Genomic DNA, 72089 nt, shown 5'->3' on the forward strand with positions numbered 1-72089 from the left:
TGATTATGATCATTGATCATTGTAATTTAATTTTAGCAGTTGTATATATATATATATATATATATATATATATATATATATATATATATATATATATATATATAGTGTTTTTTCTGTTGCACTTTAAATGCTCACTCAATGTAAAGTGCATTTACAACTTTTACAATTATTATTCATTCATATCAGGGCAAGTGGGAACAATAGTGTTAAAACCCTCCTGTTGTTGAACACGACATAAAACTAACTTACTCCAGTTAGCTCAGTCATGTTGTAACTAGGATATCCACTGGAAAAATATTTTTTCATGGACCGTTTGAATCACTACGTTATTAAAGTTAAACAGCTAACGGTTAGCTCCTCTATGCTAATCTATGATAACCTTGACTAATTACAGAAATGTGCACACATAAATAGTAATGTTTGTCCCATCATTGGTTTTATAAACTTTACAAACACCAGATATGTCTAAACGGTGATAGTGACATGAAAAATTTTAGCAAAACTCTCGTCATTACTAGCATTACTATTAGCAAATGCTGTGAGAGAACTTTCAACAATTCCGGGCACTTGCTAACAAAATGTGAACTGTGTCATGCCATAAACGTTTATTTGAAAGTAAATATTATAATTATATTAAAATAACATGGGTGTAAGTGCTGCAAACATGCACGCTGCTCACCTTCTCCATTCAGCCCGGAATAGAAAAGGGACACGACGGCGTCTTCAGTTCAAAATGAGCGGCAACCTCGCGCTCTTTCTCGTGAAGCCATAAGGAAGTGACCAAAACTGCAATTCATCGACTGGCCGCTTGAGGCTTGCTGCAGAAGGGAGTCAGTCCCATAGACTCCCCATGTTAAAATGCCCAACTTTACAGCAGAAAAAGACGCGCTGCCAAGATGTCTACTGCCCGCTCTGCACACTTTGAGCTTCAAAACCGCTTTTGAGGAGTCTATGGGTCACTACGTGCATGTTTTTATACAGTCTATGGTTCAAAACAGTTCGGTTATGTCATGTGACTTCCCAGGGCATATTTCAATACAATATTTCACTGTAATAATACTGTTTAATGCTGTGAAATCCTTAATTTTTTTCACTGTGTTGCTGTGATATTACAGACCTTGTTGTGATATAACAGCAGGTTTTAGATTGCAAGATTTTACTGTAAAATAAGAGTTAAATGCTGTAAAATCCAAGGATACTGTAGTTTTTACAGGTATTCATTGGAATATTACAGGGAAACTTAATTACAACAAGTTACTGTAAAATAATACTGTTAATTATTGTGAAATGCTGGTAATTTCTAACAGTGTGGAGTTTCTCACGCTTAAATGCAGACTGTTTTATCTACGGGATAATCTATGCGGGAGTTCACTTCCACCATTATAACAGCAGCTTACATTCCCCCGATGCTGATGCTAAGCTTGTTATGAAAGAACTCTTATTGTTGCGGGTGATTTTAATCACTCAAACTTAAAGGCAGTGCTCCCCAAATTTCACCAGCATGTTTCCTGTCACACCAGAGGGAACAAAACCTTAGACCATGTATACGCAAACATGGTTGTGGCTTACCACCCTCCCCCATATGGGACAGTCAGATCACTTTTCTTTGTTCCTCACCCCCAAATATGCACCCCTCATCAATCGAGCGAAGCCATCAGTGAGAACCATCAAGGTGTGGCCCGCAGAAGCAGATTTTACACTCAAGGAAAGGTTTCTACACACAGACTGGAGTACATTTGCATCTCTGGCCACCAGTGACACTCACACAGACATTGATTGTTACACCTCCTCTGTACTGGATTACATCATTAACACCACAGACAGTGTTACTACTCAGGAACAGATCATCACATCCTGACCAACAGACCCCAGCAGGTTCGATCGGGCTCCATTTGCTCCAACACCATCACACTTAACACTGGTGTACCACAGGGCTGTGTGAAAAATGATGAGACTGCCTACAGGGAGGAGATCCAGCACCTAGCCTCATGGTGCAATGACAATAACTTGCTCCTTAACACCTCCAAAACAAAGAAGCTCATTGTGGACTTCAGGAAAGAGACAGGAGGCACACATGACAACATACACATCAATGGGATGGCTGTTGAGCATGTTTCCAGCTTCAAGTTCCTGGGGATCCACATCTCGGCGGACCTGTCCTGGACTACCAACTCCTCCAGCCTGGTCAAGAAGGCTCACCAGCGCCTCTTTTTCCTGAGGACACTAAAGAAAAATCGGCTTTCCTCGGATATCCTGGTGAACTTCTACCGCTGTGCAATAGAAAGCATCCTGACCAGCTGTGTCACAGACCTTTTTCCGGACAAGAAAAGGCCATGTGGGGGTGGGTTCTCCAGACACGAAGGGTGGTTCTCCAGACACCTTGGGGAGTTCTTTCAGCCCTTCGATCCTGTATCCTTCAGTCCACTCGAGTGGCCAGAGAGATGAGATCATCCAATCTGTGGGATAGCTCATGAGCAGCGAGTTCGTCTTTAACATCAGGAGAGAGATCCGGATAGAAGGCATCATTCAGGGCCATGGGGTTCCAGCCGCTATCAGCCGCCACCGTTCGGAAACCAACCGCATACTCCACCACCGAACAGCTTCCCTGTAAAGTTCCCGGGCCGCATCTTGCCAGGGAAGCAAACAAAATATCTCCCAACAAGATAATACAGTCACAGGACTCCACAGAAATAACTGACCTGACAGAAAAATCCAGTAGAGCGAGTCCAGGAAACAGTACAAATATCCAAGAAAACCTAATGAATAATCCAGTCTCTAGTCCATGGAAGCAAGAAAAGACAAAAACATTAATGCAACAAAGATCTCCGAATGTAGGACGGATATTCAGAATGAACAAATGGTAATTCAAAAAAGGTCTCTGGCCGACAAACTTAGAAAAAGATAATCCCCAAAAAAAACAAAGAGAACAAAAAGGGTTATCCCCAACCTGAACATGTCCGGCCAAAATCCAACACAGTAATCCGTAAAAATGAAAGTGAAACTGACCTGCAAGAGCGGTAGCAATGATAACATGAGGAGATAATCTGGCAATAAGTGTCCTAAGTCAGCATGCTTAAATAGTGCGGCGGAGTATAAAATGGTATCCACCCGGAAGTGCCATAACCAAGATGGCTGCCGGCCCAGAAGTGGCCTCTCCACACCTGAATGAGCGGGCAGACTATGACACTTTCACTGTTTCATATTGTCACATTGCCAATAGATGAGTTTACACCCCCCCACCGGAGTAAAACCTTTTTTTCTAAGTCCATTTTCTAACGTAGTCTCTTTTTTGGTGAATTGCTGTGAATTTTCTTGCAGAGATGCATCTTAATGCCTTGCTAGTTTGAGGCGGCACTTCCATTTCATCAATATGAACATCCTGACCCTGATGTCCTGTGATGTTGCATCAGCTTTAAGCTCATGGTGCTTTTGGATGACTGATCCCACATGTTGTTGTTAAGTGGTTTTGGACTCCAACTCATTGTCTTTATTGTCATTAATCTTCATATCCATGTCCCTATTTGGACTGGTCTCACTTACACACAGAATTGTGTGTGTGTGTGTGTGTGTGTGTGTGTGTGTGTGTGTGTGTGTGTGTGTGTGTGTGTGTGTGTGTGTGTGTGTGAAGAGTTATTTAAAATACTGAAAAGCAGAAATGGTGGAGAAAATAAAGCGCTGTTAATAATAGAAATATGTGGTGGTCTGTTAAAACCAGTCCTGACTGAAAAAAACAGAAATCACATAATGACAAAAATAATATATTTTTTTTCTGCCTATAACAGAAACATGTGAAATCTAAATGTTAATATTAAATAAATGTAATGGATGTGAGAAGTGAAAGATTAGAAATGATTAAATTTTGCTGGTTTTGAACAGAAATGTGTTTAAGGGGTTCAACACTTTTTCATGCTGCAACAATTTGAATGATTTTCTTTGGACATGACATCTTCCTGCAATCATGTTAAGTAAATGAAAAAGAAAAAATGATGATGACTCTGAAGATCTTATTAAAGTCTAATTTTATTGCATTGTTCATGAAGCACTTCAGGTTCAGCAGAATCAAAGCAAAACGCTGAACAATATCAGTTCAGACATTTGTTTGTGTTTTTAATCCAGTTTTCTAGATCAGTGTAAATGAACATTCACTCACATATACACACACACACACACACACACACACACACAAAGACGTACGCACACACACGCACATAGACACACTCACTCTAATACACACACACACACACATACACACAAGCACGCACACACACAGGAGTAAAATTGAAAAAAATAATAAATGTCATGTACTGGAAAATACAGTTAGAGAGACACAGACAACAGTTAAAAGACAATTATATCAAGTTTAAGATCTTGACTTTAAAACCTTGTACCATATTGTAATTATAATAACTGTAACACTGAGCACTCCGATTCTTGAAATGGAGAGCCAGAAGAACACACGCATGTTAGCAGTACAGCTCTCACCTACAGGGAGAAACACAATTATTGTTAGGAATCGTTCAGTTCTGGATTCTGATTGGTTAAAAGTTTATGTTAAGTTTCTTTTTTTGTATTAAACTATTTTATTGTACACTGACTTGTGTTGTATTGTTTTGGTAAATTGCAGTGGAACAAAGAATAAATAAGAAATCTGCAAAAAAAAAAAAGAAAGAAAAAAGAAATTCAGAAATTAAATACATGTAGTTCTTAAAGTTCTTACATGTTTCACTGCAGATGGGTGAATCTCTGTGTGTTGTTCCAGTTGTATTACTGTGTGATGTATCTTTGTCTTTACAGATAAATCAGAAAAGCAGCAAGTAAACAGAAATGATACTAAATATAAATAATATGAAACAGTAAATATTTGTTTACCTTCGAAATGAAAGGAAGCCAAATTCTTACTTGTTTCTCTGCTGCTGGATGAATCTCTGTGTGTTGTTCCAGGTGTTGGACGGTGTGTCGTGTCTTTATTTATTTATTTTTTTTACAAATACATTAGAAAAGGAGAAAATAAACAGAAATGATACTAAAAATAAATAAAGTGAAATATTCAACATTTAATGCATATGTAGACATAATTCTGGTTAAAGTGTTGATCTGGAATTAGCAGGTTATCAGAGTAAAACTGTTTACCTTTAAATTGCAGACGTGTTCCAGATGTGAACTTCACTACACTTCCTTCCATTTCTCCACAGAAATATTCTCCTTCATCATCTTCACTTGTTTTTTTTTTTATATTGAGATCAAATTTATTGTCATTTACACTAATACCGAAACGAGCATCATTAAATCCATCAACAAATTTGTAGCCCAAATCGCTCTTGTATGGTTTTGCAATAAACTGAGGTAATTTTCCTGAAATCTGTCTGTACCAAACTACAATATCTCTCTTTGTGACACTGCTAATGCTACACTTCATAGTTACATCTTCTCCACGCTTTACTGTTTTCACACCAATCTCCTTCATGTCAAAAGTTTTCTCTGTAAAAATATTTAATATTTAATGTCAGTAAATGAGTTAAATATAAAATATTATTGTTTTACATTCAAGTTTCAGAAAGTTACTCACCAGCTGTGAAGAGAGAAAAAAGAGCACAAAGAGCGACAAAGAGTCTGATCATCGTTCCTGTTCACACCAAGTGATCTAATGAACTTGTGTGTTCAGTAGAAAACCAGGTCCAGACTCACACCTGATTGGATGATTTGAAGCTGTGGACTGATTTGATTGGTCTATTAGCTGTAACATGTATTCTGATGGTCACATGGACCAGTTTTAGTCAGAAACACACATTCCTCAGTTTGGAGCACTAAAAAATACACAGGTCATTAAACTAGACTCTCTGACTACAGCACAGAAAGAATAATGTGTAAAAATTACAGAATTATTGTGTAATGACCATCAGACTGCTGTAGTCTTTGAAATAAAGGAAGTGTGTGTGGTGAACGTGTTAGTTTATTTTCTCAGGCTTTACACTGCATGATGGAGCTGTTTATGTTAAAACACAATGAAGGTGTGAAAGTCCTGCTGCAGCCACGTTCAAATGTGTTACTGAGTGAAATATGTTAGTGTTTATATTAATGTTAACATCATAAAATAAAGTTTCAGTATAAATGTATTTTTGTATTCTCAGTCCATTCACTCACTTTACACTTGTGAGCTAATTACACTGGTTCAGTCCTATGAGTTAACGTTGTAGGTTTTGAGTCTGGCCTCGAGACGTCTTCTGTATTCACTTGTACTTGTGTCAGATTTATTAATATTTGTACTTGGACTTGTCTTGGTCTTGGGCATTGCTTTTCCTAAAGATGGTGTGGGTCTTGACCAAGAAATAATACAGTTTGTGATGTTTTTTCATGTTGCATTCACAATGTTTTTTGAGAAGTAATGATTTCTTCCAGGTTTTTCCCCAATGCATGAATGAAGCCAACTTTTTGAGGGAACCAGTGTAATGAATTCATCTTCCAGTGCCTTATACCATTTCAGTGAGATATTCCATTGTCTCAGCCTAAATATTTAACTTAACTTTAAACTTTGTCATTTCTATTCTTCAGTTTTATATTTCTGTAAAGCTGCTTTGTAATAATGTTTATTTTTAAGAAATGAACTGAACTGAACAAACACCTGAGTGTCCTGTGTGGAGAGAAATGGACAAATCCTTCTGATGTTGTAAAGGAAAAATGGTCATGAGCGTGTCACATTATCAATGTGAGATACAGATTGAGGATTAAGAATAATATTAGTATTAAATCTTTGTTGGGAGGTAATATAGCAAGGTTTTAAGTTAAATGCTAGTTTAAGAACTTCAGGAAGAGGTGTGGTTTGAATATTGTGGTTTGGACTGCTTGTGTGTCATTTGATCAGACATCTAGAGGAAGTTCATTCTAACTCCTAGTAATAAAACAGAGAAGAGTGTTTATGCAGGTCTTCTTTGTACCATGAAAGATGGTGGAATCATTTAAGCAGACATCTCATACAGAAAACATCACCACATCAACAAATGCATATGTTCTTAAACTGTTTATGTGGAACATCTGCTGTACAAGTGTCCCTGTGAATGAACTGTTTCTATAGAAAACTTCGAACTAATGAAGCCAATTGACTATAAATATCTCTATGTTAGTGCCCCAGAGTGTGATGTGGAGGTTTAACACATTTAGAGCAGTGTTACTGGCTGCAGTATGCATCTTACACAATCAGTGAGCTTCAGTTCTGAAAGTTTACACCTCCAACAAACTTCCTCTTATTGGCTCAAGGCCACACTAATATATCATTCATTTATACCACATCATCTTAACATAATGTGTTATGTAAACCATTAAAGAACATCAATATTAAAGAAAGCAATTTATTTGCAAATAAAAAAAAATCAGATTTTCATGTTTCACCCGTTTCATGGTTTAGATGACTTTGCAGCCCCCTAGTGGAGTAAAACCTTTTTTCCCCTCACTCATTAGTTAGAGTCTGTATTTCAGCATTGGTTCAAACCTGACCAACTGCACATCAATAACATTTAGAGAAAAAAAAAAGAGAGACAGACTTTTTAAAATTCAAAATTCTATTTATATTTTTAAAGATAGAGTGTTTCAGAGCATTTATAGTTTCTAAAGTTTCTTTGACTTAATCCACAGTTGAAGTAAACTTGAAGTAAGTCAAGAAGAAGTCAAGAAGCTTTTATTGTCATTAAAACCATATATAGCTGTTGCAGTACACAGTGAAATGAGACAACGTTTCTCCAGGATTGTGGTGCTACATAAAACAAAGACAGGGCTAAGGACTTATAGTAAGTAAGTCCTAGCCACATAAAGTGCAACTGTGCAACCTGCTGCAAATAGTGCAGGACAAGACAAGACAGTTCAGAACAAAAAAAATACTAGACAATACACAAAAGACAATACAAAATAATACAAAAAAAACACTACACAAAAGACAATAAACAGAAACAGCACTGACCAGTGTAAATACTGCATGTTCAACAATATTGCATGCAGTAACATTATAATGAACACAGTTTCATAGCAGCAGGTCCCTGAGATAATGTAAAGAATTGTGCAAACCAGCAAACAACTGAAATATTGTACAGTATGTGCAAAGAGCAACAAAGTGTGCAAAAACAGCATTTAAACAGGTTGATGAATGTAAACAGCATGTAAACAGGTTGATGGATGTATATCGGAAGTGTGGGAATTTGGTGTAGGTATGTGAAGTCCATACAGGTGATGCGCGTATGCATGTTGTGCTCAGAACAGTTCAGTTCCAGTTATTAATGAGTCTGATGGCTTGTGGGAAGAAACTGTTACACAGTCTGGTTGTGACGGCCCGAATGATTCGGTACCTTTTTCGACGGCAGGAGGGTGAGAAGTGCGTTGGGTCATTCCAAATGCTGTTGGCTTTGCGGATGCAGCATGTGGTGTAAATGTCCGTGATAGAGGGAAGAGAGACTCCAATGATCTTCTCACCTGTCCTCACACACACCACACAGGGGCTGCCTTCTTCATCTGGCCAGAAGAATTTGACACATACCTTCACCCACACACACGGACACGCGCGCACACACGCGACCACACGCACCCACGCGCCCGCACACGCCCACACACCTTCAGCCCCAAGACCCAGAAATCTTCTCAATATATACCCTGGCGCTCCTAGGAGCCTCCTCTTTGGTTCCCAGTATTTCCTGGAGTCCCAGGTGCCATATCACCTTATTTACCGGAATCACCTCCTATGTTTTCTAAATACACTGACCTAATTTCCCCGTATTTCCCATCATCTTTTTCCCCATATGCCCATTTATGGATTTTCCTCCCCTTAGTTCTCATGACCTAGGTTTGTGAACCAATGTCTTTTTCATTCTACATAAGTTATCGCTATGAGCTAAGGTCTGAGAACCATGGTCTTCTTCATTCTACATAACAATTTATGAGCTAAGGTCTGGGAACCAAGGTCTTGGTTTTTTACAGCTACAATGAGCAAGTTTCCTCATTTCATTTCTTGCTATGATAAAAGTTCTTGATTATATTGGTTATGTTGTATTACTGTTTTTTGCTAAGCCCTTGCTGTTATAATGTTGCTTTGTATTTTGATTTTCACTTCCTCACACATTGTTGAACAGAGAGCTCAGACTGACTAGGCCTGACAGCCCCGAATTTGGTTACTTTTACTGTTTATGATTACAATAAACATCTTTGGCCTACAACATCGCCTACATATGTCTTATGACAGCAATTGCAATATTTTGCAAGGCCTAATACTTTACTTTGGTTATAGAGTAGTATTGTAAGGAATAATAATTGAATTATTTCTACTAAGATTTTTCACAACAGCGTGTGCATGCTTTGCCTCTTTGATGGCTCGGGACAGTTTGGCTCTTGCTGTTCTTAGGGCCGCCCTGTCCCCTGTTCTGAAGACAAGGTCTCTAGTCTTCAGCAGTGCACACATGTTAACAGTCATCCACGGCTTCTGGTTGGAGCTGGTTCATGTAGTGATGGTCTTGATGGTCTGATGGTTGTCATCAATGTACTTGCCGATGTAGCTGGTCAGTGTTGACGTGTACTCTTCCAAGTTGATGGTGTCGCCGTTGGTTGCAGCCTCCCTGAATATATTCCAGTCAGTGCACTCAAAGCAGTCCTGAAGAGTAGAGGTGGCTCCTGATGGCGGGGCTCCGCATGATACGTGCTTTGAATGTTTGTGTACACAAGACAGCAGTGAAATGTAGAGAGCACTGAGTTGAGATTTACATGGTTGAAATCTCCGGTGATGATAAACAGTCCGTCAGGGTAAACATTCTGCAGATCACTAATAGCTCCGTATAGCTCACTTAGCGCCTCTTTAGCATTAGCACTGGTGGAATGTGAACTCAGACAATGAAAACAGTAGTAAACAGTTACAAACTCCACTGATGATGAGCAGTAAGTAGAATCAAGCACAGAGTTTTTACACCATTCTGTATTGACGTAAACACACCACCACCATGAGTCTTACCGGGTTTCATTTCTGACGGCTCTAAATGAGGCGAGTCCGGAACGCTGTAGCTGAGCCACATCTCTGTGAAAACAGACACAGCAGTTTCTAATCTCTCGCTGTGTAGTATGTTCGAGTCGAATGTAATCCAGTTTATTGTACAGGGAGCAAACATTGGCTAGTAGAATGGACAGGAGAGCAGGCCGACAAAGGTTTGTTTTTAGCCTAGCACAGACACCCGCCTGCTTACAACGCTTCTGCTTCCTGCAGGCCTGTATTTTGCACCAGGGATTTTTTGTTTAGACCGTGGTAAAGGTTGTTTCCTGCCCTGCCCCCCTTTCTGGTTTTCGAGATGTGGGTTTGGCTGCCGGTATGTCAGTGGTTGTGCTTGGCCCTTGTGCTCGGCTGTAGATGTAAGTAAGGCACTACTTAGATGTCGGTGCGGCAAAATTAAATTAAGAAAAATAGAAGGCAGACTGAAAACCTGAATGGCACAAACCAAGCATGCCACTCAGGGAGAGGCTAATAATCAATGGAATTGGAATCGCCTAGCTTGCCTGGAGCCCCCTACTGGCCTAGTTGAGAAAATACTGTCAGTACTCAAAACCTTTGTGGGAGACAAATTACCCTGTGTTCCTCAAAGCATCCTCCTTCTCCGTAAAGAAAATGGAGGACAGAGCTTGGTAGACATTAGAAGCAGAATCTCAATGCTTTATTTATGGGCCCCAACTGCAACAAACCTGCTTTTTTGGGGGGCGGGGGGGGGGGGTAGCTTGGCAAAGGTTGAGAACCTCTGGTATAGAAGAAAGGTGTAGTACTCAGAGTGACCTTTAGGCAACATGTAGAAACAGATGTGGTGGTTAACGCATTTACTGATGGTTTGAGGAGCCTGTTATGGAGTTTCTGGGTTTGGCACATTTTTAACAGAACAGAACAGAAAGAATGCCCAGACCAAGACAAAGTACACCACAGATGAGTACAAAAAGTAGGTCACAAACAAATGATATCATACAGTCTGAGGAGGTGAGTGTACCAAGCATGCCAAGATATACTCATTATATATCAATGCCCGCTTGGTTCTAAATGGGACCTGTGCATGCTCTTAAGGATCACCAAAGACAGTCTCACTGCTCACTGTTCCATCCCACAGCCCCAACCTCAAACAACAGTCACCCTTTAAGTCTGTGCATGCTAGTAATCAGAGGGTAGAACTAAGAACCAAGACCTACTTTATCATGTTGAGTGGGGTGCCTACATAAATGTCATTAGATATGGCAGATAAAATACAGTGAAAGACACATGGTAACAACACTAAAAGACAAATTATTGACCTCTACTGCAGTATATTTCTCTGGGATAATGATGACTACTGAGCACCAATATGGTAACAGACCAATATTGTAACTAAATGCATTATGAATGTCAGAACAAACTACCAGCATTTCCAGGGAAAAATTAGAAAAAAAAATACCATAACAATGCTAATACATCCATTTATTAGGAATTTGTTTAGACTGGTCACTTCCATGCATTCTTACAATACACAAAGTCACAAAGACAATTAAGACACATGTAACCCTATTTTTAACCCATAAGGTTATAAAATAATTTCCTTATTTAATTTTATTTACACTTAACTTAGAAACCTGGATTCCCGGCAGTTGAATGGTGAATTGGCTGGTAGTATTTTACTATTTACATCAGTCTCTTATTACTGTAAAGAAGTAACTCATGTATATCAGATATCCTCAAATCACAACCTCTCTTAGTGTTGTACAGTATTAACCATCACAATGAATGAAAAACCAGAATACAAATGTAATTTAGTAAATTAACAACCAATATTTATTTTCTTATTCTAGAGTTTTGTTATTTTAATTGTGTTGTAGTTATCATTTTAAACCCTTAAGCAACAGTAGATGAAATATTTGAAAACAGAAACCAAAATAAACACGTATCAAATGGTATGGAAATGAATTATTCTCCTGCTTTTGCTATTCTGTTTACAACCTTGTATTGATACTTTAAATTATGTGTATCACATCACAAGAGATTGCATTTCTCTCTTTAGTAAAATGAAACACCTCAAAACATGTAAAGCAATACAAAAATATATAACATGAACCCAATGTGAATAGTATTTTGCAGTTTATAAGAACCAACAACTCAGTCACATACCTGTACACTAGTATGTTTCGTTGGGGCCCAGTTGGTGCACTTTCGCAGTGTAAAGGTTAATGACCAAGCCTCTTAAGCACAAGTTTGGAAAATAGATCCACTTACATCCATCGGAAGGAAAACAAGATGAAACGTGAATAGAGTCAACTCACGATTACCAGTGATCCCTTTTCCTGTGTGATGAGTCAGGCCGATCCAAGCACAGTGCAAACACACGATCTTTACAGCAGCAGCAACACAACGCATTCAGTCGCAAACGAAGAAGTCCCAGGTCCTACTCGATCCCGTCTGCAGTCACGATTCACGAACACGTTGTTCCTGTGATAACCGCTAGGCCTTTATTACACGCGATGGCGGAGATATCTTATAAACAGTTGGCGAAATGAAAATAACGTCGAACTTTAAGAAGCTCAAACAAGATAAAATGAATACAGTTGCGTTACACTTTAAGCCTTAATATTTCAACGAATATACTCAGTCTCCAAAGATGTTAACCTCTGCTGTTTTAGCACACACAGCCTGCACGTCAATTCTCGCCATGTGCGTTGCTCCTCCCCTCTCTTCCACCTGTAACTCTTGTCATTCATAAACTTTAACCTTTCACCTTTCAACAGTCATTGGTCAACAATAATACACTCACATTTAACTCCTAAATTGACTGTAAATAAAACAAACCCATATCTGAAAAATAAAACAATTCTGCATGTAATATTACATTTTGAAATAGAAGTAAAAGAAATAAATTGGCATTATACAACATTGAAAACAAAGCACATTTTTAAAGGGCCCTACACACATAGACAATAGAGTTAGAGGAGCTTGTGCAGCACAAACAGCAGGACAAAGACACATTTATCTTTAACATTCATGATCTTCTGGCATAGCAGAGAATGAGCAAACCTCCGGGAAAAACGAGAAACGAACAAATCTCTTGCTACTTAGTGAAGATTAACAACTAATTGACTCCTTTCAGTTACTTTTTACATGATTTAGATGATAGAAACACTGCAGTTTAAGAATATGATATTTAACTGAGATAACAGATGATCACCACATGGTGGCAGATAGTAAGAAGAGGCCTTTATTTGCCACATACACATCACAGCACTGTGAAATTCTGTCTTCACTAATGGTGTTAATGTCAGCCATGTTACAGCTCCCCTGGACCTTACCTCCTCCTGGTTAATCCTGCACAAGCCCTCAGAGAGCTCTGTAGAATCTTTATGAGTTCACTGCTGCTGCTACATCTGAGCTGAATTAAAGGAGTATTTATACAGAAGGAAAGTGTAATTCTTGGTGTTATCTTTAGGCAACACTGATGAAAAAACAGCAGAAACAGTGGTGCGTAATGTATTTAGAAATAGAGCTAATCACTGTTCTCTGTTGCGGACTAAGAAGGACAGACAGATGTTGAAGGGGGAAGTGTGTGTGTGTGTGTGTGTGTGTGTGTGTGTGTGTGTGTGTGTGTGTGTGTGTGTGTGTGTGTGTGTGTGTGTGTGTTAAGATTCATTTCAACTACTGAAAAGCAGAAACTGATTGAGAAAAGTAAAAACTGTTAATAATAGAAATGTGTGGTGGTTAAAACTAGTCACGACAGGAAAAAAAACAAATCACATAATGACAAAAAAATTTTTTTTTCTGCCTATAACAGATACATGTTAATATTAAATAAATGTATTGGATGTGGGAAGTGAAATATTAGAAATGATTCAATTTTGCTGGTTTTGAACAGAAGTGTGTTTTAGGGGTTCAACACATTTTCATGCTGCAACAATTTGAATGATTTCCTTTGGACTTGACATCTTCCTGCAATCATGTTAAGTAAATGAAAAAGAAAAAATGATGATGACTCTGAAGATCTTATTAAAGTCTAATTTTATTGCATTGTTCATGAAACACTTCAGGTTCAGCAGAATCAAAGTAAACCCTGAACAATATCAGTTCAGACATTTGGTAGTGTTTTTAATCCAGTTTTCTAGATCAGTGTAAATGAACATTCACTCACTCACACACACACACACACACACACACACACACACACACACACACACACACACACACACACACACACACACACACACACAAACTCACACACACACATACACATACACATACACACTGGACTGAAATTTTTGAAAATACAGTTAGAGCGACACACACACGCACACACACGTACGCACACACACGCAAACAGAAGCACATACACACACTCCCTCTAACACACATACACACTGGAGTAAAATAAAAAAAATAATAAATGTCATGTACTGGAAAATACAGTTAGAGTGACACAGACAACAGTAAAAACACAATTATATCAAGTTTAAGATCTTGACTTTAAAACCTTGTACCATATTGTAATTATAATAACTGTAACAGTGAGAACTCCGATTCTTGAAATGGAGAGCCAGAAGAACACATGGATTCTGATTGGTCAGAAGTTCATGTTAAGTTTCTTTTTTTTGTATTAAATTGTTTTATTGTACATTAACTTGTGTTGTATTGTTTTGGTAAATTGCTGTGGAACAAATAATAAATAATAAATCTGCAAAAAAATCATCAAATTCAGACCTTAAATAAATCTATATTTTAAGGCTCTTACTTGTTGCTCTGCTGCTGGATGAATCTCTGTGTGTTGTTCCAGATGTTGGACGGTGTGTCGTGTCTTTATCTTTACAAATACATCAGAAAAGGAGAAAATAAACAGAAATGATACTAAATATAAATAAAGTGAGAGATTCAACATTTAATACATATGTAGACATAATTCTGGTTACAGTGTTGATCTGGAATTAGCAGGTTATCAGAGTAAACTGTTTACCTGCAAATTGCAGACGTGTTCCAGATGTGAACTTCACTACACTTCCTTCTATTTCTACACAGAAATATTCTCCTTCATCATTTTCACTTGTTTGTGTAATACTGAGATCAAATTTATTGTCCTTTACACTAATACTGAAAAGAGCATCATTAACTCCTTCATCAAATTTGTAGCCCAAATCATTCTTGTATGGTTTTGCAAAAAACTGAGGTAATTTTCCTGAAATCTGTCTGTACCAAACTACATCTTTCTTTGTGTCACTGCTAATGTTACACTTCATAGTTACATCTTCTCCAGGCTTTGCTGTTATCACGTCAATCTCCTTGATGTCAGAGGTTTTCACTGTAAAAATGTTTAATATTTAATGTCAGTAAATGAGTTAAATATAAAATATTATTGTTTTACATTGTAGTTTCAGAAAGTTACTCACCAGCTGTGAAGAGAGAAAAAAGAGCACAAAGAGCGACAAAGAGTCTGATCATTGTTCCTGTTCACACCAAGTGATCTAATGAACTTGTGTGTTCAGTACAAAACCAGGTCCAGACTCACACCTGATTGGATGATTTGAAGCTGTGGACTGATTTGATTGGTCTATTAGCTGTAACATGTATTCTGATGGTCACATGGACCAGTTTTAGTCAGAAACACACACTTACACAGTTTGGAGCACTAAAACATACACGGGTCATTAAACTAGACTCTCTGACTACAGCACAGAAAGAATAATGTGTAAAAATAACAGAATTATTGTGTAATGACCATCAGACTGCTGTAGTCCCTGAAATAAAGGAAGTGTGTGCTGGTGAACGTGTTAGTTTAGTTTCTCAGGCTTTACACTGCATGATGGAGCTGTTTATGTTAAAACACAATGAAGGTGTGAAAGTCCTGCTGCAGCCACGAGCACGTTCAAATGTGTTACTGAGTGAAATATGTTAGTGTTTATATTAATGTTAACTTAAAAATATAAAAATTCAGTATAAATGTATTTTTGTATTCTCAGTCCATCCACTCACTTTACACTTGTGAGCAAATTCCACTGGTTCAGTCCTATGAGTTAATGTTGTAGGTCTTGAGTCTGGCCTCGAGACGTCTTCTGTATTCATTCGGACTCAGATTTATTAGTATTTGTACTTGGACTTGTCTTGATCTTGGGCATTGCTTTTACTAAATATTGTGTGGATCTTGACCAAGAAATAATACAGTTTGTGATGTTTTTTCATGTTGCATTCACAATGTTTGACGAGAAGTAATGATTTCTTCCAGGTTTTTCCTCAATGCATGAATGAAGCCAATTATTATTTCAGTGAGATTTTCCACTGCATCAGTTTTGCTCATTAGGGATAAATATTAATTTAACTTTAAACTTTTATCCTTTCTATTCTACAGTTTTATATTTCTGGACAAATCCTTCTGATGTTGTAAAGGAAAAATGGTCATGAGCGTGTATGTAAGTAAAGAGAGGTACAGTTTTTCTGGCTCGACCTCATTAGCGCTTAATGTGATCCCACCTACCGCGCGCGCGCCATTCATATGGAAATGACCTGAGCGGGCTATGCAAACAAGATGAACGCCCCCACACAATGGTATAAGAAGCACAAAGTTTTAACAGATTCATTCACTCGTGTAATCACACAAATTACACAAAAATTACCTCATTTAAAAGTAGACATTTCAGGCTTTCATTAGACATATGTATCATGTTGGTGTGATAAGTATTGGCGGAGTTATTAGTTCATGTTTGTAACGTGTTTCAGGAAGATGGTCAAGGAGACAGAGATGTCTGAATGCACACCCTGGTTATTTTCTTTATTTGCCAAAAGCACAGCGTTTTGTTGTTATTATGAAGGCAGTCGAATAAAAGTAGACACTTCACAGTTTCGAATGATGTATTACATGTGTGTGTATGATTATGAATGACGGAGTATTTTAAGTGGATTTCACGTTGAAGAGGAAAAAGCGCCAAAAACGCGCCGGCGAGAACAATAAAGAATAAATGTGTGCGCTGCAAGACAGTGCATGGTAAAAAACAAGACTCACCTTGGAAATGCAAAACATGTAATGTTCCCTTGTGTGTTCAGTTAAATAGGAACTGTTTTGAACAATGGCATGACAACATTTAACAAATTTATATTTATATAAATATTTAATTTATATTTAAAGTATTTTTAGATGCACACCAAACTGTACATTTACAGCTGACATTTTGAATCATTGCATACAATTCTTGACTCTTGACTCTATTGTATTGTTCATGGTTTTTTAACATTGGTAAAAAAGTCTTATTTTGTCAAGTACAGATATAAATAAAATCTTAAGTCTTTTGTACTTCATTGTACACTATTTTATTACACTACAAGCAAAAGATTTTCTCTTTAAGTCTCCCCACATTCATTCTTTTGTCAACACAATCCAGACTAAGCCATTAGGGGTTTGGGCTTCGTCAGGTGTGAATCATCAAAATTCATGACCATTGACCCTCCCTTGCATATTGCCTTTACACAACAAAAACGGTCTTACAAAAGTGAAATCAATGTATTGTTTCATGTGAATGAGTGGGTAAAATGGTTTTCACATTGTAGCAAATTATCAACTCTACAAGAGTAGAGAACTTTATTGTGTGTGAACAAATGTTTAGTATGTGTTTCTTGGCCTTATTTCAGCATCTTTTCTTTTTTTTTACTACCCACGCATAAACATCATTTACTTAAAAATACAAACATGTACATACATTTTACTTACATAATATTGTAGCCCAGTTTGTGCTGAATACAATGTTATGTGATATTAGCCATTAATATGTTTTGAAATAACTGAAAAAAGACCAAATGTAAGAGCATGTCAGAACCTCTGCCAGTGTGCCAAAATGGTCAGACCCCAGAGGGGTAAATGCTAGTTTAAGAACTTCAGGAAGAGGTGTGGTTTGAATATTGTGGTTTGGACTGCCAGTGAGTCATTTGGTCAGACCTCTAGTGGAGAGATGTGGTAGCCTAGTGGATAAGATGTTGGATTACTGATTGGAAGGTCATTAGTTTGAATCCCAGGTCCACCAGGCTAGCACTACTGGGACCCTGAGCAAGGCCCTTAACCCTCAGTTGCTCAGTTGTATAATTTGAAATAAATTGCATGTCACTCTGGATATGAGTGTCTGCTAAATGCTGTAAATGTAGAGGAAGTTCATTCTAACTCCACATTTAGAAAACAGATATTATATATCTTTATATCTCTATGTTAGTGCCCCAGAGTGTGATGTGGAGGTTTAACACATTTAGAGCAGTGTTACTGGCTGCAGTATGCATCTTACACATTCAGTGAGCTTCAGTTCTGAAAGTTTACACCTCCAACACACTTCCTCTTATTGGCTCAAGGCCACACTAATATATCATTCATTTATACCATGTCATCTTAACATAATGTGTTCTTTAAACTATTAAATGATGTTCTTTAAACTATTAAAGAACATCATCTTTAAAGTAAAGATGATGTTCTTTAAACCATTAAAGAACATCATCTTTAAAGTAAAGAATGCATGCTATTATAAGGCAGGATTCATTTACATTCAGAAGTTCAGTATTCAGTTATATAATACATCTACGAAGTTAACATACAACTGTTTCTAATGTATGAAGCCTTGGCCTGGAGGTGAGGTCGTCAGTTGGTCCCCAAACCTTCAATGGGTGATTCGAACCTTAACCACAACAACCTCCAGTTGTTCGGTCAGCAGTGACTGGCCAGGTCACTGCCCATCTCCAAGTTTCCAGTTTGTATCCTAGCTCTTATGCCAGAACACACAGGAGGCTCTCTCTGCCGCTTAACCCTGCTTTCCGTCAGTGGCCTCTCAGTCCAAACTTTGTCAATAGATTCCACACAGATTGAGCTGGGAATCCGTCATCAGTGATCATGTCCACCCTTTGTCCCGACAGCCTTCAAAAAGTTGCTGGTATTTGGCTCTTTTCCTCTCTGCAGCTTCCTCACAGCCCTCCTCCCATGGCACCATCAACTCCACCATGATGATCTTCCTTCCCTCCGAAAACCACAAGATGATATCTGGCCTTAGAGTTGTAGGCAGTACCGCCTTGGTGACGTGGAGTTTCTTCCCCAGGTCAACCTCCATTTTCCATCCCTTGGCTGACTGCAGAAGGTTCTGCTTGGCTTAGCTGTGGACGAGAGCTCTTTGGTCTTCTTTCACAAAGGCAATGGTGCTCAGCAATGGTCTTACATTGGCTGGTTGTTTCTTCCTCCTTTCTTGCTCCAGGATGTCTGCGAGCACTGCCAAAACCTTGTCATGGCGCTATCTGTATCTCCCTAGTACAGTAGGTAGTTTTGCTGTGTCACAGTTAATAAACAGGAAACAGCATCTGATTTATTTTATAGTCTATTATCAATAAATTTATGTACAATATCAAATTATCAAAACAATGTACCATGTCCTAATGTATACAAATAACATTCTGAAAACATGTGATATATATCAGCTGAATAGTGAGTATAATCACATGAATGGTATTAATGTATTACAGTTAAGAACAGAAAAAATGTTTGCTACAAGCAGTGACTAGCATAAATTCACTTTTATTAGCATGGAAGCAGCTCAATTAAAATTAACAAGCTTTCTATGTAAAGAGTTTATTGTTTTTCATCAAGGAGTGATGTAGAAATGGACTGAACACAGCCTGTGAAAAGCACACACTGTAATTCAACACCACAAATTACTGTGCATAATTTTTCATGATCTTGAACCAAACCCCTTTCCAATATATTGCAGTGTGTCAAACCTGAAATTATGGTTTTATGTCACAAATTTAAAGAAAACATCTCATTATTTTGATGCAATATAAATTGCAATTTATTTGCAAATGAAAAATCAGATTTTCATTTTTCACTCGTTTGCTGTTTCATATTGTCACATTGTCAATACATGAGTTTACAGCCCCCTAGTGGAGTAAAACCTTTTTTCCCCTCACTCATTAGTTAGAGTCTGTATTTCAGCATTGGTTCAAATTCGACTGCACATCAATAGCATTTAGAGAAACGTAACAAATGTTGAATAAAATTCATTAAGAGAAGAGAGACAGACTTTTTAAAATGTTCTTTTGATTTACATTTTTAAAGATACAGAGAGTTCCTGGGAAAAAACATTTAGACTTTCTGGATTTGACTCAATCCACAGTTGAAGTAAACTTGAAGTAAGTCAAGAAGTAAGTCATGAAGCTTTTATTGTCATTAAAACCATATATAGCTGTTGCAGTACACAGTGAAATGAGACAACATTTCTCCACGATTGTGGTGCTACATAAAACAAAGACAGAGCTATAAGGACTTAGTAAGTTAGTCCTAGCCACATAAAGTACAACTGTGCAACCTGCTGCAAACAGTGCAGGACAAGACAAACAACATAGACAAGACAGTGTAGAACAAAAATTACAAGACACTACACAAAAGACAATAAACAGAAACAGCTCTGACCACTGTAAATACTGTACAGTATGTTCAACAGTATTGAGTGCAGTAACATTATAATGAACACAGTTTCATAGCAGCAGGTCCTTGAGATAAAGTAAAGAATTGTGCAAACCAGCAAATGACTGAAATATTGTACAGTATGTGCAAAGAGCAAAAAAGTGTGCAAAAATCTGTTAAACAAGTAGTGCACATCCCACCTTCTGGCAGGTGCAGGACAAAAGAAACTGCTAAAGTGAAAAAAGTAATGTCCGCAACACTGTTTATAACTCCCATATTTCTTAAATTGTTAAAAAAAAAAAACAAACAAAAAAAAAAAACATGATGAATGTAAACAGCATGTAAACAGGTTGATGGATATATAATTGGATGTGTGTGTGTATTTGGTGTAGGTCTGTAAAGTCCATACGGATGATGTGAGTGAGTATGTTGTGCTCAGAACAGTTATTAAGAAGTCTGATGGCTTGTGGAAAGAAACTGTTACACAGTCTGGTCGTGAGGGCCCGAATGCTTCTGTACCTTTTTCCAGATGGCAGGAGGGTGAAGAGTGTGTGTGAGGGCTGTGTGTGGGGTCATCCACAATGCTGTTGGCTTTACGGATGCAGCGTGGTGTAAATGTCCATGATAGAGGGAAGAGAGACTCCAATAATCTTCTCAACTGTCCTCACAATCTGCTGCAGGGTCTTGCGATCCGAGATGGTGCAGTTCCTAAACCAGACAGTGATGTAGCTGCTCAGGATGCTCTCAATGGTCCCTCTGTAAAAAGTAGTCAGGATGGGGTGCCTTTCTCAGCCTTCGTAAGAAGTAGATATACTGCTGGGCTTTCTTGGTGATGGCGCTGGTGTTGAGTGACCAGGTGAAGTTCTCCGCTAGATGAACACCAAGAAATTTGGTGCTCTTGACGATCTCTACAGATGATCCGTCGATGTTCAGTGGAGAGTGGTCGCTCTGTGCTCTTCTGAAGTCAACAACCATCATCTAGTTTTATCAATATTCAGAGACAGTTAGTTGGTTCTACACCAGGCAGTTAGCTGTTGCACCTCCTCTCTGTATGCTGACTTGTCGTTCTTGCTGATGAGACCAACCACAGTCGTGTCATCGGCGAACTTGATGATATGGTTTGATCTGTGCATTGCTGCACAGTCGTGAGTTAGCAAGGTGAACAGCAGTGGACTGAGCACGCGGCCCTGAGGAGCTCCAGTGATCAGTGTGGTGGTGCTGGAGATGCTGTTCGTGATCTCGACGGACTGATGTCTCTCAGTCAGAAAGTCCAGGATCCAGTTGCATAGGGAGGTGTTCAGTCCCAGCAGGCTCAGCTTCTCAATCAGGAGGGGAAGGAAAGCATTAACATTAACACTATTTTAGCAAGATCTTGGTAAAGACCCACACCATCTTTAGTGAAAGCAATGCCAAGACCAAGACAATTCCAAGAACAAATGCTAATGAATCTGACACAATTCAGATTTCTTCTGTGTTCACGTGTTTGTTTGAGTGACATCGGTCCGCATCTGTTCCGGTGGAGGACGCCGCTCCACTTTCGGTTTCCCACAGAGGACGTGACCTCATATCTTGCCGGCGGACCATGTCACCAGCCCATGTTTTGTTTTGTTTTTTCGGTGTCCTGCGACATCGCTCTATATCTGTTCCAGTGAGGGACGCCACTCCACTTCTGGTTTCCCACAGGGTACACCACCTCACTTCCTGCCAGTGGATGATGTCACAGCCCAGATTTGTTTTTGTTTTTTCTTTCTCGGTGCCCTGCAACATCACCCTGCACCCGTCTGGTGGGGGACGTCGCTTCACTTTCTGGTTTCCTGTGGAGGACTCCGCCTCACTTCCTGTCTGCTGGGGGGTTGTTTATTTTTTGATCCATGGCGGAGGTTTTTTCCTTCCTCTGGTGTCTTATAGCAATGATAAATCTTATAGCAACGATAAAGGTGATGTACCTGGATGCTGAAAGTGTACTCAAAACCAAGAGGATGCTAAATGTCACTTTTAAAGTAAAATGGGGAATCAGACAAGGCTGCTCATTATCAGATATGTTCTACAGTTTATAAATTGAATTGTTTTGACACTTACTATGAACTTTCTAATTGGCTTAATTTTAATTTTACATGGTTTTAATGTTATACATGTTGCGTCTTCTTATGCAGAAAAATGATGGCTTTAGTACAAAATTCAAAATGAAATTAAGAAAAATAGGAATGGCGCAAACCAAGCATGCCACACAGGGAGAGGCTAATAATCAAGTAACCTCTACACTAAGGAATCGCCTAGCTTGCCTGGAGCCCCCTACTGGCCTAGTTGAGAAAATACTGTCATTACTAGAAGCCTTTGTGTGAGACAAATTACAATGTGTTCCTCAAAGTGTCCTCCTTCTCCGTAAAGAAAAGAAGAACAGAGCTTGGTAGACATTAGACCAGAATCGCAATGCTTTATTTACTGTATGGAGACTGAAAAATCTGAAATGCTGAAATCGCAATGCTTTATTTACTGTATGGAGACTGAAAAAGTTTGTGATCGTAGCTTATATTTAATGGGCTTTATACACTTACATATTTCTAACAATTCTGTTTTTAGAAAAGAGTGTGGATCCCAAGGCCCTGTCTCACTGTATTGGCTCGTAGGACACTATGGACAGTTCTACAGGCCTTACACAAACTACAAGCAAAAACGTTCACAACACTGAGGAGACTAGTGGACACTGCAGGACTGGACATGAGAGCAGTGGCAGAGGAACTTGAGCTGCATTCACAACAAAACATAGAAGCCATTTTTTCCATTTTCACTCACTTTACACTTGTGAGCTAATTACAGTTTCAGTATTATGAGTTACCATTTCAGTATTATGAGTTACCATGAGTTTCCTTCAAGGTTTTTCCCCAATGTATGAATGAAGCCATCTACTTGAGTGAAAAATATAATTAGTATGTTCCAATTCATATTTAAGAACAGTGATGCATTTTTCAGGTTTGTTTGGAGTTTGAGTTGCCCTGCTGTCGCTACCTCTGAGCTGAATTCAGGGAAAAGAGAAACACTTTGTTTGCATAGTGAAGCTCTTCAAACATTACTGAGACCAGCAGGGAGTATTTGTATAGAAGAAAGGTGTAGTACTCTGGGTGACCTATAGGCAACATGTAGAAACAGATGTGGTGGTTAATGCATTTACTGATGTTTTGAAAATCTTGTTATGGAGTTTCTGGGTTTGGCTCATTTTTAACAGAACAGAACAGAAAGAAGTCCAGACAAAGTCAAAGTACACCACAATCATAGACGCGGACAAAAAAAGGAGGTCACAAACAAATTATATCATCCAATCTGTGGAGCTGAGTGGACCGAAGATGCCAAGATATACTCATAATTTATCAATGCCCACTAAGTTCTAAACGGGACCTGTGCATGCTCTTAAGGAGCATCAAAGACAGTCTCACTGCTCACTGGGCCATCCCACAGCCCCAACCTCAAACAACCGTCACCCTTTAAGTCTGTACATGCTAGAAGTCAGAGGGTAGAACTAAGAACCAAGAGCTACTTTATCATGTTGAGTCAGGCACCCACATAAATGTCATTAGATACGACAGATAAAATACAGTGAAAGACACATGGTAATAACACTAAAAGACAAATCATTGACCTCTACTGCAGTATATTTCTCTAGGGATAATGTTTGGCCATCAATTCAGTGACAGCAAAGACACTCAGAGCCTGTGGCAGGGGATACAGAGGATTACGGACTACAAGTCCGCACCACCGAGCTGTGACAGTAACATCTCTCTGCTGAATGAGCTGAACGCCTTCTTTGCTCGTTTTGAGAAGCAAAACAGCACCACTGCAGAAGACTCCACCTCCTCCCGGTGACCAGGTGATGATGCTGACCCCAGATAGTGTGAGGAGATCCTTCAGCAGGATCAATTTACACAAAGCTCTGGGTCCTGACAACATTCCTGGGCGTATACTGAGAGACTGTGCATTGGAACTCACTGATGTCTTCACAGACATTTTTAACATTAACCGAAAAAGCCGTCTCCATCATGCTTCAATGATTACCGTCCTGTTGCACTTACTCCTATCATCATGAAGTGCTTTGAACGGCTAGTCATGCACCATATCAAGTCTGCCCTACCCCCGCTCTCTGGACCCCTTCCAGTTTGCATATCGGCTCAACTGCTCTCCATTCGGCACTCACTCATATGGACAAAAAGAACTCGTAGGTTAGAATGCTGTTCATAGACTTTAGTTCAGCATTCAACACTATCATCCCTCAACAGCTCACTAACAAACTGCTTCAGTTAGGGCTCAGCACTTCACTGTGCAACTGACTATTGGACTTTCTGACTGGAAGACATCAGGCAGTATGGGTCAGCAGCAACACATCCAGCACCATCACACTGAACACTGGGGCCCCCCAAGGATGTGTGCTGAGCCCCCTTCTCCTCACCCTGCTGACCCATGACTGCACACCATCACACAACTCCAACCTCTTTATCAAGTTTGTGGATGACATGACTGTAGTGGAAAAAAAGATGAGACAAACTACAGGAACAAGGTGAGACGCCTGGCCGGGTGGTGCACTGACAACAATCTCTCTCTGAACGTGGAGAAGACGAAAGAGATTGTTGTCGACTTCAGGAGAGCGCACACTCCGCATACTCCTCTGACCATCAATGGTGCCACTGTGGAGAGAGTGAGTAGCATCAAGTTCTTGTGTGTGCACATCAGAGAGGACCTATCCTGGACTGAAAACGCAGCAGCACTGGCCAAGAAATCGCAGCAGCGTCCATCATGCACACCTTCTACAGAGGCACCATCGAGAGGATACTATCGAGCTGCATCACTGTGTGGTACGGTGCTTGCAACGTATCCTGTCGGAAGATGCTACAGCACATAGTGAGAGCAGCTGAGAAGATTATTGGTGTCTCTTTCCCCTCCGTCCAGGACCTTTACGAGACCCGTCTCAAAGTTTTTCAAGTAAAAGTAAAAAGTAAAATTTCAGTGATTTTCAGTCGGCATAAGAGCAGGGGCGGTTCTAGGGTCTCATCTTTAGGGGTTTTAGCCCTCAGTGAGAATTTAAAACAAGAAGAGTTTTATATTATATATTATATAACTACATAGTAAGCCAAAAGTTATGGTATTATTTAAAATGGCAAAAGTGGACAAAAACTTTTTATGCATGATGTAATGATGCCAGTCTTGAGTCAAATCAGTTCATGTATGTGTGCATTCTCTACAAACAGTGTGTCAAATTAATGCAGTCATTAATAAACTAATATTCACAAGACAAAGACCAAATCAATAAATGTTATATTTATTTAGTATTAAATGGAATGTTTGCATTAATATTTTATTTGTGCTACAACTCTGGTAATAAGAATAGTGACATTTCACTGCTTTTGGTTGTCGTCTTTGTGGCTTTCCGCTGATTAACGTTATAGATAAACGCCTCCAGCTCTGACTGCATGTGCCTGTGCTTCTCCGTAGAGTGTGCGTATGTGCGTAATGTAATCTAGGGGCAGTGATGCTCCAAACCTCCCTTACTGCAGTTGCACACATTTCTTCTGATTTTATTTTATAGTAACGAGTAACGAAGATGCTTAATGGAAATATAGCGGAGTAAAAGTGTACATTTTATCTAGGAAATGTAGTGGAGTAAAAGTTAAAGTTGACAAATTTAAATAGCAAAGTAAAGTACAGATACAAGAAATTTCTGCTTAAGAACAGTAAAAAAGTATTTTTACTCCATTACAATACAACACTGCTTCTATGCATTCCTACAATATACAAAGACACAAAGACAATTAAGACACACAGAGGACAGAGTTAGAGGAGCTTGTGCAGCACAAACAGCAGGACAAAGTCAGATTTATCTCTAACATTTTCGTGATCTTCTGGCATAGCAGAGAATGAGCAAACCTCCTGGTAAAACGAGGAACGAACAAATCTCCTGCTACTTAGTGAAGATTAACAACTAATCGACTCCTTTCAGTCACTTTTTACATGATTCAGATGATAGAAACCCTGCAGTTTAAGAATATGATATTTAACTGAGATAACAGATGATCACCACATGGTGGCAGATAGTAAGAAGAGGCCTTTATTTGTCACATACACATTACAGCACTGTGAAATTCTGTCTTCACGTGTCCCAACTTTAGAGGTTAATGACAGCCATGTTACAGCTCCCCTGGACCTTACCTCCTCCTGGTTAATCCTGGACAAGCCCTCAGAGAGCTCTGTAGAATCTTTTTGAGTTCACCGCTGCTGCTACATCTGTGCTGAATTAAAGGAGTATTTATACAGAAGGAAGGTGTAATTCTTGGTGTTATCTTTAGGCAACACTGATGAAAAAATTGGTAGTGGGTAATGTATTTAGAAATAGATCTAATCGCTGTTCTCTGTTGCAGACTAAGAAGGACAGAAAGAAATTGCAAGGGGAAGTGTGTGTGTTTGTGTGTGTGTGTGTGTGTGTGTGTGTGTGTGTGTGTGTGTGTGTGTGAAGATTCATTTCAACTACTGAAAAGGAGAAACTGAAGAGAAAAGTAAAGAGCTGTTAATAATAGAAATATGTGGTGGTTAAAACTAGTCACGACGGGAAAAAAAAAACAGAAATCACATAATGACAAAAAGAATGTCTTTTTCTGCCTGTAACAGAAACATGTGAAATCTAAATGTTAATATTAAATAAATGTATTGGATGTGGGAAGTGAAAGATTAGAAATGATTCAATTTTGCTGGTTTTGAACAGAAATGTGTTTAAGGGGTTCAAGACTTTTTCATGCTGCAACAATTTTAATGATTTTCTTTGGACTTGACATCTTCCTGCAATCATGTTAAGTAAATGAAAAAGAAAAAATGATGATGACTCTGAAGATCTTAAAGTCTAATTTTATTGCACTGTTCATGAAGGTTCAGCAGAATCAAAGCAAACCCTGAACAATATCAGTTCAGACATTAGTTTTTAATCCAGTTTTCTAGATCAATGTAAATGAACATTCACTCCCACACCCACACTCACACACACACACACACGCACACACACACACACACACACACACACACACAAGCACATACACACACTCACTCTAACACACACACACACACACACACTGGAGTAAAATAAAAAAAATAATAAATGTCATGTACTTGAAAACACAGTTAGAGCGACACAGACAACAGTTAAAAGACAATTATATCAAGTTTAAGATCTTGATTTTAAAACCTTGTACCATATTGTAATTATAATAACTGTAACACTGAGAACTCCGATTCTTGAAATGGAGAGCCAGAAGAACACACGCATGTTAGCAGTACAGCTCTCACCTACAGGGAGAAACACAATTATTGTTAGGAATCGTTCAGTTCTGGATTCTGATTGGTCAAAAAAAAAAAAAAAAAAAAAGAAATTCAGAAATTACTTGTTTCATTGCTGCTGGATGAATCTCTGTGTAGGTCCAGATGTATTACTTTGTGTCGTCATGTTGTCTTTACGGATAAATCAGAAAAGCAGCAAATCAATAGAAATGATACTAAATATAAATAATATGAACCAGTAAATATTTGTTTGATTCAAAATGAAAGGAAGCCAAATTCTTACTTGTTCCAGGTGTTGGACGGTGTGTCGTGTCTTTATTTTTACAAATACATCAGAAAAGGAAAAAATAAACATAAATGATACTAAAAATTAATAAAGTGAAATATTCAACATTTAATACATATGTAGACATAATTCTGGTTAAAGTGCTGATCTGGAATTAGCAGGTTATCAGAGTAAAACTGTTTACCTTCAAATTGCAGACGTGTTCCAGATGTGAACTTCACTACACTTCCTTCCATTTCTCCACAGAAATATTCTCCTTCATCATCTTCTCTTGTTTGTTTAATATTGAGATCAAATTTATTGTCATTTACAATAAAACTGAAACGATCAACATTAAATCCATCAATAAATTTGTAGCCCAAATCGCTCGTGTATGGTTTTGCAAAATACTGAGGTAATTTTACTGAAATCTGTCTGTACCAAACTACTTCTTTCTTTGTGACACTGCTAAGGCTACACTTCATAGTTACATCTTCTCCACGCTTTACTGTTATCACGTCAATCTCCTTGATGTAAGACGTTTTCACTGTAAAAATGTTTAATATTAAATGTCAGTAAATGAATTAAATATAAAATATTATTGTTTTACATTAAAGTTTCAGAAAGTTACTCACCAGCTGTGAAGAGAGAAAAAAGAGCACAAAGAGCAACAAAGAGTCTGATCATCGTTCCTGTTCACACCAAGTGATCTAATGAACTTGTGTATTCAGTACAAAACCAGGTCCAGACTCACACCTGATTTGATGATTTGAAGCTGTGGACTGATTCGATTGGTCTATTAGCTGTAACATGTATTCTGATGGTCACATGGACCAGTTTTAGTCAGAAACACACACTTACACAGTTTGGAGCACTAAAACATACACGGGTCATTAAACTAGACTCTCTGACTACAGCACAGAAAGAATAATGTGTAAAAATGACAGAATTATTGTGTAATGACCATCAGACTGCTGTAGTCCCTGAAATAAAGGAAGTGTGTGTAGTGAACGTGTTAGTTTAGTTTCTCAGGCTTTACACTGCATGATGGAGCTGTTTATGTTAAAACACAATGAAGGTGTGAAAGTCCTGCTGCAGCCACGAGCACGTTCAAATGTGTTACTGAGTGAAATATGTTAGTGTTTATATTAATGTTAACATCATAAAATAAAGATTCAGTATAAATGTATTTTTGTATTCTCAGTCCATTCGCTCACTTTACACTTGTGAGCTAATTACACTGGTTCAGTCCTATGAGTTAACTCTGTAGGCCTCGAGTCTGGCCTCGAGACGTCTTCTGTATTCACTTGGACTTGTGTCAGATTTATTAGTATTTGTACTTGGACTTGTCTTGGTCTTGGGCATTGCCTTTACTAAAGATGGTGTGGGTCTTGACCAAGAAATAATAGAGGTTGTGATGTTTTTTCATGTTCCATTCACAATGTGTCAGAGAATCAGTATTGCCTCAGCCTTGCTCATTAGTGATAAATATTACTTTAATTTTAAACTTTGTCATTTCTATTCTATGGCTGTATATTTCTGTAAAGCTGATTTGTAACAATGTTTATTTTTAAGAAATGAACTGAACTGAATAAACACCTGAGTGTCCTGTGTAGAGAGAAATGGACAAATCCTTCTGATGTTGTAAAGGAAAAATGGTCATGAGCGTGTCACTTTATCAATGTGAGATACAGATTGAGGATTAAAGAATAATATTAGTATTAAATCGTTGTTGGGAGGTAATATAGCAAGGTTTTAAGTTAAATGCTAGTTTAAGAACTTCAGGAAGAGGTGTGGTTTGAATTTTGTGGTTTGGACTGCCAGGGAGTCATTTGATCAGCCATCTAGAGGAAGTTCATTCTAATCCCTTAGTGAGAAAACAGAGAAGAGTGTTTATGCGGGTCGTCTTTGTACCCTGAAAGATGGTGGAATCATTTAAGTAGACATCTCTTACAGAAAACATCACCACATCAACAAATGAATATGTTTTTAAACTGTTTATGTGGAACATCTGCTGTACAAGTGTCCCTGTGAATGAACTGTTTCTATAGAAATCTTCAAATTAAGCCAGTTGTCTATAAATTTCTCTACGTTAGTGACCCAGAGTGTGATGTGGAGGTTTAACACATTTAGAGCAGTGTTAGTGGCTGCAGCATCTTACACATTCAGTGAGCTTCAGTTCTGAAAGTTTTCACCTCCAACACACTTCCTCTTATTGGCTCAAGACCACACTAATATATCATTAATTTAAACCATGTCATCTTAACATAATGTGTTCTTTAAACCATTAAAGAACATCATCTTTAAAGTAAAGAATGGTTTAAACTCATGATGGGAACAATACATGCTATTATAAGGCAGGATTCATTTACATTCAGAAGTTCAGTATTCAGTTATATAATACATCTACAATGCTAACATACAACTATTTCTAATGTATGAAGCCTTGGCCTGGAGGTGAGGTCGTCAGTTGGTCCCCAACCTTCATTGGGTGCTTCGAACCTTAACCACAACAACCTCCAGTTGTTCGGTCAGCAGTGACTGGCCAGGTCACTGCCCCTCTCCAAGTTTCCAATTTGTATCCTAGCTCTTATGCCAGAGCACACAGGAGGCTCTCTCTGCCACTTAACCCTGCTTACGAACGGCTGAATTCCTCAGTTGGCCTCTCACTCCAAACTTTGTCAACAGATTCCACTTGTGAATCTGAATTTGATTCTGAGATTCTGATTAGAAAGTAGGTTCTGAACTTGTGGAAAGAAACTGTTACACAGTCTGGTCGTGAGGCCCGAATGCTTCTGTACCTTTTTCCAGATGGCAGGAGGGTGAAGATTGTGTGTGAGGGCTGTGTGTGGCAGTGGCGGTTCTAGACCAATTCAACTGGGGGGGCCAAGCTGGGGCCAGTTGTATTGTTAGAGGGGTCAGTTACATTTAGACCTTATTGTTATCATATCATTTTCTGTACTGCACTGCAGGCATTAACAGGCAAAATACCATTTTTTATGATCTGTAACTGTATTCTACGATTTTTGTGGGTTTTTTTGCAAAAAAAAAATCAACAAATTCATCCATATATATATACGTATGTATATATATATACGTATATACATACGTATATATATATATATATATACATATATATATATATACATATATATATATATGTATATATATATATATATATATATATATATATATATATATATATATATCAGAAAAGGAGAAAATAAACAGAAATGATACTAAATATAAATTAAGTGAGAGATTCGACATTTAATGCATATGTAGACATAATTCTGGTTAAAGTGTTGATCTGGAATTAGCAGGTTATCAGAGTAAAACTGTTTACCTTCAAATTGCAGACGTGTTCCAGATGTGAACTTCAGTACAGTTCTGTCCATTTCACCACAGAAATATTCTCCTTCATCATCTTCTCTTGTTTTTTTATATTGAGATCAAATTTATTGTAATCTACAATAACACTGAAACGAGAATCATTAACTCCTTCATCAAATTTGTAGCCCAATTCGTCCTTGTATGGTTTTGCAAAAAACTGAGGTAATGTTCCTGAAATCTGTCTGTACCAAACTACATCTTTCTTTGTGACACTGTTAGTGCTACACGCCATAGTTACATCTTCTCTACACTTTACTGTTATCACATCAATCTCCTTGATGTCAGAAGTTTTCACTGTAAAAATGTTTAATATTTAATGTCAGTAAATGAGTTAAATATAAAATATTATTGTTTAACATTAAAGTTTCAGAAAGTTACTCACCAGCTGTGAAGAGAGAAAAAAGAGCACAAAGAGCGACAAAGAGTCTGATCATCGTTCCTGTTCACACCAAGTGATCTAATGAACTTGTGTGTTCAGTAGAAAACCAGGTCCAGACTCACACCTGATTGGATGATTTGAAGCTGTGGACTGATTTGATTGGTCTATTAGCTGTAACATGTATTCTGATGGTCACATGGACCAGTTTTAGTCAGAAACACACACACAGTTTGGAGCACTAAAACATACACAGGTCATTAAACTAGACTCTCTAACTACAGCACAGAAAGAATAATGTGTAAAAATGACAGAATTATTGTGTAATGACCATCAGACTGCTGTAGTCCCTGAAATAAAGGAAGTGTGTGCTGGTGAACGTGTTAGTTTAGTTTCTCAGGCTTTACACTGCATGATGGAGCTGTTTATGTTAAAACACAATGAAGGTGTGAAAGTCCTGCTGCAGCCACAAGCACGTTCAAATGTGTTACTGAGTGAAATATGTTAGTGTTTATTTTAATGTTAACATCATAAAATAAAGATTCAGTATAAATGTATTTTTGTATTCTCAGTCCATTCACTCACTTTACACTTGTGAGCTAATTACACTGGTTCAGTCCTATGAGTTAACGTTGTAGGTCTTGAGTCTGGCCTCGAGACGTCTTTTGTATTCACTTAGACTTGGACTTGGATTTATTAGTATTTGTATTTGGACTTCTCTTGGTCTTGGGCATTGCTTTTACTAAGGATGGTGTGGGTCTTGACCAAGAAATAATAGTTTGTGATGTTTTTTCATGTTTCATTCACAAAGTTTGGGAAGAAGTAATGATTTCCTTCAGGTTTTTCCCCAATACACGAAAGACAACTATTTGAGGGAACCAGTATAATGAATTCATCTTCCAGTTCCTTAAACCATTTCAGTGAGGTTTTCCATTCCCTCAGCTTTGCTCATTAGGGATAAATATGAATTCAAGTTAAAAAAAGAATTGTCATTTCTATTCTTCAGTTTTATATTTCTGTAAAGCTGCTTTGTAACAATGTTTATTTTTCAGAATTGAAGTGAACTGAACAAACACCTGAGTGTCCTGTGTGGAGATAAATGGACAAGTTAAATGCTAGTTTAAATGGACAAGTTAAATGCTAGATGCCCTGCCACACTTACTGTATTTCATTAATTTTGTGGTAATGTCTGAAGTTTACTTTTGTGGTAATGTCTGAAGCCATTCTAGTGTGGTACTGTATAGGAAGCCTGCAGGAAGACAGCTCGATTTGCGCCAGTTCTCATTAATATTCAATGAGCAATGCTCAATGCTTGGCTCCGATTGGCTAACCGCTAGGATATGAGAGTATACGTATTCATTCACCCAGCGCAATAAGTAGCCTAGGCTAGAGGAACTTTGTTTACAATCACCTGGAATTGTGGCAGAATGGCTTCTTCAGGTATATTGCCATATATATATGACCCTGAATCTGAAGAGGAGACAGAAGCACCAGAAGAACCACAACCAGCTCGTTTGGCCATGGATGTATCTGGATGGTAATTTAACCATTCAAGTAAACCATTAAGCATTTTGAAAATGTAATAAAATGTATTCGTGGCAATTGTCTTCTGACATTTTCACTTTTAAACCATTACACAATTGGCTAGTGGCCAAATGTGTGTAGATGACAAAAAGGGCAATGCCTGCATTTTCTTCAGAGTGCTGCTACATATAGTTTCATTCACATGAATGCGCCTTCCGAGGTCTATTAAATCTATATAATTAGGCTATATAATAACCGCAGTGAATGGCAATGCATTTTCTGCTTTTAATTCACGTCTTTCCTATCATTCTGCGAGAGATCTGAGACCTTCGGTACGTACCCAGGTTTCGGATAGAGAAACACTCTGGCCATGCCAGGGGCAAATTCCAGGCGAGACGGGGCCACGGACAGGGCCTGTAGATCCCCGATCCTCTTCAGGGAGGAAATCGCCAAGAGGAAGGTGGTCTTAATAGACAGAAACTCGAACTCGTGGTCGTAATAGACAGAGACTCGAACCAGAGCCACCAACACAACTGCCAGATCCCAGACAGGCATTCTGGGCCGCATCCCGGGCCTCAGGCTCCGGGCGCTGCGGAGGAAACGTGTCACCAATGGGTGCCTACCCAGCGACTGCCCCGCCAGCAGGGTGCTAAATGCCGCAATTGCGGACACGTTAACCTTCAGGGTCGAGGGGGTTAACCCAGCGGCAAACTGTTCCTGTAAGAACTCCAGAACTGAGCCGATCGGGCAGTTAACTGCTTCCAGGTCATGGTGCTCACACCTTGATGTAAACAGTCGCCATCGTGCGCCGTACGACCTCCTCGTGGCGGAAGCTCTGGAATGGAGAAGGGTCTCTACTACCTCGGTAGTGAGACCAGCTTCTATGAACTGTGCCCCCTCAGGGGCCACAGCCACAGCCTCCACAGCTCTGGGCGGGGGTGCACCAGGGTTCCGCCCGCCTGTGAGAGGAGATCCCTCCTGGGAGGAATTTCCCACGGAGGGCCCCCGAGTAGGGACACCAGATCCGCAAACCATGGCTTGCCCAGCCATCTGGGTGCTACCAGGAGGAGACAGACTCCAACCCGGCGAACTCTCTCCAGAACTCCAGGGAGCAGTGTGATCGGGGGAAAGGTATACAGGCATAGCCTCAGCCACGACTGCACCATGGCATCCAGACCTAACGGGGCTAGGTGAGAGAGGGAGAACAAGAGGGGACAGTGCGAGGTCTCCCGGGTCGCAAACAGATCCACCTGGGCTCTGCAGAACCTCCGCCATATGAACTCCACCACCTCGTGGTGGAGACGCCATTCCCCAGGCCTCGGCCCCTGCCTCGACAGGGCATCTGCTCTGACATTCAACTGTCCCAGGATAAAAATGGCCCTCAAAGAGAGGAGTCTGTCCCGAGACCACAAGAGGATCGCTCGTGCTAGCCTGTACAAAGGGCGAGATCAGAGGCCCCCTTGGTGGTTGATGTAGGAGACCACCGCAGTTTTGTCCAAGTGGAGGGAAGCGTCCGTCGTTAGTGTCACGCGACGACATGGAGCCCCCAACATGGGGCCTTGGGACAGAAACGTTCGGTCTCTCTAAACATCCAAGGCTTGGAGGGCACGCCGCGAGACCTTGATGGAATGATATGGGTTTCCCTTGAGAGAAAACCCCCTGTCCCGGAGCCACCACTGGAGGGGACTCAAGGAGGAGGCCAAGCGGGATTACGCTGGACACCACTGCCATGAGCCCTAGAAGCCTCTGGAACTGCTTCACAGTAAGTGGCTGGCCTTCCTGCACTCTCCTGAACGAGGTTAGGCCGAACAGGAGGAACCAATATTGGTGAGCTTCGCCCCTAAAGCAAACCTCAGGAACCTCCCGTGTGCAGGAAGGATGGAAACGTGAAAGTATGCGTCTTACAGATTCAATGTGACGAACCAGTCCCCGGACCTGATCTGAGTCACGACCTCCTCGAGGGTCAGCATCCTGAACCTGAGCCTCTTGAGAGAGCGGTTCAAGGAGCGTAGATCTAGAATGGGACACAACCCGCCATCCTTCTTCGGAACGACAAAGTATGGGCTGTAGAAGCCTGACTCCCGAACCGAGGTGGGAAGCACCTCGATGGTTCCTCTCCTCAGGAGTGTGCGCACTTCCCGTTCCAGGACCAGAGCGGGACGCATCCCATTGAAATGGGGAGGAGAGGACGCAAACTGAACTGTATAGCCGACCTCTATGATCCGCAGGACCCACAGGGAGACTTCTGGCAGCTCCTCCCAAGCTGGCAAAGTACCTCAGGGGAACCAGCCCCTCGGGGCTGGCCTCTGACCCACTCAGAGCAGCTGGGGCCAAGCCCTGCAGCTGATGGCGCCTCGCGAGAGGCGGCGGACCCTCCCCCTCCACAACAAACCTTCGGGTGGAAAGGTGGGGAGCGAACCGCTGGAGGGAAGCTGCGCCCTGAAGCACATCCTGTGGCAGGGCTGCCAGACCGGCCTCCATGACCTGAACGGCCGGAGCAACATACTGCGGCCATTGATACCTCCTGAGAGGCGGCGGGTCTCCCCCATCCGTACCGAGACTTTGGGCGGAAGTGGAGGGAGGTACCCGCTGGCAGGGGACCGTGCTCTGGAGCACATCTTGTGGCAGAGCCAACAGCCCAGTGCCTCGGTGGTGCAGGGGAGGGATGGGCACCATAACGTGAGGTGTGCTCCATTCCCCCCAACTGTAGTCTGACAGGGTCTACGCACCACCCTCAGGTCATCCTGCTCCTTCTTGGGCCCAGAGCATCGCCTTGGACCCTTAGGCCTCGCCCGCGGAGATCGGGTGGCCACACTCTGCTTCTGGGCCTCGCGGTGCCCGAAAGGACCAGGCTGGGGCTGCCGCCAAACAGCCCCACGAGATCGCTGAGGGAGGTACTGCTGAAATGCAGCCGACTGATTTTTAGACTCCTGGAACTTGTTCACGACCGTCGTTTTCACAGTGTCGCAAAACAGTCCAGGAGAAGCCATCGGTGCGTCCAACAGCACAGCTTGATCCTTGTCCGGCAGTCCGACACAACTCCTCAACATCAGCGGTCCCGGAGCTAAGTTCCTCACCCAAATCTCGTAGCAGGTCAGTCTGGTATGCGTGCAATACACCCATGGTGTGGAGGCAGCCCGCGGCTTGACCTGCTGCCGCGTAAGCCTTCCCCACTAAGGCCGACGTAGCACGTAGCGGCTTAGTAGGGAACACCAAAGCCTTTAGCGATGATGCTACGCTAGGGGAGAGATAGCTAGCCAGCGTCTCTTCCACACGTGGCATCGCACCGTGGCCGCACGCCTTAGCCCCAACTACATTCGCGTAAAGCGAGAAGTGACTAGGAGAAGTGCGCGTAGAGTACGGGGTTTTCCAGGATCTGGACACCTCGGCGTGCAGATCAGGAAAAAATGGCAGGCTCCAGCGCTGAGGAAGTGACACAGGGCGCAGGAAACGGTCATCCAGCTTACTGGGTGTGCATTGCTTCTGCAGCTCCACCGGCCAATCTAAATCCAGCTTGGCTACGGCTCGTGTCACGACCTCGAGGAGCTCCTCATACAGCACAAACTGTGAGGAGCCCACGGGCTCGCTAGCATCCATCAGCTCTCCTTCCTCGGAGGGAGAGACATGTAATGCCGCGCTGCTCACGCCGGGAGAAGAAGCAGCCATCGGGCCTGCTTCTCCACGAAAGCCGGAGCTCGATTCAGCAGACGAGGTTGGAGAGGACTCATCCACCTCTAATCCTGCTGCTAAATCGACCTGCGAGCCCCACGAGCGCCGGCGCTGCTTTGCCTCGGCAAGAGCGGGACCGGAGCTGCGAGGGAGAGTGCTCTCCTCGAAGAGCGCTCTCCGGGAGCGAAGCGCGCGCATAGCCATGCGGCTGCAATGCGAGCAATCGACTCCCTCGAGAGCCTATTGTGCATGCTCCACTCCCAAGCAAACAACACACCGATCATGCGAATCCTTCCCGGTAATGAAACGGGGACACGGAAAAACACATTTACGGAAATTCTGTCTGTCAGCCATCACTCAATCAGCAACACGGTATCAGAAAAACAGCGCTTACCTGAACGAGCAGAAGCTAGTGTCTTGTCCATCTCGCAGCCATTTGTAGCTTCCTGTTTACGCAACGTCATCCGCCGATGACGTCACGTCCCAACGCCTATTGGTCAGATTACACACGTGTTTCAGAGCGCGGTCACGCGGAGGGCGTTCCCATAGCATTTCGATGCAGCTCGGGTTCCGAAAGGGAACTAAGACAACAAACGAGAGGGAATGAATGAGTTTAATGAGTCTCCATGGCAACAAATGAGTGGGCGGAGCAAATAATTAACAGCAGGGCAAGACAGCAGACAGAAACAGGGCAAAACACAGACTCATTACACTATTATAGCATTCTGAAAACAGGTGATATAAAGATTGTATACTGTATACAACTCCAAATCAGAAAAAGTTAGGACAGTATGGAAAACACAAATAAAAAAAGTAGTGATTTCTAAATTTACTTTGACTTGTATTTCATTGCAGACAATGTGAACACAAAATGTTTCATGTTTTGTCTGATCAGCTTAATTTCATTTGTAAATATACATCCTTTCCTTTCATTCAGACCTGCAACACATTCCAAAAGAGGTTGGGACAGGAGCAAGTTAGGGCTAGTAATCAGGTAAATCGGTTAAATAATGATATGATTTGAAACAGGTGATGTCAACAGGTGATTGTAATTATGATTTGGTAGAAAAGCAGCATCCAAGAAAGGTCTAGTCCAGGGGTCGGCAACCTGCGGCTCCGGAGCCGCAAGTGGCTCTTTCATCCCTCTGCTGCGGCTCCCGGTAGATTTGTAAAATAAATATTTAATTCAAATTTTTTATTTTTGTTAGTTAGTTTTTAAAAAAAAAATGTAATTCTAAATTCTACGATCATGATGCTCTTGTAACATTAAAATAAACCGTGTTTAATTATTTTTTTTTTGGTCGCTCAAAATATGTCATAACTGCCGACTGACGAAATCTGCGAAATTATGTCATGCATGGCTGTCAAGTGTCACACATAGAGAGTGACAGTCACGCATTTCGGTCTTTTCTCACGCTCTCCCGCCGCACATTGTATTCTCACGCAGAAAAACTTTTTGACTATCACATATTTAATAAGCCGCAGCGCCCAAAATGTATCAGTCCGCACTGCTGTCTCTGTGGAACTGGGCAGGAATCAAGCGCGTCTCAGTTCTTAGTTGAGCCTGACACTTATCAGCAGTGTTGTATAAAGTACTAGAAAGCAATACTTGAGTAAAAGTACAAGTATCGTACTAGAAAAAGACTTTGGTAGAAGTGAAAGTTGTCTTTTAGAATATTACTCAAGTAAAAGTCTTAAAGTATCTGATATTTACTGTACTTAAGTATCAAAAGTCATTTTCTGATATTTAATGTGCTTAAGTATTTGAAGTAAAAGTAAAAAGTACAATTTCAGTGATTTTCGGTAGACATAAGAGCAAGGGCGGTTCTAGGATTTCACCTTTAGGGGTTTTAATGAGAATTTAAAACAAAAAGAGTTTTATATTATATATTACATGACTACATAGTAAGCCAAACGTTATGGTGTTATTAAATGGCAAAAGCGGACACCAAAATTTTATGCATGATGTAATGATGCCTGTCTCGAATCAAATCGGTTCATGTGTGTGTGCATTCTCTACAAACAGTGTGTCCAATGAATGCACTCACTCACTCACTCTTTTTCTTCTGCTTATCCACAAACTACCTCGGGTCACGGGGAGCCTGTGCCTATCTCAGGCTTCAAGACCAAATCAATAAATGTTATTTTTATTTAGTATTGAATGGATTGTTTGCATTAATATTTTGTTTGTGCTACAACTCTGGTAATAAGCATAGCGAAATTTCACTGCATTTGGTCGCCGTATTTGCGTATTTATTTGCGAATTGCTTACTGCTCATTTGTGAATCGCGTTCTGTGCATTTGTACGCGTAATGCAATCTAGGAGCAGTGATTCGCCAAACCTCCCTTATTACAGTCGCACACATTTCTTCTGATTTTATTTTGTAGTAACGAGTAACGAAGATGCTTATTGGAAATATAACGGAGTAAAAGTATACATTTTATCTAGAAAATGTAGTGGAGTAAAAGTGAAAGTTGACATAAATTTAAATAGCGAAGTAAAGTACAGATACATGAAATTTCTACTTAAGTACGGTAACAAAGTATTTTTACTTCGTTACATTACAACACTGCTTATCAGCCAATCAAAAAAGAGGCTACACAATAGCCAATCAGAAAATAGCACTATCTGGGAAAGATTTAACGCAACATCCAATAAAAAAAAAGCGAGGGGGTGGAGATGTCATGCTTGCCTTCTTCAAAACTTGAGAGCCCTGGTCATGAATGCGAAGGACTCAATTATATATTAAACATTTTATTTGAAAGTAACTTTCAACCCAGCGTCTTTTTACTTAAGGTTAGTTCAAACTGTTCAAAATATTTTGTTTGCCTGCAGAAATAAAATTGCGTTTACTCGGTAGCAGTTAATTGATTTCATAAATGCAACACACTACAGTTTTTTTTCTATACTTTCCATAAAGGTAAAAAACGATATATGCAGTGTTATCTTAATTTTAGATGTCAAAAGAATTTTGTGGCTCCCTGTGGTATTTTTTTCTGTGGGAAACGGGTACAAATGGCTCTTTGAGTGAGCAAAAATGGGCAGAGGATCGCCAGTTTGCCAACAAATACGTGAGAAAATTATGAATGGATTATGAAACATTTAAAAACAATGTTCCTCAAAGAAAGATAGGAATACATTTGCTTATTTCACCTTCAACAGTGCATAACATAATTAAATGATTCAAGGAATGTGGAGGAATTTCAGTGCGTAAAGGACAAGGGCGCAAGCCTAAGCCCAACCGTGATCTCCGATCCCTCAGGCGACACTGCATCAAGAATCGTCATTCATCTATAAGCGATATCACCACATGGGCTCATGACTACTTTGGCAAACCTTTTTAAAGTACCACAATATGTAGTTACATCCAGAAATGCCAGTTAAAACTGTACTGTGCCAAAAGGAAACCCTATATTAACAGTGTCCAGAAGCGCCGTCGACTTCTCTGGGCTTGGAGGCATCAGGGATGGACCAAGTACCTGTATCCTCTTCCTCTTCGGGACCAAAAAAGAAAAGGATCATCCAGACTGTTACCAGCAACAAGTCCAAAAGCCAGGGTCTGTCATGGTATGGGGTTGTGTCCGTGCCCTTGGCAAAGGTAACTTGCACTTCTGCTTTCGGAACTTAGAGCCCTCCTCCAAGTGGACACATCGCAGGGTGACCTCCACACTTAGACTTTTGATCAATGAAGACTGTTTTAGTTAGACTTAAGGGATAACTTTATAATTACTACAAACAAAACACTAAGAAAACATCTCAGACCTGGATGAGAATGAGCAAACTTCTTTATTGTGGTCAATCAGCCAACAATTCTCTAATATAAATTGCAAAGTTGAAAGTAACAAATGCAAAGTTGCAAATTGCAAAGTAATTGCAAAGTCACCTCCATCCCCGAGCCCCAGATATCTTCTAAATATATACCCTGGTGCTCCTAGCCTCCTCTTTGGTTCCCAGTATTTTTTGCAGTCCCAGGTGCCATATCACCTTATTTACCGGCATCACCTCCTATGTTTTCTAAATACACTCACCTAATTTCCCCTTATTTCCCATCAGCCCATTTATGGATTTTCCTCCCCTTAGTTCTCAGGACCTAGGTCTGTGAACCAATGTCTTTTTCATTCTACATAACAAGTTGAAGTTATGAGCTAAGGTCTGGGAACCAAGGTCTTCTTGATTCTACATAACAATGTTGTATTTGTTATTACAAATGTGCTCAAAAGAGCCTTACTTCCTGGTCAAAGTGGAGGACTAATCCTTTTTTTGTACATCTACAATGAGCAAGTTTCCTCATTTAATTTCTTGCTATTATATATGATTTCTACTGATTATATAATTGATTGATTATATGTTAGCTTTATGAGTTTGAATTATGATAAAAGTTCTTGATTATATTCGTTATGTTGTATTACTGTTTTTGCTAAGCCCTTGCTGTTATAATGTTGCTTTGTATATAATGTTACTGTCTGTGTTGACTCCTTAAGCTTACTAAACCTATGAGCTGAACATTGTTATGATCTTGCATGCAAATGCATATTTTAAGCCTTAGTTTCTCTGTTTCCACTAAAGGTCAGGTTCCCTTTAGACCCTCAATCTCAGATTCAGCAGGTCCGTCCATCTGGTCGCCTGATTCAGCTGTCTCGCCCTACTCCCTTCATGAGGCCTGTTTCAGCTGAACTTTTGATTTTCACTTCCTCACACATTGCTGAACAGAGAGCTCAGACTTACTAGGCCTGACAGCACCGAGTGATGGCACCATTAATGCTGAAAAGTTAATTGGAGCACAATATGGTGCCTTCAAGAAGACAACTTTTCCAGGGACATCCATGCATATTTCAACAAGATAATGCAAACCCACATTCTGCACACATTACAAAGTCCTGGCTGCAGAGGAAGAAGATGCAGGTACTTGACTGGCCTGCCTGAAGACCCGACCTGTCTCCAATAGAGAATGTGTGGCGCATTTTGAAGCGCAAAATGCGACAACGAAGACCCCGTACTGTTGCCCAATTTAAGACTTTATTTTCAACATGAATGGGACAAAATTACACCTGAAGCAGTTCATCACTTGGCGTCTTCAGTCCCTAAACATCTTTTAAGTGTTGTGAAAAGGAATGGCAACATTACAAATTGCTAAATGCTTTACTGTTCCCACTTTTTTTGTAATGTGTTACAAGAACCAAAATAGGAATTTTTGTTTTTTTGAAAAAACAAAAACAAAAAACAAACCCAAAACAATAAAATTCAAGAGGAACATATTAAGTAATGTGCTGTTGTATTGTCTGTAATGAAATACTGCTCACTGGGCCATCCCACAGCCCCAACCCCAAACGACAGTCACCCTTCAAGTCTGTCCATGCTAGAGGTCAGAGGGTAGAACTAAGAACCAAGACCTACTTTATCATGTTGAGTGGGGTGCCCACATAAATGTCATTAGATATATTGTATGTCCAGATAAAATATAGTGAAAGACACATGGTAACAACACTAAAAGACAAATTATTGACCTCTAATATATTTCTAGTATATTTCTCAAAGGATAATGTTGACCACTGAGTACCAATATGGTAACCCCAACTAAATGCATTATGAATGTCAGAACAAACTACGAGCAATTTCCAGGGAAAAAAATTGGACAAAAAATCCCATAATAATGGTTATACGTCCAATTATTATATATTGGTTTAGACTGGTCACTTCCACCTATTGTTACAATATACGAAGACACAAAGACAATTAAGACACACAGATGACAGAGTTAGAGGAGCTTGTGCAGCACAAACAGCAGCACAAAGTCAAATTTATCTCTAACATATTCGTGATCTTCTGGCATAGCAGGGAATGAGCAAACATCCTGGTAAAACGAGGAACGAACAAATCTCCTGCTACTTAGTGAAGATTAACAACTAATCGACTCCTTTCAGTTATTTTTTACATGATTCAGATGATAGAAACACTGCAGTTTAAGAATATGATATTTAACTGAGATAACAGATGAACACCACATGGTGGCAGATAGTAAGAAGAGGCCTTTATTTGCCACATACACATTACAGCACAGTGAAATTCTGTCTTCACGTGTCCCAACTTTAGATGTTAATGTCAGCCATGTTACAGCTCCCCTGGACCTTACCTCCTCCTGGTTACTCCTGGACAAGCTCACAGAGAGCTCTGTAGAATCTTTTTGAGTTCACTGCTGCTGCTACATCTGAGCTGAATTAAAGGAGTATTTATACAGAAGGAAGGTGTAATTCTTGGTGTTATCTTTAGGTGACACTGATAAAAAAACATTGTCAGCAGAAACAGTGGTGTGTAATGTATTTAGAAATGGATCTAATCACTGTTCTCTGTTGCAATCTAAGAAGGACAGACAGATGTTGAAGGGGGAAGTGTGTGTGTGTGTCTGTGTGTGTGTGTGTGTGTGTGTGTGTGTGTGTGTGTGTGTGTGTGTGTGTGAAGAGGTATTTAAACTACTGACAAGCAGAAATTGTAGAGAAAATAAAGAGCTGTTAATAATAGAAATATGTGGTGGTCTGTTAAAACCAGTCACAACGGGGAAAAAAGCAGAAATTACACAATTACAAAATAATGTTTTTTTTTCTGCCTATAACAGAAACATGTGAAATCTAAATGTTAATATTAAATAAATGTATTGGATGTGAGAAGTGAAATATTAGAAATGATTAAATTTTGGGGGGGGGGCATGGTGGCTTAGTGGGTAGCACGTTCGCCTCACACCTCCAGGGTCGGGGTTCGATTCCCGCCTCTGCCTTGTGTGTGTGGAGTTTGCATGTTCTCCCCGTGCCTCGGGGGTTTCCTCCGGGTACTCCGGTTTCCTCCCCCGGTCCAAAGACATGCATGGTAGGTTGATTGGCATCTCTGGAAAATTGTCTGTAGTGTGTGATTCCGTGAGTGAATGAGAGTGTGTGTGTGTGTGAGTGAATGAGAGTGTGTGTGCGCCCTGTGATGGGTTGGCACTCCGTCCAGGGTGTATCCTGCCTCGATGCCCGATGACGCCTGAGATAGGCACAGGCTCCCCGTGACCCGAGAATTTCGGATAAAGTGATAGAAAATGAGTGAGTGAGATTCAATTTTGCTGGTTTTGAACACAAATGTTCAAAGTGATTCAACACTTTTGACATGCTGCGACAAATTGAATGATTTTCTGTGGACTTGACATCTTCATGCAATCATGTTAAGTAAATGAAAAAGAAAAAATTATGATGACTCTGAAGATCTTATTAAAGTCTAATTTTATTGCATTGTTCATGAAACACTCAACAGAATCAAAGTAAACCCTGAACAATATGACATTTGGTAGTGTTTTTAATCCAGTTTTCTAGATTAGTGTAAATTAACATTCACTCACACACACACACACGTGCGCGCGTAAAATTTAAAAAATAATAAATGTCATGTACTTGAAAACACAGTTAGAGCGACACAGACAACAGTTAAAAGACAATTATATCAAGTTTAAGATCTTGACTTTAAAACCTTGTACCATATTGTAATTATAATAACTGTAACACTGAGAACTCCGATTCTTGAAATGGAGAGCCAGAAGAACACATGGATTCTGATTGGTCAGAAGTTTATGTTAAGTTTCTTTTTTTGCATTCAGGTGTTTCATTGCACACTGACTTGTGTTGTATTGTTTATTTATTTATTTAGGTAATTTGCAGTGGAACAAAAAATAAATAAGAAAAAAATCTGCAAAAAAAAAAATTAAATTCAGAAATTAAATAAATGTAGTTCTTAAAAATCTTACTTGTTTCATTGCAGCTGTGTGAATCTCTGTGTGTAGTTCCAGATATATTGCTGTGTGTCGTCACTTTATCTTTACAGATAAATCAGAAAAGCAGCAGCAAAAACAAAACAAAACAAATAAACAGAAATGATACTAAAAATAAATAAAGTGAAATATTCAACATTTAATACATATGTAGACATAATTCTGGTTAAAGTGTTGATCTGGAATTAGCAGGTTATCAGCGTAAAACAGTTTACCTTCAAATTGCAGACGTGTTCCAGATGTGAACTTCACTACACTTCCTTCCATTTCTCCACAGAAATATTCTCCTTCATCATCTTCTCTTGTTTGTTTAATATTGAGATCAAATTTATTGTCATTTACACTAATACTGAAACGAGCATAATAAAATCCATCATCAAATTTGTAGCCTAAATCATTCGAGTATGGTTTTGCAAAACGATGAGGTAATTTTCCTGAACTCTGTCTGTACCAAACTAAATCTTTCTTTGTGTCAATGCTAATGTTACACTTCATAGTTACATTTTCTCCATGCTTTACTGTTATCACATCAAACTCCTTGATGTCAGAAGTTTTCTCTGTAAAAATGTTTAATATTTAATGTCAGTAAATGAGTTAAATATAAAATATTATTGTTTTACATTAAAGTTTCAGAAAGTTACTCACCAGCTGTGAAGAGAGAAAAAAGAGCACAAAGAGCGATAAAGAGTCTGATCATCGTTCCTGTTCACACCAAGTGATCTAATGAACTTGTGTGTTCAGTACAAAACCAGGTCCAGACTCACACCTGATTGGATGTTTTGAAGCTGTGGACTGATTTGATTGGTCTATTAGCAGTAAGATGTATTCTGATGGTCACATGGACCAGTTTTAGTCAGAAACACACACTTACACAGTTTGGAGCACTAAAACATACACGGGTCATTAAACTAGACTCTCTGACTACAGCACAGAAAGAATAATGTGTAAAAATGACAGAATTATTGTGTAATGACCATCAGACTGCTGTAGTCCCTGAAATAAAGGAAGTGTGTGCTGGTGAACGTGTTAGTTTTGTTTCTCAAGCTTTACACTGCATGATGGAGCTGTTTATGTTAAAACACAATGAAGGTGTGAAAGTCCTGCTGCAGCCACGAGCACGTTCAAATGTGTTACTGAGTGAAATATGTTAGTGTTTATATTAATGTTAACATCATAAAATAAAGATTCAGTATAAATGTATTTTTGTATTCTCAGTCCATTCACTCACTTTACACTTGTGAGCTAATTACACTGGTTCAGTCCTATGAGTTAACGTTGTAGGTTTTGAGTCTGGCCTCGAGACGTCTTCTGTATTCACTTGGACTTGTGTCAGATTTATTAGTATTTGTACTTGGACTTGTCTTGGTCTTGGGCATTGCTTTTCCTAAAGATGGTGTGGGTCTTGACTAAGAAATAATACAGTTTGTGATGTTTGTTCATGTAGCATTCACAATGTTTGAGAAGAAGTAATTATTTCTTCCAGGTTTTTTCCCAATGCATGAATGAAGCCAACTTTTTGAGGGAACCAGTGTAATGAAGTCATCTTCCAGTTCCTTAAACCATTTCAGTGAGATTTTCCATTGCCTCAGCCTTGCTCATTAGGGATAAATATTAATTTAACTTTAAACTTTGTCATTTCTATTCTTCAGTTTTATATTTCTGTAAATCTGATTTGTAACAACGTTTATTTTTAAGAAATGAATTGAACTGAACAAACACCTGAGTGTCCTGTGTGGAGAGAAATGGACAAATTCTTTGATGTTGTGAAGGAAAAATGGCCATGAGCAGGTCACATTATCAATGTGAGATACAGATTGAGGATTAAGAATAATATTGGTATTAAATTTTTTTTGGGAGGTGATATAGCAAGGTTTTAAGTTAAATGCTACTTTAAGAACTTCAGGAAGAGGTGTGGTTTGAATTTTGTGGTTTGGACTGCCAGTGAGTCATTTGATCAGACATCTAGAGGAAGTTCATTCTAATCCCTTAGTGAGAAAACAGAGAAGAGTGTTTATGCAGGTCGTCTTTGTACCCTGAAAGATGGTGGAATCATCAGATGTCTCATACAGAAAACTTCACCACAAAAACAAATGCATATGTTTTTAAACTGTTTATGTGGAACATCTGCTGTACAAGTGTCCCTGTGAATGAACTGTTTTTTTTAGAAAACTTCAAACTAATGAAGCCAGTTGACTACAAACATCTCAACGTTAGTGCCCCAGAGTGTGATGTGGAGGTTTAACACATTTAGAGCAGTGTTACTGGCTGCAGTATGCATCTTACACATTCAGTGAGCTTCAGTTCTGAAAGTTTACACCTCCAACACACTTCCTCTTATTGGCTCAAGGCCACAGTAATATATCATTCATTTATACCACGTCATCTTAACATAATGTGTTCTTTAAACCATTAAAGAATATCAATATTAAAGAAAGCAATTTATTTGCAAATAAAAAAAATCAGATTTTCATGTTTCACCCGTTTCACTGTTTCATATGGTCACATTGTCAATAGATGAGTTTACAGCCCCCTAGTGGAGTAAAACCTTTTTGTCCCCTCACTCATGAGTTAGAGTCTGTATTTCATTAGTTGGAGTCTGTATTGGTTCAAACCTGACCGACTGCACATCAATAACATTTAGAGAAAAAAGAGAGACAGACTTTTTAAAATTTAAAATTTGATTTATATATTTAAAGATACAGAGTGTTTCAGAGCATTTAGAGTTTCTTGATTTGACTTAATAAAAAGTAAACTTGAAGTAAGTCAAGAAGAAATCAAGAAGCTTTTATTGTCATTTCAACCATATATAGCTGTTACAGTACACAGTGAAATGAGACAACGTTTCTCCAGTATCAAGGTGCTACATAAAACAAAGACAGGGTTAAGGACTTAGTAAGTCCTAGCCACATAAAGTGCAACTGTGCAACCTGCTGCAAACAGTGCAGGACAAGTCAAAACAGTTCAGAACAAATACTAGACAATAAAATACTAGACAATACACAAAAGACAATAAACAGAAACAGCACTGACCAGTGTAAATATTGTATGTTCAACAATATTGCATGCAGTAACATTATAATGAACACAGTTTCATAGTAGCAGGTCCCTGAGATAATGTATAGAATTTAGCAAACCAGCAAAACAACTGAAATATTGTACAGTATGTGCAAAGAGCAACAAAGTGTGCAAAAACAGCATGTAAACAGGTTGATGAACGTAAACAGCATGTAAACAGGTTGATGTATGTATATTGGAAGTGTGTGAATTTGGTGTAGGTATGTGAAGTCCATACAGGTGATGCGCGTATGCATGTTGTGCTCAGAACAATTCAGTTCCAGTTATTAATGAGTCTGATGGCTTGTGGGAAGAAACAGTCTGGTTGTGAGGGCCCGAATGCTTCGGTACCTTTTTCCAGACGGCAGGAGGGTGAGAAGTGCGTGGGGTCATTCCAAATGCTGTTGGCTTTGCGGATGCAGCGTGTGGTGTAAATGTCCATGAATCTCCGGCGATGATAAACAGTCCGTCAGGTGAACATTCTGCAGATCACTAATAGCTCCATAGCTCACTTAGCGCCTCTTTAGCATTAGCACTGGGGGGGAATGTGAACTCAGACAATGAAAACAGTAGTAAATTCCTGTGGTAAATAAAATGGCCTGCATTTAACAGTTACAAACTCCACTGATGATGAGCAGTAAGTAGAATCAAGCACAGAGTTTTTACACCATTCTGTGTAAACATACCACCACCACGAGTCTTAGCGCACAGGGTTGCATTTCTGACGGCTCTAAATGAGGTGAGTCCATTGAGCTGGCCGGCAAGGGTTTGTTTTTAGCTTAGCACAGACACCCGCCTGCTTACTGCGCTTCTGCTTCCTGCAGGCCTCTGTTTTGCTCCAGGGATTTTTTGTTTATTTTTTGTTCCGTGGCAGAGGTTGTATCCCGCCCTGCCCCCCTTTCTGGTTTTCGAGATGTGGGTTTGAGTGCGGTGTGTCAGTGGTTGTGCTTGGCCCTTGTGCTTGGCTGAGGACGTAACTCGGCCCTTGTGCTCGGCTATGGACGTAAGTAAGGCACTACTTAGATGTTGGTGCGGCAAAATGAAATTAAGAAAAATAGAAGGCAGACTGAAAACCTGAATGGCACAAACCAAGCATGCCACTCAGGGAGAGGCAAATAATCAAGTAACCTCCACACTATGGAATCCCCAAGCTTGCCTGGAGCCCCCTACTGTCCTAGTTGAGAAAATACTGTCAGTACTCAAAACCTTTGTGGGAGACAAATTACCCTGTCTTCTTCAAAGCATCCTCCTTCTCCGTAAAGAAAACGGAGAACATGGCTTGGTAAAGCAGAATCGCAATGCTTTATTTATGGGCCCCAACTGCAACAAACCTGCTTGTGGGGGGGGGGGGGGGTAGCAGCTTTCAAAAGGTTGAGAACCTCTGTTATAGAAGAAAGGTATAGTACTCAGAGTGACCTTTAGGGAACATGTAGAAACAGATGTGGTTGTTAACACATTTACTGATGGTTTGAGGAGCCTGTTATGGAGTTTCTGGGTTTGGCACATTTTTAACAGAACAGAACAGAACAAAGACAAAGTACACTACAGAAGAGGACAAAAAAGTAGGTCACAAACAAATGATATCATATAGTCTGTGGAGCTGAGTGTACCAAGCATGCCAAGATATACTCATAATATATCAATGCCCGCTTAGTTCTAAACGGGACCTGTGCATGCTAAGGAGCATTAAAGACAGTCTCACTGCTAACTGGGCCATCCCACAGCCACAACCTCAAACAACAGTCACCCTTTAAGTCTGTGCATGCTAGACGTCAGAGGGTAGAACCAAGAACCAAGGCCTACTTTATCATTTTGAGTGGGGCGCCTACATAAATGTCATTAGATATATTGTATGTACAGATAAAATACAGTGAAAGACACATGGTAACAACACTAAAAGAAAATTATTGACCTCTACTGCAGTATATTTTTCTAAGGATAATGATGACCACGGACACCAATATGGTAACAGACCCAACTAAATGCATTATGAATGTCAGAACAAACTACCAGCAATTTCCAGGGAAAAATTAGAAAAAATACCATAATAATTGTAATACATCCAATTATTAGGAATTGGTTTAGACTGGTCACTTCCATGCATTCTTACAATACACAAAGTCACAAAGACAATTAAGACACATGTAACCCTATTTTTAACCCATAAGGTTATAAAATAATTTCCTTATTTAATTTTATTTACACTTAACTTAGAAACCTGGATTCCCGGCAGTTGAATGGTGAATTGGCTGGTAGTATTTTACTATTTACGTCAGTCTCTTATTACAGTAAAGAAGTAACTCATGTATATCAGATATCCTCAAATCAAAATCTCTCTTAGTGTTATACAGTATTAACCATCACAATGAATGAAACACCAGAATACAAATGTAACTTAGTAAATTAACAACCAATATTTATTTTCTTATTCTAGAGTTTTGTTATTTTAGTTGTGTTGTAGTTATCATTTAAACCCTTAAGCAACAGTAGATGAAATATTTGAAAACAGAAACCAAAATAAACACGTATCAAATGGTATGGAAATGAATTATCTCCTGCTTTTGCTATTCTGTTTACAACCTTGTATTGATACTTTAAATTATGTGTATCACATCACAAGAGATTGCATTTCTCTCTTTAGTAAAATGAAACCTCAAAACATGTAAAGCAATACAAAAATATATAACATGAACCCAATGTGAATAGTATTTTACAGTTTATAAGAACCAACAACTCAGTCACATACACTAGTGTGTTTTATTGGGGCCCAGTTGCTGCACCTTCGCAGTGTAAAGGTTAATGACCAATCCTCTTAAGCACAAGCTTGGAAAATAGATCCACTTACATCCGAAGGAAAACAAGATGAAACGTGAATAGAGTCAACTCACGATTACCAGTGATCCCTTTTCCTGTGTGATGAGTCAGGCCGATCCAAGCACAGTGCAAACACACGATCTTTACAGCAGCAGCAACACAACGCATTCAGTCGCAAACGAAGTCGTCCCAGGTCCAACTCGATCCCGTCTGCAGTCACTATTCACGCACACGTTGTTCCTGTGATAACCACTAGGCGAAATGAAAATAACGTCGAACTTTAAGAAGCTCAAACAAGATAAAACGAATACAGTTTCGTTACACTTTGGGCCTTAATATTTCAACGAATATACTCAGTCTCCAAAGATGTTAACCTCTGCTCTTTTAGCACACACAGCCTGCATGTCAATTCTCGCCATGTGCGTTGCTCCTCCCCTCTCTTCCACCTGTAACTCTCGTCATTCATGAACTTTAACCTTTCACCTTTCAACAGTCATTGGTCAACAATAATACACTCACATTTAACTCCTAAATTGACTGTAAATAAAACAAACCCATACCTGAAAAATAAAACAATTCTGCATGTAATATTACATTTTGAAATAGAAATAAAAATAAATAAATTGGCATTATACAACATTGAAAACAAAGCACATTTTTAAAGGTCCCTACAAACACAGACAATAGAGTTCGAGGAGCTTGTGCAGCACAAACAGCAGGACAAAGTCACATTTATCATGATCTTCATGATTTAGATGATAGAAACCCTGCAGTTTAAGAATATGATATTTAACTGAGATAACAGATGATCACCACATGGTGGCAGATAGTAAGAATAGGCCTTTATTTGCCACATACACATTACAGCACTGTGTGTGTGTGTGTGTGTGTGTGTGTGTGTGGTGCGTGCGTGCGTGCGTGCGTGTGTGTGAAGATTCATTTCAACTACTGAAAAGCAGAAACTGAAGAGAAAAGTAAAGAGCTGTTAATAATAGAAATATCTGGTAGTTAAAACCAGTCACGACGGGAAAAAAAAATGAAATCACATAATGACAAAAAGAATGTCTTTTTCTGCCTGTAACAGAAACATGTGAAATCTAAATGTTAATATTAAATAAATGTATTGGATGTGGGAAGTTAAAGATTAGAAACGATTCAATTTTGCTGGTTTTGAACAGAAATGTGTTTAAGGAGTTCAACACTTTTTCATGCTGCAACAATTTGAATGATTTTCTTTGGACTTGACATCTTCCTGCAATCATGTTAAGTAAATGAAAAAGAAAAAATGATGATGTCTATGAAGATCTTATTAAAGTCTATTTTTATTGCATTGTTCATGAAACACTTCAGGTTCAGCAGAATCAAAGCAAATACTGAACAATTTCAGTTCAGACATTTGGTAGTGTTTTTAATCCAGATTTCTAGATCAATGTAAATAAACACACACACAAACACACACACACACACAGACACACACACACGTGCGAGTAAAATTTAAAAAAATAATAAATGTCATGTACTTGAAAACACAGTTAGAGCGACACAGACAACAGTAAAAAGACAATTATATCAAGTTTAAGATCTTGATTTTAAAACCTTGTACCATATTGTATTTATAATCACTGTAACACTGAGCACTCCGATTCTTGAAATGGAGAGCCAGAAGAACACACGCATGTTAGCAGTACAGCTCCTACAGGGAGAAACACAATTATTGTTAGGAATCGTTCAGTTCTGGATTCTGATTGGTCAAAAGTTTATGTTAAGTTTCTTTTTTTGTATTCAGGTGTTTTATTGTACACTGACTTGTGTTGTATTGTTTTGGTAAATTTCAGTGGAACAAAGAATAAATCATAAATCTGCAAAAAAGAAAAAAAAAAGAAATTCATAAATTAAATAAATGTAGTTCCTAAAGTTCTTACTTGTTTCATTGCTGCTGTGTAAATCTCTTTCTGTAGTTCCAGATGTATCACTGTGTGTCGTCTCTTTGTCTTTACAGATAAATCAGAAAAGCAGCAAATAAACAAAAATGATACTAAATATAAAAAATATGAAACAGTAAATATTTGTTTACATTCAAAATGAAAGTAAGCCAAATTATTACTTGTTCCAGATGTTGGAAGGTGTGTCGTGTCTTTATTTTTACAAATACATCAGAAAAGGAAAAAATAAACATAAATGATACTAAAAATAAATAAAGTAAAATATTCAACATTTAATACATATGTAGACATAATTCTGGTTAAAGTGTTGATCTGGAATTAGCAGGTTATCAGAGTAAAACTGTTTACCTTCAAATTGCAGACGTGTTCCAGATGTGAACATCACTTTACTTCTGTCCATTTCTCCACAGAAATATTCTCCTTCATCATCTTCTCTTGTGTTTTTAATTTTGAGATCAAATTTATTGTCATTTACACTAATGCTGAAACAATCATCATTAAATCCATCAATAAATCTGTAGCCGAATTCGCTCTTGGTTTTGCAATAAACTGTGATAATTTTCCTGAAATTTGTCTGTACCAAACTACACTATTTGTCTTTGTGTCACTGCTAATGCTACACTTCATAGTTACATCTTCTCCACGCTTTACTGTTATCATGTCAATCTCCTTGATGTCAGAAGTTTTCACTGTAAAAATGTTTAATATTTAATGTCAGTAAATGAGTTAAATATAAAATATTATTGTTTTACATTAAAGTTTCAGAAAGTTACTCACCAGCTGTGAAGAGAGAAAAAAGAGCACAAAGAACGACAAAGAGTCTGATCATCGTTCCTGTTCACACCAAGTGATCTAATGAACTTGTGTGTTCAGTAGAAAACCAGGTCCAGACTCACACCTGATTGGATGATTTGAAGCTGTGGACTGATTTGATTGGTCTATTAGCTGTAACATGTATTCTGATGGTCACATGGACCAGTTTTAGTCAGAAACACACACTTACACAGTTTGGAGCACTAAAACATACACAGATCATTAAACTAGACTCTCTGACTACAGCACAGAAAGAATAATGTGTCTTGGGCATTGCTTTTACTTAAGATAGTGTGGGTCTTGACCAAGAAATAATACAGTTTGTGGTGTATTTTCATGTTGCATTCACAATGTTCGAGAAGAAGTAATGATTTCTTCCAGGTTTTTCCTCAATGCATGAATGAAGCCAACTATTTGATTCATCTTCCAGTTCCTCATATTATTTCAGTCAGATTTTCCACTGCCTCAGCTTATTAGGGCTAATATTAATTTAACTATTAACTTTATCATTTCTATTCTTTAGTTTTATATTTCTGTAAAGCTGCTTTGTAACCACGTTTATTTTTAAGAAATGAACTGAACTGAACAAACACCTGAGTGTCCTGTGTGGAGAGAAATGGACAAATCCTTCTGATGTTGTTAAGGAAAAATGGTCATGAGCGTGTCACATTATCAATGTAAGATAGAGATTGATTAGGAATTACAGATTAAGAATAATATAAGTATTAAATCTTTGTTGGGAGGTAATATAGCAAGGTTTTAAGTTAAATGCTAGTTTTAGAACTTCAGGAAGAGGTGTGGTGTGAATATTGTGGTTTGGACTGCCAGGGAGTCATTTGGTCAGACCTCTAGTGGACAGATGTGGTAGCCTAGTGGTTAAGGTGTTGGATTACTGATTGGAAGGTCATTAGTTCGAATCCCAGGTCCACCAGGCTAGCACTACTGGGCCCCTGAGCAAGGCCCTTAACCCTCAGTTGTATAATTTGAAATAAATTGCATGTCACTCTGTATATGAGTGTCTGCTAAATGCCGTAAATGTAGAGGAAGTTCATTCTAACTCCTTAGTTAGAAAACACAGAAAAGTCTTTATATCTCTATGTTAGTGCCCCAGAGTGTGATGTGGAGGTTTAACACATTTAGAGCAGTGTTACTGGCTGCAGCATCTTACACATTCAGTGAGCTTCAGTTCTGAAAGTTTACACCTCCAACACACTTCCTCTTATTGGCTCAAGGCCACACTAATATATCATTCATTTATACCATGTCATCTTAACATAATGTGTTCTTTAAACCATTAAAGAACATCATCTTTAAAGTAAAGAATGCATGCTATTATAAGGCAGGATTCATTTACATTCAGAAGTTCTTTCACAAAGGCAATGGTGCTCAGCAATGGTCTTACATTGGCTGGTTGTTTCTTCCTCCTTTCTTGCTCCAGGATGTCTGCGAGCACTGCCAAAACCTTGTCATGGCGCTATCTGTATCTCCCTAGTACAGTAGGTAGTTTTGCTGTGTCACAGTTAATAAACAGGAAACAGCATCTGATTTATTTTATAGTCTATTATCAATAAATTTATGTACAATATCAAATTATCAAAACAATGTACCATGTCCTAATGTATACAAATAACATTCTGAAAACATGTGATATATATCAGCTGAATAGTGAGTATAATCACATGAATGGTATTAATGTATTACAGTTAAGAACAGAAAAAATGTTTGCTACAAGCAGTGACTAGCGTAAATTCACTTTTATTAGCATGGAAGCAGCTCAATTAAAATTAACAAGCTTTCTATGTAAAGAGTTTATTGTTTTTCATCAAGGAGTGATGTAGAAATGGACTGAACACAGCCTGTGAAAAGCACACACTGTAATTCAACACCACAAATTACTGTGCATAATTTTTCATGATCTTGAACCAAACCCCTTTCCAATATATTGCAGTGTGTCAAACCTGAAATTATGGTTTTATGTCACAAATTTAAAGAAAACATCTCATAATTTTGATGCAATATAAATTGCAATTTATTTGCAAATGAAAAATCAGATTTTCATTTTTCATTCGTTTGCTGTTTCATATTGTCACATTGTCAATACATGAGTTTACAGCCCCCTAGTGGAGTAAAACCTTTTTTCCCCTCACTCATTAGTTAGAGTCTGTATTTCAGCATTGGTTCAAATTCGACTGCACATCAATAGCATTTAGAGAAAAAAAAAAGACTAGCGTAACAAATGTTGAATAAAATTCATTAAGAGAAGAGAGACAGACTTTTTAAAATGTTCTTTTGATTTACATTTTTAAAGATACAGAGAGTTCCTGGGAAAAACATTTAGACTTTCTGGATTTGACTCAATCCACAGTTGAAGTAAACTTGAAGTAAGTCATGAAGCTTTTATTGTCATTAAAACCTTATACAGCTGTTGCAGTACACAGTGAAATGAGACAACATTTCTGCACGATTGTGGTGCTACATAAAACAAAGACAGAGCTATAAGGACTTAGTAAGTTAGTCCTAGCCACATAAAGTACAACTGTGCAACCTGCTGCAAACAGTGCAGGACAAGACAAACAACATAGACAAGACAGTGTAGAACAAAAATTACAAGACACTACACAAAAGACAATAAACAGAAACAGCTCTGACCACTGTAAATACTGTACAGTATGTTCAACAGTATTGAGTGCAGTAACATTATAATGAACACAGTTTCATAGCAGCAGGTCCTTGAGATAATGTAAAGAATTGTGCAAACCAGCAAATGACTGAAATATTGTACAGTATGTGCAAAGAGCAAAAAAGTGTGCAAAAATCTGTTAATCAAGTAGTTGTGTGCACATCCCACCTTCTGGCAGGTGCAGGACAAAAGAAACTGCTAAAGTGAAAAAAGTAATGTCCGCAACACTGTTTATAACTCCCATATTTCTTAAATTGTTAAAAAAAAAAAAAAAAAAAAAAACATGATGAATGTAAACAGCATGTAAACAGGTTGATGGATATATAATTGGATGTGTGTGTATTTGGTGTAGGTCTGTAAAGTCCATACAGATGATGTGAGTGAGTATGTTGTGCTCAGAACAGTTATTAAGAAGTCTGATGGCTTGTGGAAAGAAACTGTTACACAGTCTGGTCGTGAGGGCCCGAATGCTTCTGTATCTTTTTCCAGATGGCAGGAGGGTGAAGAGTGTGTGTGAGGGCTGTGTGTGGGGTCATCCACAATGCTGTTGGCTTTACGGATGCAGCGTGGTGTAAATGTCCATGATAGAGGGAAGAGAGACTCCAATAATCTTCTCAACTGTCCTCACAATCTGCTGCAGGGTCTTGCGATCCGAGATGGTGCAGTTCCTAAACCAGACAGTGATGTAGCTGCTCAGGATGCTCTCAATGGTCCCTCTGTAAAAAGTAGTCAGGATGGGGTGCCTTTCTCAGCCTTCGTAAGAAGTAGATATACTGCTGGGCTTTCTTGGTGATGGCGCTGGTGTTGAGTGACCAGGTGAAGTTCTCCGCTAGATGAACACCAAGAAATTTGGTGCTCTTGACGATCTCTACAGATGATCCGTCGATGTTCAGTGGAGAGTGGTCGCTCTGTGCTCTTCTGAAGTCAACAACCATCATCTAGTTTTATCAATATTCAGAGACAGTTTGTTGGTTCTACACCAGGCAGTTAGCTGTTGCACCTCCTCTCTGTATGCTGACTTGTCGTTCTTGCTGATGAGACCAACCACAGTCGTGTCATCGGCGAACTTGATGATATGGTTTGATCTGTGCATTGCTGCACAGTCGAGAGTTAGCAAGGTGAACAGCAGTGGACTGAGCACGCGGCCCTGAGGGGCTCCAGTGATCAGTGTGGTGGTGCTGGAGATGCTGTTCGTGATCTCGACGGACTGATGTCTCTCAGTCAGAAAGTCCAGGATCCAGTTGCATAGGGAGGTGTTCAGTCCCAGCAGGCTCAGCTTCTCAATCAGGAGGGGAAGGAAAGCATTAACATTAACACTATTTTAGCAAGATCTTGATAAAGACCCACACCATCTTTAGTGAAAGCAATGCCAAGACCAAGACAATTCCAAGAACAAATGCTAATGAATCTGACACAATTCAGATTTCTTCTGTGTTCACGTGTTTGTTTGAGTGACATCGGTCCGCATCTGTTCCGGTGGAGGACGCCGCTCCACTTTCGGTTTCCCACAGAGGACGTGACCTCATATCTTGCCGGCGGACCATGTCACCAGCCCATGTTTTGTTTTGTTTTTTCGGTGTCCTGCGACATCGCTCCACATCTGTTCCAGTGAGGGACGCCACTCCACTTCTGGTTTCCCACAGGGTATGCCACCTCACTTCCTGCCAGTGGATGATGTCACACTTCCTGCCAGTGGATGATTTTGTTTTTTCTTTCTCGGTGCCCTGCAACATCACCCTGCACCCGTCTGGTGGGGGACGTCGCTTCACTTTCTGGTTTCCTGTGGAGGACTCCGCCTCACTTCCGGTCTGCTGGGGGGTTGTTTATTTTTTGCTCCATGGCGGAGGTTTTTTCCTTCCTCTGGTGTCTTATAGCAATGATAAATCTTATAGCAACGATAAAGGTGATGTACCTGGATGCTGAAAGTGTACTCAAAACCAACAGGATGCTAAATGTCACTTTTAAAGTAAAATGGGGAATCAGACAAGGCTGCTCATTATCAGATATGTTCTACAGTTTATAAATTTAATTGTTTTGACACTGACTATGAACTTTCTAATTGGCTTAATTTTAATTTTACATGGTTTTAATTTTATACATGTTGCGTCTTCTTATGCAGAAAAATATGGTTTTAGTACAAAATTCAAAATGAAATTAAGAAAAATAGAAGGCAGACTGAAAAACTGAATGGCGCAAACCAAGCATGCCACACAGGGAGAGGCTAATAATCAAGTAACCTCAACACTATGGAATCGCCTAGCTTACCTGGAGCCCCCTACTGGCCTAGTTGAGGAAATACTGTCAGTACTCAAAACCTTCGTGTGAGACAAATTACAATGTGTTCCTCAAAGTGTCCTTCTCCGTAAAGAAAAAGGAGAACAGAGCTTGGTAGACATTAGACTAGAATCGCAATGCTTTATTTATAAACACTGAAAAAGCTCTGAGTTTGTTTATGATCGTAGCTTATATTTAATGGGCCTAATGACTTAAATATTTCTAACAATAGTGTATTTATAAAAGAGTGTGGATCCCAAGGCCCTGTCTCACTGTATTTGACTGTATTGGCTCTTAAAAGAGTCTTTACTGGGAGGAGGACAAATGGACACTAAGGACAGTTCTCCAGGCCTCACACAAACTACAAACAAAAATGTTCACAACACTGAGGAGACTAGTAAACACTGCAGGACCAGTCAGCAGTGGCAGAGGAGCTTGAGCTGCGTTCACAACAAAACACAGAAGCCATTTTTTCCATTTTCACTCACATTACACTTGTGAGCTAATTACAGTTTCAGTATTATGAGTTACCATTCTTCATGTTTGTATTGTATTTTCATGTCTTACACACAACGTTTGAACGGTTTTTCCCCAATGTATGAATGAAGCCAACTATTTGACTGAACAAAAATAATTACTTTATGTTCCAGTTCATATTTAAGAACATTGAAACATTTTTTCAGGTTTGTTTGGAGAAGTCTGAGTTGCTCTGCTGTCGCTACCTCTGAGCTGAATTCAGGGAAAAGAGTCACACTGCGTTTGTATAGTGAAGCTCTTCAAACATTACTGAGACCTACAGGGAGTATTTGTATAGAAGAAAGGTGTAGTACTCTGGGTGACCTATAGGCAACATGTAGAAACAGATGTGGTGGTTATCGCATTTACTGATGGTTTGAAAAACTTGTTATGGAGTTTCTGGGTTTGGCTCATTTTTAACAGAACAGAACAGAAAGAAGTCCAGACGAAGTCAATGTACACCACAATCATAGACGAGGACAAAAAAAGTAGGTCACAAACAAATTATATCATACAGTCTGTGGAGCGGAGTGTATCAAGGATGCCAAGATATACTCATAATATATCAATGCCCACTTAGTTCTAAACAGGACCTGTGCATGCTCTTAAGGAGCATCAAAAACAGTCTCACTGCTCACTGGGCCATCCCACAGGCCCAACCTCAAACGACAGTCACCCTTTAAATCTATGCATGCTAGAGATCAGAGGGTAGAACTAAGAACCAAGACCTACTTTATCATGTTGAGTGGGGCACATATATAAATGTCATTAGATATATTGTATGTACAGATAAAATACAGTGAAAGACACATGGTAACAACACTAAAAGACAAATTATTGACCTCTACTGCAGGACATTTCTCTAAGGATAATGATGACCACTGAGTACCAATATGGTAACAGACCCAACTAAATGCATTATGGATGTCAGAACAAACTATGAGCAATTTCCAGGGAAAAAATTGGACAAAAATCCCATAATAATGGTTATACGTCCAAATATTAGGAATTGGCTTAGACTTTCCACCCATTGTTACGATACACAAAGACACAAAGACAATTAAGACACACAGAGGACAGAGTTAGAGGAGCTTGTGCAGCACAAACAGCAGGACAAAGTCAAATTTATCTTGAACATTCATGATCTTCTGGCATAGCAGAGAATGAGCAAATCTCCTGGTAAAACGAGGAATGAACAAATCTCCTGCTACTTAGTGAAGATTAACAACTAATCGACTCCTTTAAGTTATTTTTTACATGATTCAGATGATAGAAACACAGCAGTTTAAGAATATGATATTTAACTGAGATAACAGATGATCACCACATGTTGGCAGATAGTAAGAAGAGGCCTTTATTTGCCACATACACATTACAGCACTGTGAAATTCTGTCTTCACGTGTCCCAACTTTAGATGTTAATGTCAGCCATGTCACAGCTCCCCTGGACCTTACCTCCTCCTGGTTAATCCTGTATAAACCCTCAGAGAGCTCTGTAGAATCTTTTTGAGTTCACTGCTGCTGCTACATCTGAGCTGAATTCAAGGAGTATTTATACAGAAGGAAAGTGTAATTATTGGTGTTATCTTTAGGCAACACTGATGAAAAAACTTTGTCAGCAGAAACAGTGGTGTGTAATGTATTTAGAAATGGATCTAATCACAGTTCTCTCTCTCTCTCTCTCTCTCTCTCTCTCTCTCTCTCTCTCTCTCTCTCTCTCTCTCTCTGTGTGTGTGTGTGTGTGTGTGTGTGTGTGTGTGTGTGTGTGTGTGTGTGTGTGTGTGTGTAAGAGGTATTTAACTACTGAAAAGCAGAAATTGTAGAGAAAATAAAGAGCTGTTAAGAACAGAAATATGTGGTGGTTAAAACCAGTCACGTCCGGAAAAAAAACAGAAATCACATAATGACAAAAATCATGTTTTTTTTTCTGCCTATAACAGAAACATGTGAAATCTAAATGTTAATATTAAATAAATGTATTGGATGTGGGAAGTGAAAGATTAGAAATGATTAAATTTTTCAGGTTTTGAACAGAAATGTGTTTAAGGGGTTCAAACTTTTTCATGCTGCAACAATTTGAATAATTTTCTTTGGACTTGACATCTTCCTGCAATCATGTTAAGTAAATGAAAAAGAAAAAATGATGATGACTCTGAAGATCTTATTAAAGTCTAATTTTATTGCATTTTTCATGAAATACTTCAGGTTCAGCAGAATCAAAGCAAACCCTGAACAATATCAGTTCAGACATTAGTTTTTAATCCAGTTTTCTGGATAAATGTAAATGAACACACACACACACACACACACACACACACACACACACACACACACACACACACACACACACACACACACACACACACAGGACTGAAATAAAAAATAAAAAAAAAGTCATACTGGAAAATACAGTTAGAGCGACACACACAACAGTTAAAAGACAATTATATCAAGTTTAAGATATTCATTTTAAAACCTTGTACCATATTGTAATTATAATAACTGTAACACTGAGAACTCCAATTCTTGAAATGGAGAGCCAGAAGAACACACGCATGTTAGCAGTACAGCTTTCACCTACAGGGAGAAACACAATTATTGTTAGGAATCGTTCAGTTCTGGATTCTGATTGGTCAGAAGTTTATGTTTAAGTTTCTTTTTTTGTGTGCAGTTGTGTGTGTTTTATGGTACACTGACTTGTGTTGTTTTGGTAAATTGCTGTGGAACAAACAATAAATCATAAATGTGCAAAAAATAAATTCAGACATTAAATAAATGTAGTTTTTAAAGATCTTACTTGTTTCATTGCAGATGGCTGAAACTCCGTGTGTAGTTCCAGATGTATTACTGCGTGTCATCTCTTTATCTTTACAGATAAATCAGAAAAGCAGCAAATAAAACGGAATGATACAAAATATGCATAAAGTGAAACAGTAAATATTTGTTACATTCAAAATGAAAGGAAGCCAAATTCTTACTTGTTTCTCTGCTGCTGGATAACTCTCTGTGTGTTGTTCCAGATGTTAGACGGTGTGTCGTGTCTTTATTTTTACAAAATACATCAGAAAAGGAGAAAATAAACAGATATAATACTAAATAGAAATAAAGTGAAATATTCAACATTTAATACATATGTAGACATAATTCTGGTTAAAGTGTTGATCTGGAATTAGCAGGTTATCAGAGTAAAACTGTTTACCTTTAAATTGCAGACGTGTTCCAGATGTGAACTTCATTTCATTAACTTCCATTTCTCCACAGAAATATTCTCCTTCATCATCTTCTCTTGTTTTTTTAATATTGAGATCAAATTTATTGTCATTTACACTAATACTGAAACGATCATCATTAAATCCATCAACAAATTTGTAGCTCAAATCGCTCTTGTATGGTTTTGCAATATACTGAGGTAATTTTCCTGAAATCTGTCTGTACCAACCTACTTCTTTCTTTTTGACACTGCTAATGCTACACTTCATAGTTACATCTTCTCCACGCTTTACTGTTATCATGTCAATCTCCTTGATGTGAGAAGTTTTCACTGTAAAAATGTTTAATATTTAATGTCAGTAAATGAGTTAAATATAAAATATTATAGTTTTACATTAAAGTTTCAGAAAGTTACTCACCAGCTGTGAAGAGAGAAAAAAGAGCACAAAGAGCGACAAAGAGTCTGATCATCGTTCCTGTTCACACCAAGTGATCTAATGAACTTGTGTATTCAGTACAAAACCAGGTCCAGACTCACACCTGATTGGATGATTTGAAGTTGTGGACTGATTCGATTGGTCTATTAGCTGTAACATGTATTCTGATGGTCACATGGACCAGTTTTAGTCAGAAACACACACTTACACAGTTTGGAGCACTAAAACATACACGGGTCATTAAACTAGACTCTCTGACTACAGCACAGAAAGAATAATGTGTAAAAATGACAGAATTATTGTGTGATGACCATCAGACTGCTGTAGTCCCTGAAATAAAGGAAGTGTGTGTAGTGAACGTATTAGTTTAGTTTCTCAGGCTCTACACTGCATGATGGAGCTGTTTATGTTAAAACACAATGAAGGTGTGAAAGTCCTGCTGCAGCCACGAGCACGTTCAAATGTGTTACTGAGTGAAGTATGTTAGTGTTTATATTAATGTTAACATCATAAGGATTCAGTATAAATGTATTTTTGTATTCTCAGTCCATTCACTCACTTTACACTTGTGAGCTAATTACACTGGTTCAGTCCTATGAGTTAATGTTGTAGGTCTTGAGTCTGGCCTCAAGACGTCTTCTGTATTCACTTGGACTTGTGTCAGATTTATTAGTATTTGTACCTAGACTTTTCTTGGTCTTGGGCATTGCTTTTACTAAAGATGGTGTGGGTCTTGACTAAGAAATAATACAGTTTGTGATGTTTTTTCATGTTGCATTCACAATGTTTGACGAGAAGTAATGATTTCTTCCAGGTTTTTCCCCAATGCATGAATGAAGGCAACTTTTTGAGGGAACCAGTATAATGAATTCATCTTCCAGTTCCTTAAACCATTTCAGTGAGATTTTCCATTGTCTCAGCTTTGCTCATTAGGGATAAATATTTAATTTAACTTTAAACTTTGTTTTTATTTTTCAGTTTTATATTTCTGTAAAGCTGCATTGTAACAACGTTTATTTTTAAGAAATGAGTTGAACTGAACAAAGACCTGAGTGTCCTGTGTGGAGATAAATTGACAAATCCTTCTGATGTTGTAAAGGAAAAATGATCATGAGCAGGTCACATTATCAATGTGAGATACAGATTGAGGATTAAGAATAATATTAGTATTAAATCTTTGTTGGGAGGTAATATAGCAAGGTTTTAAGTTACAGTAAATGCTCATAAAAGAACTTCAGGAAGAGGTGTGGTTTGAATATTGTGGTTTGGACTGCCAGGGAGTCAGCTGGTCAAACATCTAGAGGAAGTTCATTCTAACCCCTTAGTGAGAAAACAGAGAAGAGTCTTTATGCAATTCGTCTTTATACGCTGAAAGATGGTTGAATTATTTAAGCAGACATCTTATACAGAAAACTTCACCACATTAACAAATGCATATATTTTTAAACTGTTTATGTGGAACATCTGCTGTATAAGTGTCCCTGTGAATGAACTGTTTCGCCAGTTGACTGTAAATATCTCTACGTTAGTGCCCCAGAGTGTGATGTGGAGGTTTAACACATTTACAGCAGTGTTAGTGGCTGCAGCATCTTACACATTCAGTGAGCTTCAGTTCTGAAAGTTTACACCTCCAACACACTTCCTCTTATTGGCTCAAGGCCACACTAATATATCATTCATTTATACAATGTCATCTTAACATAATATGTTCTTTAAACCATTAAAGAACATCTTTAAAGTAAAGAATGGTTTAAACTCATTATGGGAACAATACATGCTATTATAAGGCAGGATTCACTTACATTCAGAAGTTCAGTATTCTGCACAGTGGGTAGTTTTACTGTCACAGTTGAAAAATAGGAAACCACATCTGATTAATTTTATAGACCAGGGGTCGGCAACCTTAAACACTCAAAGAGCCATTTGGACGCGTTTCCCTCAGAAAAAAAAAAAAACACAGGGAGCCACAAAACCCTTTTGAAATCTAAAATTAAGGTAACACTGCATTTATCATTTTTTACCTTTATGGAAAGTGTAGAAAAGACTGTAGTGTGTTGTATTCATGAAATCAATGAACTGCTAAATTTACTTTGACATTTTTGAATGAAAAATTTGACTACAATTTGAATGATTTTCTTTGGACTTGACATCTTCCTGCAATCATGTTAAGTAAATAAAAAGAAAAAATGATGATGACTGTAAAGATCTTATTAAAGTCTAATTTTATTGCATTGTTCAAACACTTCAGGTTCAGCAGAATCAAAGCAAACGCTGAACAATATCAGTTCAGACATTAGTTTTTAATCCAGTTTTCTAGATAAATGTATATGAACATTCACTCACACACACACACACACACACACACACACACACACACACACACACACACACACACACACACACACACACACACTAATACACACACACGCACGCACGCACAGACACACTGAAGTAAAATAAAAAAAAATGTCATGTACTGGAAAATACAGTTAGAGCGACACAGACAACAGTTAAAAGACAATTATATCAAGTTTAAGATCTTGATTTTAAAACCTTGTACCATATTGTAATTATAATAACTGTAACACTGAGCACTCCGATTCTTGAAATGGAGAGCCAGAAGAACAGACGCATGTTAGCAGTACAGCTTTCACCTACAGGGAGAAACACAATTATTGTTAGGAATCGTTCTGTTCTGGATTCTGATTGGTCAGAAGTTTATGTTAACTTTCTATTTTTGTATTAAATTGTTTTATTGTACACTGACTTGTGTTGTATTATTTTGGTAAATTGCAGTGGAATAAAGAATAAATAATAAAAACAAGAAACAATAACAATTATCAAATTCAGAAATTAAAGACATGTAGTTCTTAAAGTTCTTACTTGTTTCATTGCAGATGGGTGAATCTCTGTGTGTGGTTCCAGATGTATCACTGTGTGTTGTCTCTTTGTCTTTACAGATAAATCAGAAAAGCAGCAAATAAAAAGAAATGATACTAAATATAAATAATATGAAACAGTAAATATTTGTTTACATTCCAAATGAAACAAAGCCAAATTCTTACTTGTTTCTTTGTTGCTGGATGAATCTCTGTGTGTTGTTCCAGGTGTTGGACGATGTGTCGTCTCTTTATCTTTACAAATACATCAGAAAAGGAGAAAATAAACAGAAATGATACTAAATATAAATAATGTGGAATTAGCAGGTTATCAGAGTAAAACTGTTTACCTGCAAATTGCAGATGTGTTCCAGATGTGAACTTCACTGCATTTCCTTCCATTTCTCCACAGAAATTTTCTCCTTCATCATCATCTCTTGTTTTTTTAATATTGAGATCAAATTTATTGTCATTTAAACTAATACTGAAACGAGCATCATTAAATCCTTCAACAAATTTGTAGCCCAATTCGTTCTTGTATGGTTTTGCAATAATCTGAGGTAATTTTCCTGAAATCTGTCTGTACCAAACTACACTATCTTTCTTTGTGACACAGCTAATGTTACACTTCATAGTTACATCTTCTCCATGCTTTACTGTTATCATGTGAATCTCCTTGATGTCAGAAGTTTTCACTGTAAAAATGTTTAATATTTAATGTCAGTAAATGAGTTAAATATAAAATATTATTGTTTTACATTAAAGTTTCAGAAAGTTACTCACCAGCTGTGAAGAGAGAAAAAAGAGCACAAAGAGCGACAAAGAGTCTGATCATCGTTCCTGTTCACACCAGGTGATCTAATGAACTTGTGTGTTCAGTAGAAAACCAGGTCCAGACTCACACCTGATTGGATGATTTGAAGCTGTGGACTGATTTGATTTGACTACAGCACAGAAAGAATAATGTGTAAAAATGACAGAATTATTGTGTGATGACCATCAGACTGCTGTAGTCCCTGAAATAAAGGAAGTGTGTGTAGTGAACGTGTTAGTTTAGTTTCTCAGGCTTTACACTGCATGATGGAGCTGTTTATGTTAAAACATAATGAAGGTCTGAAAGTCCTGCTGCAGCCACGAGCACGTTCAAATGTGTTACTGAGTGAAATGAATTCATCCTTCAGTTCCTTAAACAATTTCAGTGAGATTTTCCATTGTCTCAGCCTTGCTCATTAGGGATAAATATTAATTTAACTTTAAACTTTTGTCATTTCTATTCTTCAGTTTTATATTTCTGTAAAGCTGCATTGTAACAACGTTTATTTTTAAGAAATGAGTTGAACTGAACAAAGACCTGAGTGTCCTGTGTGGAGATAAATGGACAAATCCTCCTGATGTTGTAAAGGAAAAATGGTCATGAGCATGTCACATTATCAATGTGAGATACAGATTGAGGATTAAGAATATTAGTAGTATTAAATCTTTGTTGGGAGGTAATATAGCAAGGTTTTAAGTTAAATGCTAGTTTAAGAACTTCAGGAAGAGGTGTGGTTTGAATATTGTGGTTTGGACTGCCAGGGAGTCATTTGATCAGAGAAAACAGAGAAGAGTCTTTATGCAGGTCTTCTTTGGACCCTGAAAGATGGTGGAATCATTTAAGCAGACATCTCATACAGAAAACTTCACCACATCAACAAATGAATATGTTTTTAAACTGTTTATGTGGAACATCTGCTGTACAAGTGTCCATGTGAATGAACTGTTTCTATAGAAAACTTCAAACTAATGAAGCCAGTTGACTGTGAATATCTCTATGTTAGTGCCCCAGCGTGTGATTTGGTGGTTTAACACATTTAGAGCAGGGTTACTGGCTGCAGCATCTTACACATTCAGTGAGCTTCAGTTCTGAAAGTTTACACCTCCAGCAAACTTCCTCAAGGCTCAAGGCCACACTAATATACCATTCATTTATACCATATAATCTTAACATAATGTGTTCTTTAAACCATTAAAGAACATCATCTTTAAAGAAAGAATGGTTTAAACTCATGATGGGAGCAATACATGATATTATGTGGTCATGTTGGAAATTTTTTGGAGAGCCACCCTCCAAGTGGACATATGCCAGGGGTGAATTACAGCCAAATTAATAATCACTTAATAATCAATAATAGATAATAGTCAATACATTTCACACTTAATACTAAAATAAGTAAAATAAGTAGTTTTATAATACTTAATATTTATTACTACTTAATACTGATCAATTAATCACACTTTAATCTTTATACTTAGTACTATTTGAATTTGAATAATAAGAAAACTTTCCAGACCTGGATGAGAATGAGCAAAACTCTTTATTGATGCTGATCGGCCCCTGCTTCCATTGAGCTCAAGGAGGAAAAACTTCTAAGTTCAAAGTATCAAAGAAAAGAAAAAACCCAAACAGCGTGTCCCCGTGCCACCCAAAAAAGTTCCCCCCCTTTCAGAAAATCCCTTCTATATACCATGGCACTCTTAGGTGCCGTCATACCTTCGTGCGTCATTATCCACCTGACCTGTCTGGCTCTTCTCCTGACATTACAGAATTGCAGAATCGCCCGTGGCCCCCCTGCTTCATTTCCCCGAAAAACAAGTCTGCCCTTTCACCGTAAATTAAGTTTGGCCTGTTTTTGTTCCCGCCGAACTTCTGCATTATTATTAAAAATATGCTGCGTTGACAAAACTATTGTCAAGGCTGTGCCCCCAAGAACATCTTGTCCTGCTCCCTGTCATGTATCACCCGTATCACCCAGACGAAACGCACGTCTTGAGGACCAATCTCACCAATCAATCACCAATTCTCCAGCTGCAATGGGTGAGTTTTCCCCTATCTGCTTTTATGTATGACGATTTGATATGATATGATTCTTCTTGATTATACGCCTTTATATAAAATATGTAGTTAAGATGATTACCTGTATTGTGAACCTATACTATATGATTACCTGTGTTAGTACTATGATTATCTGTATTGTACGCCTATACTATGTATGGTTATCATGACAATCACCTATAACCTATTCGCCCTACACTGAATTAATCACTTCTCTCCATTTAACCTAAAGATAATAAAGATATAACTAATCAGCACAGTGATAATACTCAATTCCGCAATCACCTACCCTCCCTGTGATATAGGAGTTCTGATTTATGATATGATTAATATGATTATGACATTCGACGGTATTTGATCAATTATGTTAGGATATGAGTTCCTTGATTACAGTAACATACGGTTCCAAATCAATTGGATTATAGATTATATATTAGCCGTAGTTGACTTACAAGTAAGGTTTTTTATCTGGTTAGTAAACGTATTGCATTATTCCTTAAGCTAAGCTTTTGCATTTTATAATGTTGTTTTGCATATATGTGGAGATCTGTTTATGCTGACTCCGTAAATTTGCTAGACTTATGATCTCAGTCTGTCGTGTTTGTCCAGACTGGGCCTGCACATGCATTCTAATTTTAAGCCTTAGTTCCTCTGTTCTCACCTAAAGGACAGGTTCCCTTTTTCTTGTTTGTCACAGATGCTCAGAGTCAGCAAGATCGTCCAGATGGCCGACCTATGAGGCCTTCTCGCCGTTATATGAGATCTTATATGATACCTTATGCGAGACCTGTGCCCGCCGAACTTCTGGTCCGCTACCGCCGCTACCAGCTGGACCATATAACCCGTGAACTTATCACGTTCATGGAACAACTCAGTTCTCCCAACCTCCCCGAGCATCCCTTCACACCATCCTACATTGTGAAAAGGCCTCAGGCCCGCACTTCCTCTACCCAGACCGATGGCTGTCCTCATGCTGTTCCTGAGCGTTGCTGCTCTGCGCTGGAACCCCCTGCCTCTCCTTCTTCTCCTTCAACCTCCTCCTCCCCACCTCCTGGATCTCCCGACTACTCTCCTACGTCTCCTGTGCCTGGGCCTAGCTCTGCCTATTGAGTTCTATGACTTCAATAAACCAACTACACCCCTTATCTCTGCCTCACGCGTCATCTATTCAGATATCTATATATAGAAATGAAATATTATACATAATTATACATATATATATATATTATTATATTATATTATTATATCATAGTCCATATAGCTCTTATACTCCCTATAACTCGTACACGACCTAATGCCGATATACAATATTATAGCTCAACACTATTACAACATCCGGCCTACCCCCATATAGTGGTAATAGTTCATAGAATAAGAGCACACACCCAAATTTTCCCACAGTCACCGTGCCGGCTACGGCACACCACCGCTAGGAGACGAGGCTGCATCTACTTCGTTGTAACTTTTAAGCATTAAATCCTCTAAATACACAGTTATATTATATAATGTTTGAAAGCTTAGACTCAGGATTTTATTAAGCCCACATACAAAGCATAATATGATTTATAGCAGTCATAATAATTTAATCAAGTTGATAGCCACCTGAACTAGGCGGCGCTAGTTCGGTTTGTTAACTTACCTTTAAACGCTTCCCTTTCTTCACTGGGGTAATATTTTCCAAAACAAATGCTTGTAAAAAATCCCCAAGAGGCCAAGGAACTGGAATATGTAAGCCTTTTAATCCAAAACGCTTTGCTCACCTCACAAGTATTACGTTTCTGACCGAAAACTGTAAACAGTAGTTCACTTCCGTCCGTTGTTTCGGCTCTAACTTCTCCTAGAAGGCTTATAAAACTACACTGAGGCATCAAGTTTGTAGTCCAGGGCCTAATGAATCAAACAAGCCCTCTCATGAGCCAATCGATGCCTGTAGTGCAGAGATAGACGGCTGAGAATCCAATGATGTCTCTCCATACTAGGTGGGACACCCTCCTTTTGATTGACAATTGCTCCCTCCAGTAGCGATTTCATGATCCGTGTCCTTTACAGCTCTTTAGCCAATAAGGAGACAATTCCAACGGTATGCAACATGACACATCTGGTAAGGGGTGCGCAGTAGAGGCTGCGCAAAAGTTTTTTTGTGCAATTCTCGAACTTTTCTCACTCTCACACCTCAGGGTGTCAGGTTACAGGCCTTTTCTTACAGCAGACTTCTAGGCAGAGGGGTTCTCTTTGTTTTAGGCCTTTTAAACTGAGCATGCAGTCTTTTAATTGAAAGTTATACAGTAAACAAGTAAACAAGAAAAACATGAACGGACGGAAATGTCCTTAGAAAAATATTCATATAAAATCCATTTTTGAGTCTTTTGACTTGAATTTTTTTTTTGGTGAAATCTAAGACATGTGGCTATGACCCTCGGTTGGTATCTCCCATCATTAAATACAGCAATGTATTTAATCAGTTTATCAGGTAAACAACTCAGACGGAAATCAAAACCCTCCATTCTAGCCTCTGTAACTTTGTGTCAGTAAGGCCTGGAATCAACCTGACACTTGTATCTCAAACTAGAGACTCTCTCATTGGAAAGAAGAGAGTCTCTAGTTTGAGATACAAGTGTACAACTTTTTATGAGGGTATGTCATGTAGGCAAAAATCATGAAAATAGGGGGCGACCAGGATTCACTTTCACATTCAGAAGTTCAGTATTCAGTCAGTGGGTAGATTTGCTGTGTCACAGTTAATAAATAGGAAACACCATCTGATTCATTTCATAGACTATTATCAATAAATTTATGTACAATATCAAATTATTAAAACAATGTGCCATGTCCTAATGTATATAGCTAACATTCTGAAAACATGTGATATATATCAGCAGAAGAGTGAGTATAATCACATGAATGTTGACTGCATGAATGCTATAAATGTATTACAGAACGACGATGTCACCAGCCCGTGTTTTGTTTTGTTTTTTTTCGGTGTCCTTTGACATCGCTCTGCATGTGTGTGAGTGAGTGACGCCGCTTCGCTTCTGGTTTCCAGTGGGGGACGCCGCCTAACTTCCTGCAGGCAGATGATGTCACAGCTTGGATTTGTTTTGTTTTTTTTCTTTCTAGTTTCCCTGAGTCATCACCCCACATCCGTCTGGTGGGGGACATCGTTTCACTTTCTGGTTTCCCGTGGAGGACGCCACCTCACTTCCTGTCTGCTGGGGGTGTTGCAGGCCTTTATATTGCTACAGGTATATTTTTGTTTATTTTTTGCTCCATGGCAGAGGTTTTTTCCTGCCATCCCCCCTTTCTGTTTTTCGAGACGTGGGTCTTACCGTGGTGTGCAGGGGGTTGTGCTTTGCCCTTCTGCTCGGCTGTGGACATAAGTAAGGCACTACTTACATGGCGGCACGGCAGTAGCAAGCAGCATGCAGCGGCCACTCCGGAATCAATATGGTGCTATTTTTGTTTTTTAAGGTTTTATTTATGGTCCATTCCTACACTTTTTCACACAACGCTCACTACATCCCCTCCCGGACCACTGGCATTAGGCCACACCGAGACATGATCTTCCCAGGAAGCAGAGATCGGAAAGGTTCTCCAGGTTCTCTTCATGCAGGTTGGCTCTTGCATGATTTCTGTACTGTATTAGTCTCTGGCAGTCATATACATGAACATCACTTCCTCTGGTGTCTTATAGCAATGATAAATCTTATGGCAATGATACAGGTGATGTACCAGTATGCTGAAAGTGTACTCAAGACCAACAGAATGCTAAATGTCATATTTTAAAGTAAAATGGTGAATCAGACAAGGTTGCTCATTTTCGTATATGTTGTACAGTTTATTAAATTGAATTGTTTCGAC

At 38.9% G+C, this 72089-nt stretch overlaps 1 protein-coding gene, 2 long non-coding RNA genes and 3 gene segments (V, D, J or C); 1 reads left to right on the forward strand and 5 right to left on the reverse strand.

Moving 5' to 3' along the window:
- Positions 1-13991: 13991 nt before the first annotated feature.
- LOC113643338 lies at positions 13992-15988 on the reverse strand. The segment is given in 3 exon segments: positions 13992-14804; positions 14955-15296; positions 15385-15988. Coding segments are annotated over 3 exon segments (483 nt in total).
- Positions 15989-27277: 11289 nt separating this feature from the next.
- LOC113640065 lies at positions 27278-45747 on the reverse strand. The segment is given in 4 exon segments: positions 27278-27728; positions 44716-44784; positions 44955-45296; positions 45385-45747. Coding segments are annotated over 4 exon segments (585 nt in total).
- Positions 28190-32062, reverse strand: LOC125139093. 2 transcript variants are annotated; one of them, XR_007138217.1, is made up of 4 exons: positions 31760-32062; positions 31331-31671; positions 28620-28766; positions 28190-28531 (listed from the first exon to the last, which is right to left on the reverse strand). It is a non-coding gene; the product is annotated as an uncharacterized LOC125139093 (long non-coding RNA). The 2 variants fall into 2 exon arrangements; XR_007138216.1 differs by having other exon boundaries at positions 28190-28766.
- A 6775-nt stretch (positions 45748-52522) lies between the features above and the next one.
- Positions 52523-53588, reverse strand: LOC113643350. Its single transcript, XR_007138219.1, has 3 exons — positions 53328-53588; positions 52899-53239; positions 52523-52741 (listed from the first exon to the last, which is right to left on the reverse strand). It is a non-coding gene; the product is annotated as an uncharacterized LOC113643350 (long non-coding RNA).
- Positions 53589-60992: 7404 nt separating this feature from the next.
- On the reverse strand, positions 60993-66400 carry LOC125139092. The segment is given in 5 exon segments: positions 60993-61410; positions 61631-61699; positions 61812-61874; positions 62033-62374; positions 66143-66400. Coding segments are annotated over 5 exon segments (639 nt in total).
- Positions 66401-67681: 1281 nt separating this feature from the next.
- Positions 67682-69376, forward strand: LOC125139091. The gene is made up of 2 exons (XM_047801994.1): positions 67682-68213; positions 68929-69376. The coding sequence occupies exons 1-2, from the start codon at positions 67865-67867 to the stop codon at positions 69339-69341; spliced, it is 762 nt and encodes a 253-aa protein (XP_047657950.1). The 5' UTR covers positions 67682-67864; the 3' UTR covers positions 69342-69376.
- Positions 69377-72089: the final 2713 nt, after the last annotated feature.

This window comes from Tachysurus fulvidraco, chromosome 16 (genome assembly GCF_022655615.1).
Source record: "Tachysurus fulvidraco isolate hzauxx_2018 chromosome 16, HZAU_PFXX_2.0, whole genome shotgun sequence".
Classification (NCBI taxonomy): Eukaryota; Metazoa; Chordata; class Actinopteri; order Siluriformes; family Bagridae; genus Tachysurus; species Tachysurus fulvidraco.

Bases quoted from the DNA above. Each gene is read 5' to 3' on its own strand.
- LOC125139091 (XM_047801994.1), top strand. From the start codon at position 67,865: ATGGCACTCTTAGGTGCCGTCATACCTTCGTGCGTCATTATCCACCTG. The intron at 68,214-68,928 runs GTGAGTTTTCCC...TGTTTGTCACAG, and splicing joins CAATTCTCCAGCTGCAATGG to ATGCTCAGAGTCAGCAAGAT.